General features: G+C 34.5%; 5 protein-coding genes and 1 non-coding gene across 7 annotated transcripts; 5 read left to right on the top strand and 1 right to left on the bottom strand.

Moving 5' to 3' along the window:
- The first annotated feature begins 16,742 nt into the window (after positions 1 to 16,742).
- LOC125849851 (U-box domain-containing protein 28-like) lies at positions 16,743 to 18,299 on the top strand. Its single transcript, XM_049529819.1, has one exon. The coding sequence runs from the start codon at positions 16,785 to 16,787 to the stop codon at positions 18,039 to 18,041; it is 1,257 nt and encodes a 418-aa protein (XP_049385776.1). The 5' UTR covers positions 16,743 to 16,784; the 3' UTR covers positions 18,042 to 18,299.
- Positions 18,300 to 20,129: 1,830 nt separating this feature from the next.
- On the top strand, positions 20,130 to 20,202 carry TRNAE-CUC (transfer RNA glutamic acid (anticodon CUC)). The gene has a single exon. It is a non-coding gene; the product is annotated as a tRNA-Glu (tRNA).
- Positions 20,203 to 21,234: 1,032 nt separating this feature from the next.
- LOC125849835 (protein MITOFERRINLIKE 1, chloroplastic) lies at positions 21,235 to 28,437 on the top strand. Its single transcript, XM_049529803.1, has 2 exons — positions 21,235 to 22,730; positions 28,125 to 28,437. Exon 1 carries the CDS (start codon positions 21,235 to 21,237, stop codon positions 22,684 to 22,686), a length of 1,452 nt encoding a protein of 483 aa, XP_049385760.1. The 3' UTR covers positions 22,687 to 22,730; positions 28,125 to 28,437.
- Positions 28,438 to 29,170: 733 nt separating this feature from the next.
- LOC125849847 (L-type lectin-domain containing receptor kinase S.6) lies at positions 29,171 to 31,369 on the top strand. The gene has a single exon (XM_049529815.1). It carries the CDS (start codon positions 29,237 to 29,239, stop codon positions 31,274 to 31,276), a length of 2,040 nt encoding a protein of 679 aa, XP_049385772.1. The 5' UTR covers positions 29,171 to 29,236; the 3' UTR covers positions 31,277 to 31,369.
- A 4,230-nt stretch (positions 31,370 to 35,599) lies between these two features.
- On the top strand, positions 35,600 to 46,231 carry LOC125849849 (uncharacterized). Of its 2 annotated transcripts, XM_049529817.1 has the most exons (8): positions 35,600 to 35,775; positions 36,585 to 36,729; positions 36,867 to 37,082; positions 37,159 to 37,283; positions 37,359 to 37,535; positions 39,629 to 39,922; positions 45,055 to 45,354; positions 45,603 to 46,231. In XM_049529817.1, exons 2-8 carry the CDS (start codon positions 36,695 to 36,697, stop codon positions 45,836 to 45,838), a joined length of 1,383 nt encoding a protein of 460 aa, XP_049385774.1. In that variant the 5' UTR covers positions 35,600 to 35,775; positions 36,585 to 36,694; the 3' UTR covers positions 45,839 to 46,231. The 2 variants fall into 2 exon arrangements, with proteins under 2 accessions (XP_049385774.1, XP_049385773.1); XM_049529816.1 differs by having other exon boundaries at positions 37,159 to 37,535; positions 45,058 to 45,354.
- Positions 46,232 to 47,362: 1,131 nt separating this feature from the next.
- Positions 47,363 to 65,339, bottom strand: LOC125849846 (cycloartenol Synthase). The gene is made up of 19 exons (XM_049529814.1): positions 65,211 to 65,339; positions 64,508 to 64,729; positions 63,031 to 63,216; positions 62,813 to 62,902; positions 62,481 to 62,675; positions 62,285 to 62,369; positions 61,294 to 61,460; positions 56,300 to 56,488; positions 55,865 to 55,978; positions 55,602 to 55,724; positions 55,366 to 55,488; positions 55,194 to 55,292; positions 53,997 to 54,053; positions 52,814 to 52,860; positions 52,560 to 52,703; positions 52,242 to 52,419; positions 50,322 to 50,402; positions 48,689 to 48,772; positions 47,363 to 47,633 (listed from the first exon to the last, which is right to left on the bottom strand). The coding sequence occupies exons 2-19, from the start codon at positions 64,703 to 64,705 to the stop codon at positions 47,520 to 47,522; spliced, it is 2,274 nt and encodes a 757-aa protein (XP_049385771.1). The 5' UTR covers positions 64,706 to 64,729; positions 65,211 to 65,339; the 3' UTR covers positions 47,363 to 47,519.
- Between the last annotated feature and the right edge of the window lie 6,750 nt (positions 65,340 to 72,089).

The following is a 72,089-nucleotide window of genomic DNA, read 5'->3' as shown; positions in this document are numbered from 1 at the left end:
AAAGCTTCAGATAAAAACTTTGCATTGCACAAGTAATTTCTAGTTGTCTTGTTGCAAGTATGCTTTGGGTTGTAAGTTTTTATCATGAAATTATTTGTTGTCTTGTCAAGACATCCAAACAAAAGCCATGGACAACCATCTTTGCATCTAACTCTAACTTTCTTTGGCTCATTCACCCACTTCTCCACCTCAACCCTCTTTCTAACTGCATATTTAGTTACTGCTTGTCTAAATTCTTTCACATCTTTAAACATCATGCCTAACTGCCAGACAAATTTCTTTGCGGTAGGATCATGAAAGATTTTTTGAGTTTTTGAACTCCTTTTTCTTGACAACTTTACCCTTCTTGATCTACCAGATTCATGTTCATCATAATTACAACACTCATCTTTATCTAACTCAAAACTATCCTCATCAGAACCTGCAAAGTAAGGCTCATCACCTCTTAGCCTTCCTTCATGACTTACTTTACCTGTTTTAGTTTCATCAAAACCTAGATCTAGTCCAGCTTCACCTACTGGTACCTCTTCATTGTTAGTTGTTACTTTTTCCCTTCTTTTCCTCCTTTGAAAACTTCTCTTTTCAGCCCTCAACTCTCTAACCTCCTCAGGTGCATCACTACCATACTCTTCCTTATCATCATCTCCAACTAATTCAACTTCAGACTCAACACTATCCTTAGTTGAATAATCAGAACCCTCTACTTTTTCTTCTGAGAAATCAGGTCCAGCAGGACCAACATCTATATCATCATCATTAGCATCATCTGCAATAGCACCATCTGCAGTAGCAGTATTGAAAGAATGTGAGGTTGAAAAAGTAGCAACAGGGTCCTCGCTGTTTAAATGGTCTTCACCTACCCCAAAGTTAAAGTTTTCACTCTCACTAGACCTTGTATTAAAAGTTGAACCAGATTCTCCCATATCCATATGACTACCATTTTCTATTAACATGGCCCCCACAATTGCCTCATCAACCAAATGCCTAACAAATACCTCCACTTTATCCCCATCTTCCAAGGAACACATCATGTCTAAAATATCATTATCATTATTAACATCTACCAAAATGCCACTGTTAGGTGCTTTAATACTAAAGGTGCAAGTTGTACTATATCCAATTCTCTAATATAGTCTTTCAACTCAAAATATGACATTTTATCTATATCAACATCCAAAAATTCTGTAACTTTCCCACAATTATATATTGGTTCCCCATTAGTTAAATCCAACACCCCACCATGGTACCACCTTAGAGTAATCAAAGTAAACCCATTCATCTCTTACCTGAAGATAATAAATAAAAAGCAGAATAGTAATTATAGACATACTCTAATCTGAGGGCAATTCAAAAAATAGAATAGTACTTAAAAACGAACAGAATACAACACAGTACATAGCTTCTCTATGAATATAATCTATGAACATAAATACAACACAGTAGCAGATTAGCAGCTTCTCTATGAACATAATACTAAGAAGAATATAAATACAACACTCCATGGATATAATACTAAGACGAACATAATACAAAATTACGCGACTTAGACGAGAAAGGGAAAAACCGAATTTCATGAAAAATGTGGTATAATATGGTGTAAATGAACACCTAACACTATAATTGTAAGCCACACATAAGATTTCACACAATGTTGCTCTTAATTTCACGAATCAACAGAAACCCTAGGGGATAAATCACAAACTTGAAATAAGGGATAAAGAACTAACTTTTTACTAAATCAGTTAACAAACTACGAAATGAAGTTGACAATACACAGCAAAATCGTCCGATGATAGCAAATTTGTTTGATGATCACCAGAAATGCATTGCTAATGGAGTAGGATTGAAAATGAGAAAAGGGGATTTTTTTTGTTCTTTTACGTTTTAGGAGGGAATGGGGGAAAAACAAGAAATGGGAGTTGAAGAGGCGGGGGACCCAGCGCGTGGAATCACGCAGGCCTAATTATTTGGTTTATGTGTTGAGGTCAGCATTTAGGTGTGTAAAAAATAGAGAAATATAAAGTTCAGGTGGGTAATAGGACACCCGTAAAGTTAGAGTGTGTAGTTGGGATTTCGGGTATAGGTTGGGGGGGTTTTAGACCATTTTCTCTATTAATTATTATAACTTATCATATTCTAAATATGTAAATTTTACTTTTTTAAAATTATGTTTCTATAACTGCATTTACTTCAAACATTAATTAGTTTGACTCATATACACGGAATTAAGTCAAAACAAATTGACAGTTTGTCGAATACTTCAAAAGTTGCTTAGAAATCTTTCTTATTGTTATTATTTCTTGCTTATTATTAAAGCCTTAGAGGATTGAAATTTCACTAATACTATTGACTAAGTCATAACGAGGAACTGATTTTTCTTCTTAAATCAAATTTCTAATTTCTTCAAGTAAATCAACAAACTCCTCAGTCAAATAAAAATTTGAACAATCGAATTTCTCAACTTATAAATCTGAACCGTCTGTTTAACGTTTTCAATCCTTGAATTCTTCTAATCCAATCAAAATTTAAACCCAACAATTCACAATTCATCCAATCAAAATTTGAACCTAACAATTCACAATTCATCCAATACCATTTGAATTTTAAAATTCAACTGAAAATTTAAATCCTCGAATTCAACCTTATAAATACACCTTTAACCTCTATCATTTTCTTACAATTAAATAAAAAATTTAATTTCTTAAGGTAAAACAGAAAACCTTAGATTATAAAGGTAACAATGTTAATGACGGTTCAAACTAATTAGTGAGCTAAAACAAAAAATAAATTGGAGGTCTAACTCTTAATTATTTTTATTTGTACTTTTTTTCAGATGCAAAGTTATTTTTTTTAATTGAAAATTTTTATTTTTTCTATGGTCTTAAATTATATATATATATATATATATCTTGTAATCTTAAGCATGTCATGTAGAGTTAAATGTAAAAATTGATAAAAAGGAAAGAAACATTCTTTAATGTTCTGAAACGTGTGGGGTCCATCCCATGTGCCAAACTTTGTTAAATCTCACAATTTCAAAGGTTGGCAGATTTGGATATACATGTGCTGATTTATTTTTCAGCTTTCCTCAAAAGTCAAATGTTGGTAACTTGTGAAAAAGAAAAAAATTGTTTTTCTTCTGTACCATATTTGGAGGTTACTACATTTGTTATCTATAAAAGGGAGGGTCATTCTTCATTCTCAAATGCACCAAAAACAAAGGAGAGAAAAGAAGAGTGAGGCATCGCAGAGGAAAATAGTTTGTGAGGAAAAATAGAGAGTGTGAGCAATATTGTAGAGAGGTGGGAAAATCAAAAGACGGTTATTTATTTAGAGTGTGTAGTGGTCTTTGGAGTTTTTACTCAGACCTACAAGTATAAAAATCATTACTATAGTGATATCAGTTGCTCATCTCGGGTCGTGATTTTTTCCTTATTCAGGAGAGTTTCCACGTAAAATCTTGGTGTCATTATTGCTCTTTTTTATTCTTGTTGATTAATCGTATTGTTGTGTTCCGCTTTTATTGCTTTTATTATCGTAAATATTATTTCTATTGCGGGTTTATTCTCAATAATTGATATTAGAGCACAAGTTCTGCTCATTTACAGAAATATTTTTGCAGTGTATTGTTCTATACTCAGTGACAAAAAAATGTCTGGAGTAAAGTATGAGGTAACAAAATTCAATGGTGATAGCGGTTTCTCAATGTGGCAGAGAAGGATGAGGGATTTACTCATCCAACAGGGTTTACACAAGGCACTAGGCGGCAAATTCAAAAAGCCCTAATCTATGAAACTTGAGAATTGGGAAGAAATGGATGAAAAGGCTGCTAGTGCAATCAGGTTGCACTTAACTGATGTTGTGATTAATAACATCATCGATGAAGAGAGTGATGTGACATTTGGACAAAGTTAGAAAATCTATACATGTCCAAAACGCTGACAAATAAATTGTACCTAAAGAAGCAGTTATATGCCCTACATATGGGTGAAGGTACAATTTTTTTTCTCATTTAAATGTGCTTAATGGACTAATCACACAGCTAGCAAAACTCGGAGTAAAGATCGAGGAGGAAGATAAAGCCATAGTGCTCATAAACTCGTTTCCATCTTCCTATGATAATTTGGTAACAACCATTTTACATGGTAAGGACTCTATTGAGTTGAAGGATGTCACATCATCCCTTCTGCTTAATGAGAGGATGAGAAAAAAGCCTGAAAATCACAGACATGCTCTCATCACATAAAGTAGAGGCTGAAGTTACCAATGGAGCTCAAGGACTATGGTAGATCCGGAGCTCATGGAAAGTCCAAGGTCTGAACAAAATCAAAGGCCAGAAATTGCTACAATTGCAATCAACCAGCTCACTTCAAAAGAGATTGCCCAAATCTAAAAATGGGCAAAGGAGAAAGCAGCGGCCATAAGAATGATGACAACACAACTGCCATGGTGCAAAATAATGACAATGTTGTTCTCCTCATAAACGAGGAAGAAGAATGCATGCATTTGGCAGGTGTAGAGTCGGAATGGGTGGCCAACACAGCAACATCTTACCATGCCACACCGGTAAGAGATCTTTTTTGCAAATATGTAGCAGGTGATTTTGTCAATGTGAAAATGGGTAACACAAGTTACTCAAAAATTGCATGGATCGGAGACGTTTGGATAAAGACAAATGTTGGATGCACATTAGTTTTGAAAGATGTGCGCCACGTACCTGATTTGCAGATGAACTTAATCTCGGGAGTTGTTTTGGACCGAGACGAAAACGAGAACTACTTTACAAATAAAAAATAAAGACTCACCAAAGGGGTATTGGTGATTGCAAAAGGAGTTGCTCGTGGCACGTTGTACAAGACAAATGCAGAAATATGCCAAGGTGAATTAAAAACGGCTCACGAAGAGATTCCTGCAGATTTGTGGCATAGAAGAATGGGTCATATGAGCGGGAAAGGATTGCAAATTCTTTCCAAAAAATTACTCATCTCTTTTGACAAAAGTGCAACGATAAAACTTTGTAACTACTGTTTATTTGGTAAGAAACATAGAGTTTCATTTCAGACATCATCTGAAAGAAAGTTGAATATACTTGATTTGGTATATTCTGATGTTTGTGGTCCAATGAATATAAAATCGATGGGAAGTAATAAATACTTTGATACTTTTATTGATGATGCTTTACGAAAATTGTGGGTTTAAATCTTGAAACCAAAGATCAGGTGTTTCAAGTAATTCAAAAGTTTCATGTCTGATAGAAAGAGAGGGGTCGGAAGCTAAAACGTCTCCGAATTGACAATGGAGATGAGTACACTTCAAGAGAATTTGAAGAGTATTGTTCAAACCATGGAATCAAACATGAAAAAACAGTTCATGGAACCCCACAACACAATGATGTAGCTGAGAGAATGAATCACACCATTGTTGAGAAAGTGAGAAGCATGCTTAGAATGGCTAAATTACCTAAGTCATTCTGGGGTGAAGCAGTTCAGACAACATGTTATCTTATCAATCGTAGTCCATCAGTTTCGTTGGAGTTTGACATTCCGGAGAGAGTTTAGACCAACAAGGAGATGTCTTACTCACACCTAAATGTGTTCGGTTGCAAAACTTTTGCACATGTACCGAAGGAGCAGAGAACCAATCTAGATGATAAATCAATTCCCTGCATATTCATCGAATATGGAGATGAATTGTTCGTGTACAGAATGAGGGATCTTGTAAAGAAAAAGGTCATCAGAAGCAGAGATGTAATTTTTCGAGAAAGTGAAGTGGGACTGTTGATGATCTATCTGAGAAGGCCAAGAAAAATAATGATACAGTCCCTAATCTTGTTACCATTCCTTTTACTTCTAACCATCCCATAAGTGCAGAAAGTATGATCCATGAAGTTGTTGAACAGAAAGAGCAACCTAATGAGATTGTTGAGCAGGGGGAGAAACTTGGTGATAATACCGAGCAAGTGGAGATCAGAAAGACAAAGGGTAGAGTCATCCAAGTACCCTTCCTCAGAGTATGTCCTCATCACTGATGAAGGGAAGCCAAACAGTCTTAAAGAGATGTTGTCTTATCCAGAAAAGAGCCAATGGATGAAAGCCATGCAAGAATAGATGGAATCTCTACAGAAAAATGGCACATACCAGCTAGTTGAACTTCCAAAAGGCCAAAGACCGCTTAAGTGCAAGTGGGTCTTTAAACTCAAGAAAGATGGAAATGACAAGTTAGTCAGGTACAAAGCTCAATTGGTTGTAAAAGGCTTCGAACAAAAGAAAGGTATTGATTTTGATGAAATCTTTTTCACCTGTTGTCAAAATGACTTCTATTCGAACTATTTTGAACCTAGCAGCTAGCCTAAATCTTGAAGTGGAGCAATTGGACGTAAAAATTGCATTTCTTCGTGGAGATTTAGAAGAGGAGATTTATATGGAGCAATCAAAGGGATTTGAAGTATCTGGAAGAAATACATGGTGTGCAAATTAAATAAGAGTCTTTATGGTTGAAACATGCACCAAGGCAATGGTACAAAATGTTTGACTCTTTCATGAAAAGTCAAACGTACACAAAGACCTATTCTGATCCATGTGTATACTTCAAAAGATTTTCTGACAACAATTTTATTATTTTATTGTTGTATGTGGATGACATGTTAATTGTAGGACAAAACAAAAAGTTGATTGCAAGGTTGAAGAGAGATTTGTCCAAGTCATTTGACATGAAGGACTTAGGCCCAGCACAACAAATTCTAAGGATGAAAATTATTTGAGAATGAACAAAAAGAAAGTTGTGGCTATCTCAAGAGAAGTACATTAGAATGACCAAAGTTCCTTATTTTTTAGCAGTGAGGAGTTTGATGTATGCAATGGTGTGTACAAGACCTGATATTGCTCATGCAATTGGTGTTGTTAGCAAATTCCTTAAAAATTCTGGAAATGAACACTGGGAGGCAGTTAAGTGGATTACTCAGATACGTAAGAGGTATCACAAGAGACTGAATGTGTTTTGAAGGATCTGATCCAATCTTGTAGGGCTATACATATGCTGATATGACAGGTGACCTCGATAACAAAAAATCCACTACTAGATATTTGTTTACATTTTCAGGGGGAGCTATATCATGGCAGTCAAAATTGTAGAAGTGTGTCACACTCTCTACAACTAAGGCAGAGTAAATTGCAACTACTGAAGATGGCATGGCTAAAACGATTTCTTCAAGAACATGGATTGCATCAGAAGGAGTATGTCGTCTATTGTGACAGTCAAAGTGCAATAGACTTGAGCAAAAACACCATGTATCATGCAACGACAAAGCATATCGATGTGAGATATCACTGGATTCGTGAAAAGATAGAGGACGGATCTATGTAGGTCATGAAGGTCCCTACTAGTGAAAACCCTTTAGATATGCTAACCAAGGTGGTATCAAGAGACAAGTTCGAGCTATGCAAAGAACTTGTCGGCATGCACTCAAGCTAGAAACTTAGAGCTACCTCCTTCAGGCGAATGGGTCTGGAGGGGGAGATTGTGGGGTCCATCCCCATGTGCCAAACTTTGTTAAATCTCACAATTTCAAAGGTTGACAGATTTGGATATACACGTGCTGATTTATTTTTCAGTTTTCCTCAAAAGTCAAATGTTGGTAACGTGTGAAGAAGAAATTTTTTTTTCTTCTTTAGCATATTTGGAGGTTGCTGCATTTGTTATCTATAAAAGGGAGGGTCATTCTTCATTCTCAAATGCACCAAAAACAAAGGAGAGAAAAGAAGAGTGAGGCATCATAAAGGAAAATAGTCTGTGAGGAAAAATAGAGAGTGTGAGCGATATTGTAGTGAGGTGGAAAAATCAGATGAGGCTTATTTCTTTTGAGTTTGTAGTGGTCTTTGGAGTTTTTACTCAGACCTACAAGTGTAAAAATCATTACTATAGTGATATCAGTTGCTCCTCTCGGGAGCCGTGGTTTTTTCCTTATTCGGGAGGGTTTCCACGGAAAATCTTGGTGTCATTATTGCTCTTTTTTATTCTTGTTGATTAACCGTATTGTTGTGTTCCGCTTTTATTGCTTTTTATTACCACAAATATTATTTCTATTGCGGGTTTATTCCAAACAAAATGAACTAAAAAAATGACAAATAAAATGAAAGACTCAATACAATTTTTTTTTATTAAAAAGGACTTGTAATAATTCTATATTATTAATAATAGGCCCCCTCAAAGTTGGGGGCTAAGACGAATGCATCATTTTTAAAGACATTGAGCCGCCGCTAAACAATGCAAGAAAAACTTTTTTATGTTAGCTCCATAAGAACCATAAATGAAAACGTATAAATAGAAATTTTAATTAGACTCAATAGAAAGATGCTAGTCATTATAAGTGCTTTTGTAAATTATTTAATTTTGGTATTCGTGCTAGTTGTGGAGTTATGAAAACCTTTTGACAATTTAATAACAGAAAAAAATTACATTTACCAACTATTCGGTTCATTGATTTTGTTGATTTATTAAAAACAAACTAATGAATTTCTAATTATGTTGAACTATTAAAAATTAGAAAGAAGAACAATAACTTGTTTATTTGTCTTCATATAGTATTATTGGTTTGACTATTTTTATGTAGACTAAAACTCACAAATTGAAATTAGAAAGCAATAATGTCTGTATGGTTACGTCCATATATTGAAAACTTGTCTATATATAAATATAAATATATAATCGTCTTTGTCACGCAAAAACATTATTGTTAGTCCAATTTTAAAATTGATTAGAAGTCAATTCAAACATGACAATGAGAAAACATGGAGTATAATTTTTTGACCAGAAATATTACACAAAACGTTGAAAGATGGAACCAAAAAATGGAGATAATTAACCTTTCAGGCATCGAGTAGCTAATTGAGAATAAAATCTAGTCAATCGCATTTATATTAAAAATAAATTTCTCGTTATATAAAAAATTGTCACGTCTTCATATTTTTTTGTTACAAATATTAAATTAAATTTGGTTCATAGTATTGTCAATTGTTTTATTCTTAGAAGTTCATCTTACGTTATAAAATGAATCATGTTAATCAATTGGATTATTGAAAGAACAACCAAAACAGTCAAATAAAAAAACTATTTTCCTTTCTCTTCGGTTAAGACAATGTGCAATATAGATGTTTTCTTGTGCTATTATTATTGGAGCAACTTTTACATATAACAAACATAAAAATCATATTTGTATGTTAAGTTTGTATAATTGTGCTCCATAGCAAATTTTATGTTTGCTATGGAGCTTTTGATTTGTATAATTCGCTAGATACATCCAATTTTATACAAATTGTTCAACTTTGTATAAATTCATTTATACATTGTAATTTGTATAATAAAATTTGTATTTGTACGTATAATTATAAGTGTATAGGACAAAAATATATGTATTTGTATTTGTATATACACTTTTCTCTCGCTTTATACAAACACAAACACATTTTATATACATTTGTATAACGAATGGGTAATTGTATACCGAACCAGATGGCAAAAAAATGAGATGTTTGCTGCGAATTACAAATAAAATAAACTATGGGTATAACATTTAATTTAAATTAATAGTTTGCTATTTCATACAATTTTCCCTATTCAGCATTAACACTAAATTTTATAATATAATTTAGGGATAATTGTACATAATAGCAAACTATTAATGTAAAATAAATAAAGTAGCTATCGTTTCATTTATTTCCTTTAAGGAGCAAAGTCTTGGTTAGTTTGCTATTAATGGGCCCCACCGATTTGTATAAGTTAAAAAAAACTGACGTTATTCCCTTTTTATACAATCTCTTCTTCTCGTTTATATCTCCTATTTCCTTCAATTTCTCCCAAATTTTCTCCCCAAAATCAGTTTGAAATTTCAAATCTCCACCTGCACGTTCTCAATCGTGGTTTCAAAATCCCTTCAAAAATTTCAGGTACCGCCAAAACTTATCTCAATCGATTAATTTAAATTTTTGTCTATTTTTTCAGTTTTTTCAAGCTATTTTTCACATCAGTTCATAATTCATACAGAGTTTTCATTCAAACAATGGATGCCCAGTCTCCATCTAAAAGATTCACAAGAGGTATTGTAACATCTGGCAATTTGAAATAACTATGAAAAAGCTTGAAATTGGAAATAGTCATTTTTGGAAAAATTCAAAATTTGGAAATTTGGGCAAGTGTGGGAAATCAGTGAGTTTTGGCCAACTTTGAGCAGTCATAACTCCTAGATCATGATGATTTAGGAGTAGTTCCAGTTATGATTGCGAAGTTTGTGGAATGATCTTTCCAACGCCACCGAGTTTGCTCGATTCCGAGTTCGTATGAGCGAGTTATGCCCTTTGAAAGTTCGACAGTTGGCAGGGAATCTGTCTGGAAATTTTAAGGGCATTTTGGTCTTTTCCCTAGCTTTTTCTTTTGGGGTTATTTTGTTGTGTTAGGCTGATTTTGGATCATTTTGTCCCATTTTAAAAGAGTGAGAGAGAGGGTTTTGAGTGAAGAAGAGAAGAAGAGGAGAAAGAGAAGATCAAGCAAGATTTCGTCTAGGTCGTTGTGGATATCGTCGGGGGTGATCCCTATCAAGTTATGTGAGTTCTTAGTGTTGGGTTGATCCTTTCCCCCACACACCAAACTCATTTTATTATTGAGTAAAGATTGGATATGTTGTTGAAGTTGTTGGGTTGTGTTGTTGGTGTTGTTGATTGTGTTGTTGAAGTCTCTTGTTGATTTGGGCATGTTTCTGATTGTGTTTAGGTTGAAATCTATTGTATGTTGAGGGATTTATGATTCTAAATGTTTGGGGTTGGAAATCTTGGAGTTTAGAGTTGGAGAAAGGAAGGAAAAAAGTCGAAATTGTCGGGGGAAAGGGGTGGCGCGTCGCGCTTTGCAAAGCGCCCCAAGAAGTGTTCTAAGCTTCACCCCTTGGGGCGCCGCGCCCTACAGAGCGCCTCAGCTGGCCTTCTGAGCTTCAAGGTCTGGCGCTCCGCGCCTTGCAGAGCGCCAAGGACGCCAAGTTCCCCCATTCTTTTCATACTTTCTCATGCATGTTCCTTGGTATTGTACCTATGTTTCCTAGTTGTTTCCAACACTCCAAGGTACGTTTAAAGGTCAAAAACTCATCTATAAACGTGTGGTCATATACCTTGAATCCACAATCCAATTCAAGGCGAGTTAGTATCAAGTCAAAGTGAATTTAGAGTCAAGTCAAGTAAAGTTAAGAAGTAAGCCCAAGCAAGTCCTCAAAGCTTTTCAAGAGTCATTATTGAACGTTTTAACTTCGTTTCAAGTTTCAAGTCAAGCAAGAGTATAGAGTTTCAAGTTAAGTAAAGAGTCTCGAGTTTCAAGTTAAGTCAAGAGCATAAAGTTTAGTCCATTTCTCAAAAGCTATTAGGGAACTAAGTATTCCCAAAGAGGTTGGTAAATGTTTTACATTTGAGTAAGAGGGGAACCATGTTTTCCAAAAGAGCTGTTGGGCTAAGTTTTGAGTAATTATCTCAATTAAAGAAAGATGTGTTTAAAATACATTTATGAGCCAAAGTATTATTGGGAGTAGTATTGAGCACCGAATTGGGGACACGGGTTCATATTAACTCAACTCTCCATATGAACCATGCTCCANTATCTCAATTAAAGAAAGATGTGTTTAAAAGACATTTATGAGCCAAAGTATTTTTGGGAGTAGTATTGAGCACCGAATTGGGGACACGGGTTCATATTAACTCAACTCTCCATATGAACCATGCTCCAACATGGGACTTGACATATCATTCTTTTTAGATGATCACGTAAGATTAAGCTAGTGGATCCTCTAAGCAAAAGTAAGGTCTTATATCATGGCAAGGTATAGGATGGTCCTTGGGCAACGTGAGGTAAAACGTTGTACCATCACTAGGGCTCATAGTGGTGGTTGTCGGTTAAAGAATCTCCCACTAAAGTTATATTACTTTTATATAAGTAAAGTTAAGTCGTTATTATTTTATCATTAACGAGCTAAGTTGTTTACACTATTTTGCAAGCTTTATATATTGCATGTGTCTTATTGCTTTATATATTGAGTTCAGTTATTCATAAGTCGAACAGAGCCAAGGTAAGTGTTCTCTTGTACTCTTTTCAAACTTAAGTTGCAGTTTAGGTTTTCATCTCGCATACTCGTACATTCATTGTACTGATGCCAGTTGGCCTGCATCTTATGACGATGCAGATACAGGTACCCCAGATCAGCTCCATGCACGTCGTTGATCCAACTGAGCACTTCAGAGTCAGTGGTGAGCCTCCTTGCTTTCCGGAGGACTCGGTTGTTTTGAGTTCTTAAGTTTTGTTTCATTAGGATATTGTGGGGTCTGTCCCAACATCCATCTTAGTACTTTAGAGGCTTTATAGACAGTTAGTCAATTAGTTTTGAGTCTCTCATCTATGTATATATGTGAATATTCTATTTTGAGATGAGTTGCCTTTTTTGCCAGATTTTATAAGTTAAGCCATTATTTTTGTAACCTTGCATTTGCATTGAGTTATTCCGCTGAGTTAAGAAAGCCAGGCTAAGGCCTGGGGCCAACAATGGTCTCCGAGTGCCGGTCCCGCCCAGGGTGTAGGTTCGGGGCGTGACATGTATACCTTTGCATGTCGAAATATTGTTGAAAACTCATCGTTTTCCTTGGGTTTAACTCAGGATTTTGGGAAGGTTGCAGGTTCAATGTCCAAATCCAACGCAATGCAAGAGATCAAATCCAAATTGAAAAATGACCCAATCAGATTGAAGGAAATGAGTGCAAAATCGAAGCAATCCAACATCAAAATTGTGGAGGGAGGTAAGAAAGATTAGTCTGATGTTGGGTCAAGTAAAAAAAGGAAAGAAAAAACAACTAATTATACAGATGACAATGCAAAAAGAAAGGAAGTGGTTGTTTCTGGCTCATTGGAGCATGATGAGGTATTTGTATAATCATTGTTTTTGTATATGTTATGATTTTATATTTTTCTTATATTTTCTGTGTTGATTCATGTCTTCTATCTGTTTGTTTATACAGTTTTATATAGTCACTATGTTAATATCCAAAGTTAAATGTATAAAATAGAACTATTTAACTATACATACAAGGTAAACAATTATACATTTGAAATTGGTTGTATAATGTATAATATTAATGGTTATTGTATTATTAGTGCCACAACAACTTCTATATAGATACAGTATAAACATTTATACATTTTTTATACAGTTTTGTGCTTTGTTTTATGTATAACTTTTTGCATTTGTATAAGGATACTTTTTGTAAAATGTTCATTCAGACATATACAATTCCACAAATTATAGCGAATTCAGTTTTTCAGTAATATACATATTCCCATTATATACTTATATAAACGTTTATATACACAAATTAAACCTTTATACAAATATACAATTGACAAATCTAAAATATTTGACATATACATATACCTATTGTATATAAATATACAAAATCAAATATCCAAAATAAGGACTAACCTACTCTGTATAAATATACAAATTCGAATAAACAGTCAATAGTTTCATATACTTATACAACTCACAACAACACTAATCTGTATATGTATATAACTTACAAATTCCACTAAACAGTCAACAGTTTCACATACTTATACATGTCACAACAACACTAATATGTATATGTATATAACGTACAGGGAATTTAGTTTTTCATTTATATACATATTCTGAATATACAATTATATAAACAATTTTATATACACAAATTAAAGCTTTATACACAAATTTACAATTTCACACAGTATAGTGGTACTGTTACTTTCACACAGTATAGATTTTTGCATTTGTATAAGAATCATATATCCAAAATTAGGATGAACCTGCACTGTATAAATATACAAATTCAAAACAAAAAGTCAATAGTTTCATATACGAATTATACTTATCTTACTGAATCATATCTAAACACCTATACGTATAAACTATAAGCAAATCATAATACAATTTCATCTTCATTCATAGTTTCGACATCAAATATACAAATTCGAACAAAAATATTACTGTGAAAAGAACGAATATCCGATCACAAATTCAAAATAATCAACAATTTCATCCATAAAATTTGCAAATCACAAATTTTCCTAGATTTCAAATTAACTATACAAATCATAAGTGTTAAACTCTATTACGAACAAGATATACACCTCTGAATCTACATTCAACTGAAATTGATGAAAGTTAAAAAAGGAAATCCGATTTTGAATACACATTGAACACCAATTTCGACCAGAAAAAAATAAAATCAGAGAATTTTTTCGTCATGAAATTACCTCCTGTTGTTATCTCTAAAATCAATATGATCTCGATTGTTTGTATAGTATCGTCAACAGCTTGATCGATTTTCTTAACTGAGTTACAATGGAGTTCTTACTATTGAAGAAGACGTAGAAGGTAGGAAATTCGATTGAAACAGAATCTGCGTGACTTCAGTGAATTTTTTTCCTTTTTTTTCTAACAGAAATTACCGCCTTTTTATTTAATTTTTTAAACAATCAAAATGTATATAAAATTGAAGAAATACCGAGATATACAGAAAGACAGCTCCATAGCAAACTAAAATTTGCTATGGAGTGCAATTATATAAACTATAGCCATAACATACAATTATGAATTTTATATTTGCTATACATAAAATTTACTCTATAATTTAATGGAGTATAAATTAAAGTAATTGCTGAACACTAAATTTTATAATATAATTTAATGGAGTATAAATTAAAGTAATAACATATCTCTTGATCAAGATTAAGTGATAATAATTATATATATCGTGATTAAGTAAGAATTGTGTTTGTATTAATTCTATGTAAAGACGATAAATAGAGTAGATTTGTTAAAATTAAGGATAAATTTAAAAATAAATAAAATAATATACTTTTGAATTTGAAAATTTATTCATTTTAATTCACAAAGAGTGTTGAAAATTCATTTATATTGAAATGGAGCATGACGAGTACGAACATTCGAATCCTTTCTTCAACTAAGATTGCGTGGAATATTAATGTACCTTAATGGAGGAATGAATATTTTAGTTAAAATGAATTTGTCCTCGATAAATTCTCCATTTATGGTCCAAAGCATTAATAACTAAAATTAATCTTGGAAGAATTTTTTTGGTTATAAGTAGTGAGAATGATTTAGTTTCAAAAGAAAATAAAAAAACAAAAGCATAATTAAAAGTCGGATCTAATGCTTTTATAATTTTATGAGAATTGAGATAAACAATACTCTATGAAACTTCGCTTATATGTATAAATATATTTTCGTGAAAAAAATTGTAACTCAAAAAATAAAAATTCATCTCGATTATGGTGTTCACATACCAATCTCATGAACATAAAACATGTACCATAGTATAAATTACTATCTCCGTCCACTTTTAATTGTCATAGTTTTTTTTTTTTTTAGAGTCAAGCTATAAAAAACTTTGACTAACATTTTACGATATATTTTTTCATCTAATATGCAAAAAATTGAAATTTATAATACTTTTTGTATAGTTTTTAAATATCTAAATTTTTTGTTTAAAATATCAAATTAATGTAATCTATTTTACTTTAAAAATTAGTCAAATTAACTTTCAAAAAGCGCAACATTACAAATAAATATGAACTATTAGATCACTATACTCTATTGATTTTACTTTAATTTGTAACTCTAAAGAATTGAATTGATTAGTTTAGTATGGGTATATACTGAAAACGGATAAATTGGGGAAAGGGTTTTAATAGAAGGAGAAAATAGACCAATAATAATAATAGTAATAATTTTTAATATTATAAGATTAAAAATTATTTTGAAATTATAAGATTTAATTATTTCTTTTTACTTTTTAAAACCCCGTACTAAAGAAATAGACAAATAAATTAAAAAAATGGATAAAGTATATAGTAATATTGAATCTATGGATCATTAAGCTACCAAACGCGCTAAAATTAAATTAAAAGTTGTTTTCTTTTTCATAAAGGATTTTTTTAAAAAAAAAATAGCTGAAGTGTTTGACACTTTGACTTTACTGAATTAAATGGCCCCAAGAATATCATTATTTTCAACGTGTGGGGTCCACTTGACCAAACCCGAAAACTTGGACTCGTTGTCGCCCCCCTTTTCCCGTTTTACACGTTTACCCAAAAACTCACAACACACTACTCTACTTCATAAATAATACTCTCTCCGTTTCATAAAGAGTAACCTGATTTAATTTGACACGAAGTTTTAAAAAATAAAGAACACTTTTGAATCTTGTGATTCTAAATTAAAGCTATGTCAAATGTACTAAATTGTCCTTCAATCTTGTGGCTTTAAACATGTCACGTGAAAAGCTAAAATTAAAATGTTATCAAAAAGAGAAAGAGGTCATTCTTCTTAAAACAAACTAAGAAGAAAAAAAAATATTTTTTTTAAACGAAGGGAGTACTAATAACAATAATTTTCAAAAAATTATATTTAATAAAACACTATTATATAAATTGAGACGAAAGAAGTAACATATTGCGTCACAACTCTCTAAGTTTTGAAGTCTTGCAAGTGATAAATAAACCAAGAGAAATTTTAAAATAGAAAGAAAGGATAAAAAAAAAAGAATAGCGCATTATGTTATGTGGAATATGAAAAAGAAATCCACTTGTTTAATTAAACTAACCAATATAGTTGACCAAAACGACGTCACCTAAGCCCACTTTGACTCTCCCTTTTATAAACATCCACACGAATAATATTCTCACAAATCACTAAAGGATAGCTAAAAATGGTGAGAAATAGGAGAGAAGAATTATACGTTACCGTTCCCAGCCTTTTCCGATGTCCGATATCCATGGACGTAATGAAGTCACCGGTGAGTCTCTGCACCGGCGTTACTTACGATCGGAGTTCCATTCAAACTTGGCTTTCACAAGGTCATAATACTTGTCCCGCCACTATGCAAACCCTTCCGTCTACCGATTTCACACCTAACCTCACTCTCCGGCGGCTTATCAACGTCTGGATTCAGCATCAGCCGGCGAGCTCACCAGGGTCCACAACGCCGTCTTCATCCTCTGTTACAAAGTCGGAAGTTGTTGAAATTGTCAAAAGTCTCAACGGCGAGGTCGATAGGTTGAGTTCCTTGGCGAAGATTGTGGAATTTGTTAAATGTTCTGGTGAAAACAGGAGGTTTTTTGTGAATTTGAGTGATGCGATTGTGAGTGTTGTTGGAGTTTTGGTGGATTGTGATGTGGTTGAGGTTTGTGAAGCGGTTGTTGCGGTTTTGGATTTGGTTGTATCGGAAAATGAAGTGAAGGAGCAGTTGAACAAAGAGATTTTGAAGAGCGATAGGAAATTTCTACCGAAGTTTCTTTTGATTCTTCGAAAAGGAAAGTTGAGTTCGAGGATTCAAACCGCTCGGATTCTAGAATTCATCGCATTAGACGCCGATTCGCAGCGAAAAATGGTCGAGGAGCAAGGTTTACTCTACGAATTGCACGTATTCACTAGCACGGAGACGAACCGGTTCGCGATCGAAGCCGGTTTATCAACTCTAATCGCGGTCTCAACCACCAGACCGGCGAAAAAAGAGCTAGTCCGGTTCGGAATTGTACAAACCATCGGGAAAATCCTTAGCGGTTCGGAAACCGCTCGGGCGGTGGTGGAGAAGTCATTGAAGCTGTTGGAAACAGTAGCGACGTGTACGGAAGGCAGGTCTGCGATAGGTAAAGGCGAAGAGTGCTTGTCGGTGATAGTTACAAGGCTGATGAAGAGCTCGAAAGCAGCGACAGAGCACGGGGTGACAGTACTGTGGAGCGTGTGCTGCTTGTTTCGTGATACGGCGGCGCGTGAGGTGGTGGGAAAGGCAAATGGGCTAACAAAAGTTTTACTGGTAATGCAGAGTGATTGCTCCGCGGGGGTACGGCAGATGTGTGGGGAATTAGTCAAAGCATTGCGCGTGGTGAATAATAAAGATAAGAGTTATTCAAAGTCGTGTTTGGCGAGTTATGATACCAAAACTACTCACATTATGCCCTACTGAAAATATAATAAATACCACTCTTAATTTGTGTTGACTAACCATCCATACCAAAACAATCAAACACTAGTTTTTATTTTCTTTAATTAATAATTATTACTCCATTTGTTTGTTTATAGAAATAGAATTAGGTAAGTTTCATGCTGTAAATCCAAAGGAATTCTGCTAATGATACAAATGACATCAAACTGTTAGCTAAATACATCATAAGCTCGTGATATTTCTTCATTGTCGTCATTAATATTATTGTTATTGGTTTTATATTGTTGTCATGATTGATCAGTTTACGGATGATATGATATTATGATGTGTTTATTATTCATAAATTATATAAAAATTAGTACATTAATAATTTATTTCTTATCCAACTATCAACCAAACGATCTCATACCCTAATAATAAAGTGATGTGCTGTAAGAAGTGTGAGATGACTGGATCAAAGATGGCAGGTGAGCTGGAGCTGAGACTGACCTCAAAATTATAACCTGCATTCAATTAATATCCCTTCTTGAAAAAATAAATTTCGATATTATTAATTATTTCAACGCAATAGAACTAGCCAGCAAGTAAAAAATGTTGTTGATACTAACTAGTCGCAAGTTAGATATAAAATTAGCCTATGAAAATTATGTCATATTAAATTTGTTCAAATTCAAATGGATTTGCTTATTAATTTATCTATTTTGATTGATTCAAATTTAATTTATCCAAAAGTTGAGCTATTTAGTCTAAAATAGCTCAATTTGAAAATTATGTCATATGTACCTCTAATTATGTTGCATCTTTTATAATAGGGAAAAGGGTCTGAAATATATTTGAACTTTGACCGAAATTACAGTAACGATATCAAACTTTGGAAATGACATTTTACCCCCTACACTATTTAATAATGTATTTTAAAGGTATATATGTGTCCACTTGGACATCATAAATATTGCATAATTATAAATAATAATGTGTCCACGTGAGCACATATATACCTTTTAAATACACTATTAAATAGTGCAGGGGCTAAAAGGTCTTCTATAAAATTTGGTATCGTAACATCAATTTCGATTAAAATTGAAGTATTTTTCAGACATTTTTTCCTTTATAATATGTGTTAATCATAGAAAATTATGCAACTTCCACCTATATTTATGCTCGGAAGTAGGGGTATCAACACCATTTTATTAGTTTGATTACATATTCGGTCTAAAATAACTCAATTTTTAGATAAATTAAATTTACTAACATCTTTTATAATATGTTATTGCATCGCTTGATTAATGAGAAAAAGGTGTTTGGCCAAAGCAAAAAAAAAGGTGATCCAAGAAAGCAAGCTAAATAACTATTTCGATAACTAATCAGGCCAAAAATGAAAGTGATCAAAGAAAGCAGAATGCATGTTCTATTTTTCCAAATCTTTCAAGATGAAAATAGAGAGATTGACTTAACTTTATCTATGTAATTGCATACAACTTCGCTTTGAGTTAGGAGTAAGGCAAGACTCTCTTTGACGGACCTTTTTATATTATATTATGATATATGACCTTTAGCCTTTTCACCACTTTGGGTTGTCAGCTCGCTTCACACTTTAATATACATTATCGAACTTCCGATAAATAGAATCTCCATGCACTTTTTGTCTCCTAGCCTCCCCTCATCCATGAATCACCCCCCCCCCCCCCCCCCCCAACTTATACCCACCTTAGGTGTTGTTTGGTGTCTCTCATACCTTCCCTTCTTGATATATATCTAAATAGAATTAAATTTCATTTGACTCATCTGATAATATAAGTACCTCCGTAAGGACTCCCATCTCAACATCAATTTGCATTATCTTGTTTTTCGGAAAACAAGAATAGTAAGAAATGAAATAAGTGAATGGAAATAGAGGAATGTAGTAAGAATCGAATGTTGCAATTTATGATGGAAGCTAACAAGTAAGCCATTTAGTTTTTATCTCCTTTTTATGCTCTTTCTAAATGCGATAACGTTATGTTTGGAAAGAGATAATGCTTTGATTGGAGAATATCCAAATCATGGATACTCTTCTTTTCCTTTTATACAAATGATTAATTATTAAACTAATCAATTAATATTCAACAATCCGTTGTAGTCTAGTTGGTCAGGATACTCGGCTCTCACCCGAGAGACCCGGGTTCAAGTCCCGGCAATGGAACAATTTTTTTTTATTTGAATCGATTTTTATAGGCCTAATTATGAATCTATGATATTTTGTAGTAACTTTTATTATTTATTTTGTATCTTTTCCCTGCTTTAATTTTGTTATTACTATTTCCTCTGTCCCATATTAGTTCGATTTTCATCGACCTGAATATGAATCTATTATATTTTATTAGTAACTTTTGTTCTGTAATTTGTTTCTTTTCCCTGCTTTAATTTTGTAATTACTGCTTTCTCCATTCTATATTAATTGATTACTTTTTTTATACTCATATTAAGAAATTATAAAGGCGGAATGACCTGGGAGACCCATGTACTTGACTTCATTTGTAAGTTGGATCCTCCTAATTATCAATTTGTCAACTGAACCCCTAAACTCATCAGAACACAATATTTTAGGGGTAAGCAATTGTACTTCACACACACTAGTTAGATGAAAAAATGGCTTAAAATATTACGTTATGATGAGTTTAGGGGTTCAGTTGACAAATTGATAATTAGGAGGATCCAACTTACAAATGAAGTCAAGTACATGGGTCTCTCAGGTCATTCCGCCAATTATAAATAAGATGGTAGTTTTACCAATTCACCTCTTAAGAACTTCTTTGGAACTTGATAAATAAGTGTGAATATTTTTAAAAAGAATTAATTGCAAGGATAATATAGAAAAAAAATCAATTAATGCTTTCTTGATTTAGTTTAGTGATGAACTTATATGAGATAACTATTTTTAGTATAGTGACCAACTAATATGGGACAGAGGATATTGACGAATTAATAACATACAATTGTGATATCGAAAAATCTCTTGTTCTTAAATATCAATTGTCTTTAGTTGCAATAGGAACATCTTTCGCATATGTGATGATTGAATTTCATTCATTTTTTGCTTGAAATTTTTGCTTTATGGGGTTGAATTCAGTCATTTATACTTAATAAAGTTTATGCACATATAATTAAAGTTTAATCTTCTTCTTTTTTCAAACGTCAATCATATGCAACTTCAAATTTGTAAATTTTACATATCATGAATAGGTATAATTATAAGTTTGAATCATTTGATCGTCTAATTTACAAAATAGGTACAAAATGTAAAGATCTTGTAAGTTTCGTAATTTGTAAGTGGGCTAAAATAAAGTATCCAAGCCCATCCAAAGGTGCATCTAACGACCTCACATCTTGTACCTACACCAACAGGTTTTGGCTTTCCATTTTCCTTCATCACATCCAAAACTATGCGCCAAAGCCAAAAATCAGTGAGAAAATAGCCATGGAAACTCGAATTGGCAACTCCCTTAGCCTCCTTCTACAAGACCGGAATGACCTCAAAACAGACTTCAACTCCCTCTTCAACAATCTCAACACTTCCTTTTTTTCTACCCCAATTCTACATCACAAGAACCCCAAATCAACAAACCATCGTTTCAGTCCCAATTTCAAGTTTTGCTCAACTTCTGTTTCTATTGAAGCACAAATCAAGAACCCCACTTCGAATTTTCTAAAACCTGCTACTAGGGACTCCTCAAAAGTTCAGGTTCTGTTCAAGAATCTTTCTGTTGTTGAAAGAGCACTTATTGGTGCAGCTGGTGGTGGCATTGCTGGTGCATTCACGTATGTATGTCTTCTCCCACTTGACGCAATCAAAACTAAGCTTCAAACTAAAGGGGCATCGGAAATTTACAGTGGAGCAATTGATGCTTTTGTCAAGACTTTTCAAAGTAAGGGGATTCTTGGGTTTTACAGTGGTATTTCAGCTGTAATTGTTGGGTCTACTGCTTCTTCTGCTGTGTATTTTGGGACTTGTGAGTTTGGAAAGTCAATCTTGTCGAAATTTCCGCAATACCCATCTGTGCTTATCCCACCAACAGCTGGTGCAATGGGGAATATAGTCTCATCTGCTATAATGGTGCCGAAGGAGTTGATTACTCAGAGAATGCAGGCTGGGGCTAAAGGGAGGTCTTGGCAGGTGTTAATGGGAATCTTGGAGAAAGATGGAATTTTGGGGTTGTATGCTGGATATAGTGCTACATTGTTGAGGAATTTGCCTGCTGGGGTTTTGAGTTATTCATCATTTGAGTACTTGAAAGCCGCGGTATTGAGTAATGTGAAGAAGGAACGTTTGGAGCCATTTCAGAGTGTTTGTTGTGGGGCATTGGCTGGTGCAATATCAGCTTCACTAACAACCCCTTTGGATGTGGTGAAGACTAGGTTGATGACTCAAGTTCATTCTGAAGCTGCCAATAAGGTTGGTGCTGTAATGGTTACTGGTGTCTCGGCTACTGTTAGACAGATATTAACGGAAGAAGGCTGGGTTGGTTTTACGCGGGGAATGGGTCCTAGAGTACTTCATAGTGCTTGCTTTTCAGCTCTAGGGTACTTTGCGTTTGAGACCGCTAGGCTTACAATTTTGGATCAGTATCTGAAGCATAAGGAGCTAGAGACTCTGGTTCCTGAAGATGATGCAACCCAGGCCAATTAGAATGTATGAGTAATGGTTCTTACATACAGCTGTTAAAACCTTTTGTAAGTGCACTTCTTTCTTATTGCTTACAATCATATCTCTGTAGATTAATGTCTTCACAAGTTGAAACCTTTTGACCTTACAAGTTGGAGAAGAAGAATGTCTCTGGATTTGTTTGCTAAGTTTAGGCGGATATGTGTCGTTGCTCACCTCCTGCTTTTCTCTCTCTTATTCTGGCACTATATTACTACCTTATAGCTTAAATGATTTGAAATGTAGTTTGGTGAGCTCTGGTCGTAAGCAGCACGACTTTTACATATTGAATCTTATGTAATCCATTTATTGCAAAAATCAACTAAACAAAAACAAAACAACTGCTTATCTTCTAATTATGTATGGCACTTAAGGTAATAGTCTTGTACTCTTGTATATGCTTACCTGAATGCAAATGCGAGAACATCAATCTGCCGTTGAATAATTAATATGAATTTGATGAAGTTGTACAAGAGAATGCCTTATTTTGGAGCTCCACATTTATAGATTGAAAGACTACAGAAATGAACCATGAAAATGGAACAGATAGCAGCAGGGTAACACAATGTAAATATAGATACGGACACTATTGGTTGGTTTGCTAGTTGATAGAATGATTGTGTCTCATACTTCTTCATAAGAAATGAGAATTTCTCAGGTTGCAGTTTTTTCTTTTTTATTTCTTTGCTTTCTTTTCATTGAGTGGAACACAAAGTGGCCCCACTGTTGATGTGACAGTGTTTTCTGGTGAGTTGTTGTAGCTAAGTCCTGTCTAGGAGGATTGTCATCCCGGTTGACCTTTGTGGCCAAAGTAGTATTATGCTTAATCGTCTTTACATACTCTATTGCCCTACTCTGCTATGTCTGATGCAGATAATAGTTTTATAGTGTAGTCAAGTCGCCTGAATGACATTTGAAATTTGTCTTTTTCGGATCATCACCAGTCCCTTAGAAGATCTCCTTTTTAACTTTGTTATTAGGCTGTCACTGTGCTGGATTTATCCTGCATATCATACAGCATCTTCAATCATGACATGGAATGCACAAAATTCCTCCAAAAGCAGCAGGTACTGAGCATCCCTTTAAGCAACCATCTAACGAACGTGTTAATAGCTGATCAATAGGAAAAAAAGGGGGAAAAAGGGAACTGCTAATGCCAGCTGAGAAAATGTCTTGAAATCCATTTAAGTATGTTATTCAGGGGATCCTCCTCCACGTTATATATTACTTTCCAGAATCTCCTGCTTGCATATAATTTGGTTTTCTTAGCTCAGGGTTGTACTTTTTTTTTTTTTCTTTTTTTTTTTTTTTATGATGGTAGTGTTTGGGCCAGCTTACGTGCACCTCAACGATTCCATCGGGTACTTGCTGCCTCACACCAGCACATGTACTGGGTAACTATGCCTTCAAATCTTGGGATAAATGATATGTTGAAAATTGCTCAAGAAAAGCTGTGGCTGAGAGGTTTTACGGAATGAAGGTTGTAATTTCCCGACCTTTAGGGATCAGAAAGCCTCTATTAGCATATTCAACAACAACAAACCTAGTGAAATCCCACAAAGTGGGGTCTGGGGAGGATAGAGTGTATGCGGACCTTACCACTACCGCGAGACTATTTCCAAAAGACCTTCAACTCAAGTTAGATCACATTAACTAAAGCTAAAATAGTTTGTACATAAACTGCCAAGGTCCTTTTACTAAGTAAAAATCACTGGCTTTAGATTGTTCACTGTGTTGGAATTAAACTCTGATCTCTTGGGAGGATCATTTGACCCTTTGCCTGTGCCACCAGGTGCTCTTTTTCACAACAAAATCACTGGCTTAGATTATAGTTATCTTAAAACAATATCAATTCCAAGTCAAAAACCTATTATTCGTTAACAAGGTCAATAGGCACCTAGTATACTCCTAAACATCTGAAACTCGCTATCTCAAGATTTTTAAATGTCATACGAATGATCCTAAGCTTTCTGTCTATTACACTGGATATCTGCATCTTCCCACCGGTGCAGGTACGTTGTTACTTTGTCCGCCAAGGATTAGGCAAATGAGAAGAAATCACTTACTTTTCTCATTTTCTGCCTGTCTAGAATTTCAATACATAACATTTTCAAGCTCTTCTTAACTAAGTTGCTCAGACTCTTCACTTTTGGTGCCGCACCCGTGTCGATACGACATGGGTGTGGAATCCGTGTCCTATTTGGTCAACAGATTTTGGGTACTTTGACCAAAATCGATGGGGAAAGTCTGGACAATTTTAATGATTCCTATTAGTCAATACAAAAGCCAAGGTGAAATTGAAGAAAATGGAATACCTTTTATATAGAAATTTCTATGTCACTCCTTTACCTTTAATCTCCTTCCAAGATTCTCCTCAAGTTCTCCCTATAATATCTCATAATTTAGGTTTTATAACTCTATTTTTAGATATTTTAATTATTTTTAGGTGAATCCCCACACCCGTATCCATACATGGATCCATATCCCCGAATCTTAAAAATTAGATCATGAAGGATCCGACCTCTAGATCCGCACCCGCATCGGACACCCGCACCCGAGTCCGAGCAACTTAGCTTCTTAACACCGGCCTAACTCTCAGCTACATTTAACCTTTAACTCCACGACTGAATAGGAACTAGACATATAATGTTTCAAGCAACTAACAAACCAAAATCTCACTAGCTCCACAAAATAAATGTTGCAACAAATTAACTCTTACGTTCTACTATTCGAACTTATTATTGGTTATGATTTTTTCCGATGAAGTGTTATGATAAGTTGTGAATCATGCTAACTTGGACATATAAAACAAAATAAGATTATGTCTCTTGAAAGAGGTACCTTGATGCTTGTTGACATAAAAATTATAATCAAATGACTAGTTCCATGATAAGAATATCGAAATGAAGCATAACCTTACATTAACACTCATGCATCAATCCTTGAACTAGATTATGAGGGTATCAGATGCTACCTTTTCCCATCTAACATGGTTCGTTCTCTCTTTAACCATTGATCCCCCTCCCCTCTCCCCCGGGGACTTTCATTTTAGACATCTAGACAATCTCAAATTACCTTACATTTTATTATGTGGATTGTGGAAGCACATCATTTTCTGGTTGGCGTACTACATCTTCACCTTAGTGCTGTCTTTTGAATAAAATTTGTCTTACTGATTCAAAAAGATGCAAAAGTGCATCCTTGCGCATTGTTCTTGGAATTCTGCATATATTTGCTGGATTTGTGTTTTATTTCATTTAACAGTTAGACTTGGGCCACTTGGCAATTCAATTTGGTCCCTGAGACTGTCAGGAGAACATAATAATGTGGATTGCATGCTCTCATATTTCTCAACTTTGGAGTGCATTTTCTGAGAAATGGGAATGGGGTAGCCAATATTTCTTCAAATTGTCAAGGGTTGAATACCGGAATCTTTGTTCATTGTTGCAAACCAAACAGGTCATTAATGGCTTAACCCAGTTGTGAGATACTGCATCCACAGCCTTTTGCTAAGTGTTACATGACTGGCCCAATTTTGATATTGAGTCATCAACTTGTATTAGAAGTTTAGAACACTATGTTCCTTGACATTGAAGTTGATTGGGTCTGTGATCTGATATCACCTATTGGTAGTGTGTATTTTTACCATTGATCATCTCGATACCAGTTTCTGTTTTAGAAAGGAGGGAGTGGGGGGTGAGGGGTGGGGGGTGGATTTAGCGTGATTAACTCTATATATCAGTTAAATACCACTAAATGTAATGATTATGTTAGCATTATAGTTCATACAGGTAGTAACTGCAGAAATGTCCCCTAGGGCATATAGTCATTTTTCAGTTAATATACTGATCAAATAACTCTTATTCAAAAAAACACTGCTCAAATAACTGAAAGGATCACAGCATACTAGGCAATGGTTATCAGCAAATAACCATGGAAAGATATGTTTCAGGTACCTGGGGCCTATAAACTTCTTTATGTTTCCTTTTGTTTTTTACTGCTGAAGCCTACTGCAACCATCTTGTGAGTTATGACATATGCTTCTCAATCAAAACTAATAATCACGGGAGCTTTTATTCAAGAGAAATTAGTTTAACTGAAATTCATGTCCAAATTTCTTAAATCAACTTCAAAGTTACCAAGTTCAAAAAAAAAAATCTTATATCAACTTCAGACAAAAATGATCAAAATACTTTGACAGTCATCTATGTTGTACATTTTAGATGCATGCTTTCCCCCTTACAAGGTTGTGCTCTGGGCTGAAAGATTAGTTTACTTTTTTGACTTAACAACAATTCCAAGTACTAATGTTCTTAAGTCTTCAATTTTAAAAATATGTAAGTGACTTAGAGGATTTGATAAATGGATGAAATAATTGGTGGTTGTGGCTTTTCACAAACGATATTTACACCTTGTTTTATGCATTAAGCAGATTTTCAAAGATCACATCTTGTTATAAATAAATAGGTAAAAGAGTTTCTGTTGGGATATAGACATACAGTTTCTTCAGGTTTTTAGCAGCTGAGTATTGTAGTACCAAATGGGCCAAATAGCCATTAACTCTAGAGTTTTATTAGTTTTCTTTTCAGTTTATTTCCTTTTCTTGGAGCTTCTGCCGCTTTTGTTTTTGCCAGCATACAATTTTTGTTTTGATCTATTTATTTCACTAAGGGGGTTCAAAATATGAAGAAGAATGCACACGAAGAAGTCAAAGGGGTTTCAACATTTGCTATATATATACATTAAATAAATAAGGGAATTAACTAACCATATACAAACAGTGTAATTTTCTGTTGAAGGGGTTTCGGACCCCTTGGCCCTACCTAGCTCCGCCCTTGGCTTTGAGATTTTATGTCAAATTAAATCAAGCCTTACGCCATATTGATTCTGAAGAGAAGTTTTATATTCTACCTTGTGGTGATACTAAGCCAAGAGAATTGGGCAAACTTGGATAGGAACATATTTTGTGTATGACACTGAAAGATTATTGTCCTGCGAAGCCACTTCCTTTTAATTGAGCCTTCTTCTCCTCGTCTAGATAGCCTTAATAGTTAGAAATACTAGTTGTCGAGTTTGAGTATCAATCATGCTATAATGAAAGAAGTCTCAATGGATTGTTCAGCCAAATAATGTGAAGAGTTGCATCTTAAACCCATAAAAGCTCTTAATACTCTGTGTCTTCTGTTTTTCCGAGCCATTATTTGAACTTTGATCTCTAAAAGGCAATGCACATCTGTGATGATTACGTGTGTTAACTGTTAAATACTTTTTAATTAGCAGAAAAGAAAGAAGCTCCTTTCTTTGTAGCTATGCCTTCTATTGAGATATGCAATTATTTTAACCAGTTGTACAGTATGTTTAAGTTGGCTGGTTCTTCTACTCTCGTCTGCTGATCCGTTGACCTTTTTTTCTTTCTTTTGTAGATGCCTCAAATGAAGCAGTAGCCCTGTTCGGGACTTCTCTCTTCAGTTAACCATGCCTGTCATCGGCAGCAAGAATCCTACCTTGTAATTCCTGTAACTAATTCAGAGACTTGGTCATTTTATGTCAATGAATAGTATACAATAAATAATTATATTATCTTTTCCTAGGTACGAGCTCATAGTTGTGCTCCCTCCTTAGAGATAGAGATTACACAGCTTTTGAAAATTTTCATCTTTAGAAAAGCTTCCACGCTGATTGTATTTAAGTCAAGAAAGGCTTGTTTGGTACTCCAAAATACCAACATTTTCAATATGTTTTGCAGTTTCATCAATGAAGAATTTGTGTATCACATCTGAACAAGTGATGCTCTTACCAGCAGCTACCTTCTTCTGTCAATTCAACAATGACTTTCTTGGAGTGAGTTGCCTCATTTGGTTTTGGCTTCACTAGTGTATACCTCGTGGAATCAGATGCATCATTTGAACTTATGATACTGAAATTTGAATCGCGATATTTTTTGGTTGAGTTGTTGCATGTAGATGGTGAAATTCCAATTCAATTGCTTTACATTGTTACGATTTTTCCTGTACGAAGTTGCATTCCAAATTTCTTGTATAAAATTTGATACGTGAACTCTTCTTTTTCTCTGTTTTTTCATGGTACTTTAATTGGAAAAATCTTAGTCATAGTAACATTTGATCCAAACACATCTTTCACAAAAGAGTATACCCATATATATATATATGTAATACATAAGATTGTGAAAGTAGTTTTCAAGGGAAACTTATGTAAATGTATCCTTCAGTGTACGCATTTTGTAAACTAGATGATTCCAAGACAATTTTCCCAATTTTTTTCTAATCGAACAGTCAGCAATTAAATAAGTAACCAAAAGATATTTAAAGCCCAGCCACTCTAACAATCTCAACCCGACCCGAATTACTAACCCAAGTAACTATACTAACCGTTCTATCTATCGTCTCCCGCTCAATTGATGCAAACTGCAAAGCTCTCTGCTTCTGCAATTCTGCAAAAACTCACCAAAAATCCAACCAATCTCTGCAAAAACCCAGAAATCAAACTCAGAAAATATTCAGAATTCATCATCAAGATGCGTTTTTGTTTGCAAAATCTCATAAGGGTCACTCTGTTCTTCATCTTCACCATAAATTCACCTTCCCTTTCAGCTCCTTTCTTGCCTATAAACAATGTAACTCTTTATGGCGATGCTTCATTCACCGCAAAATCAATCACCCTCACCCAAGAACGCAACTGTTCATCATCATCATCAACACCTCCCATTTCTGGCATTGGAAGAGCTTTCTACACATACCCAGTTCGTTTTCTTGATTCCTTAACCAATAAAACTGCTTCTTTCTTGTGTACTTTCTCTTTTACTATACTTCCAACCCCTTCTTGCCCTTTTGGTGATGGCATGGCGTTTTTGGTCACTTCTGATGTTGATTCTTTGAGCATCTCTGATGGGTATATGGGTCTTCCGAATCCCGACTCGGAAGATTCGTTCTTGGCTGTGGAATTCAATGCCAATGATAACCGTATTGGTGTTGATACTAAAGAAATTAGGTCTTTGGCTTCTACTAATGTTGATTCAGCTGGGATTGATTTGAAAAGTGGGAAAGAAATGGCGGGTCGGATTGAGTATAAAGATTCAGAGAAAATGATCAGAATTTGGATTGGGTATGAACTACAAATTAGGCCTCCTAATCCTGTTCTTTCTACCAGAATTGATGTTTCCAATCAGTTGAAGGAGTTTATGAGGATTGGTTTCACTGCTAAAGGGTCTGCAGTTTATAGCATTAGTCGTTGGCGATTTAGAACGTTTGGATTGATTTCGTCTCCAATATCATCGTCTTGGGATCAATCCGATGAAGGAAACTGTTTGATGTGTTTCCCTGAGGAGGAAATTGGTGGGCATATTTCTGATTCTCATCATAGTAGTAGTAGTAGTGGTAGTAAAAGTTTACTGAAATTGACTTATGGAGGGTTAGCTGCAATTGTCACACTTGTTGGTTGTGCTTTGTCTGTTGTGTTTGTTCTTGCATTGAGAAGGAAAAAACGCGATAGAGTAGGGGAGACCAATGAACGGCAAATGTGTAGATTACAAGGAAACAGAGTGCCTCAAAGATTGTCATTATCTGAAATAAAATCAGCTACAGAATGCTTTAATCATGAAAGGATAATCGGAGAAGGAGCATCTGCTGTTGTGTATGAAGGGGAAATTCCTTCTAGGGGATCTGTGGCTGTTAAGAGATTTGTCCAAGGGAGTAGATTGGGTCCTTCACATATTCCTTTTAATACTGAATTTGCTTCTATGGTTGGCTGTTTAAGACACAAGAATTTGATTCAGCTTCAAGGGTGGTGTTGTGAGAGGAATGAATTGGTGCTAGTGTATGAATTCATGCCTAATGGTAGCCTTGACAAAATCCTCCACGAGCGATCACATTTGACTAAGTTTCTGACATGGGAGAGAAGATTGAACATAGTTATTGGTGTGTCATCTGCTCTTATGTATCTTCATGAAGAGTGTGAGAATCATATAATCCACAGAGATGTGAAGAGTTGCAATATAATGCTTGATGCTGAGTTCAATGCCAAGCTTGGAGATTTCGGTTTAGCAGAGGTGTTTGATAATTCTAAGACAAGGGATGCTACTGTACCAGCTGGAACAATGGGATATTTTGCACCTGAGTATGTCTATACTGGTATTCCAACTGTTAAAACAGATGTGTATAGCTTTGGTGTTGTGGTACTGGAAGTGGCATCAGGTAGAAAGCCTATCGACGAAGGTGGTGGTTTGATTACTGATTGGGTGTGGGACTTGTGGGAGAAAGGGAGGATAACTGAGGCTGCTGATCCTAAACTAATGGGGCGGTTTCAGAAGAACGAGATGGATAGAATGCTCATCGTGGGACTTTCTTGTGTGCATCCCGATCATGAGAAGAGACCGCGAATGAGAGATGTTTTCCGTATGCTTAAAGATGAAGCTCCACTTCTCATTTTACCTCCAATGAAGCCCACTGTGAGAATTCAATCTGTTTTACCAGAGAGCTGTGAAGAAATCATGAATTGGGCTGCAAGAATGGAGGATACACCATGGTCCACTCCTAGAACTCATTTTAGCAAGAACTAGCTTTTAGCAGCTGAATTGTTGTTTGTACACCTGCTGAACTGTGTTTAAGTCACAAGGATTGTTTCATTTTTTGTGCTATTCAACATTTATGTCAATACTTACTACATTGAAATGTCTGTTTTTTACTTATGTTTGCAACACTTATTTTCCTCTTCTTAAAGTTTGATCAACATATTGTACCTTATAGGCCTATACAATAGGTACTCCTAAAGATTTCAGCAAGCTCATACAACAACAATCCCTCCGACGCATCCGTTATGGTTAAATCTCATCATATGCTAATTCATATTCATATGCCCTCTAACTTGAACTTCCTTACTTCCCAGGGTTTCCACTGCCTAACTAGACTTCTCATTCATCGGAAGTAAGGGCTAAGAGTTATCATGAGTTAACTCCGGCTTATCTACTAAAGGCTGTAACTTTGAACTCAACTCTAAGATCATAGAAGCAATGCTGCAGAAAAAGAAGATTTGTTGCAATGTAGCTCCATAAGAACCATAAATAGAAACACATGAAATATTAGCAGAAATAGAGATTTTAGGCGCAATAGAAAGGAATGTTGTAACCAGGGTGGGTATCTCATATCCCCTTTTTCTTTTCGTATGATTTTGCTTACTATACCTGCTGCTGTAGCATTATAAACTGCATTGTTACTCTTGTTGCCGTCAGAATAAATCTGACCCCTTCCCCTGTTCCCGCCTATGTATATAGGATATTTTAGAAGTGAACATCCTTCTTAGTAGCAGGGTTCAGGGAAAGAATAGGGAAGGTTATTTCACCATATTTTTTACTAGGGACAAGGCCTACCACGAGAATAATTTTTTATTGGGGCAATATACCCATTTAATCCCACAAGTGAGACTGAAGAGGATTGAATATACGCAAACCTTACACCTATCTTATAGAAATAGGGAGATTGTTTTCAAAAGACCACGACTCAAGTGCATCAAATCAATTTTTTATCATGTTTTTTTTTTTTTTTTTTTTTTTTTTGTATTTCACCTTAGTTTTAAAGTCCAATAGATAAGTTGGATTAAATGTGCTCCACTTTAGCAAATTTAAGAGATTGATGATGCTCAAGATTATATTTAAAGGATCAAAATATAATTTAGATGTATTTTTTATTGTTAACTCTTTAATAATTCATTATACAACCATTCTAGCGAGACATTAAATCAATTAGTTCAAGTATAAACTAGTGGAACAAAAAGTTTAATTTCCATTTAATAAGAAACTTTACCTTGTTATGCACCTAATAGAGTAAGAATTTATTCCAAAGCTAATATTTATATCAACTCAATAGATATATATGTATATGTAAACTTTTAACATTTAATCGTGATTAATTAGCATATATTTCCTTATTAAATCAGTCAACAATAATAAATTTAATGTAAACATCCAATAAGAGCAAGCATTTACCTACTTAATATTTATGTGAAATAAAAGATAATCTTAAATTTTACGCTGATTATTTATATTTAATGATTTAGTGAGCTGATATATTTTTTTTGTCTTAATTTATGTGATATTTTTTTTTATTTTTAGTTTGTCATAAGAACGACATATTTTTTTCTATTTCTACTAATAATTTGACTTTAAAATTCATATTTTACATGATTAATAGACACACCAATATTTATTGTTGAGTTTAGACCATATATTTTAAAAGTCTTTGATTTATTCTCAAACTTTATGTCTAACAATCTAACCAAACACTTATATATATACTAGATATAGGACCCCGTGCCAGCACGGGGCCCAATATATATATATATTTTTATTTTAATTTATTCATATTATGGAATTTGAGAAGTTATTGAAATTTTTATATGATTTTAAAAATATTTTAAATTTTTAGCTATTGTGATTTGTAGTAATTTTTTTTAACATAATTTTAAAAAAAATATTTATTACTCTGTTTGTTCTAATTTATGTGGCACACGCAGAATTTTAAATATTAAGCATTTTTTATATGTCTCTTTAATATATTAAGTTGTTAATTATTGTATTTTATTGTACATTTTGAACCTAATTTTTTAATAATATATGTTATTTGCCATGTCCCAATTTATGTGACATTAATTGATAGATTTGTTGGAGTCGAGAGATTTATTTTGTTAATTATTGTAATTTATAGTTTTTTTTCCATCAATTTCAAACAATATATGTTGTTAATTGATAGAATACTTTTAATGTAATTTTTTTTAAAAAATATGTGTGACTCTCCATGTCCCAATTTATGTGGCACATGTAAAGTTTTGACAATTAACCAAAATTTTAATACATTTAAAAAAATATTTTTAAGTCGTTAAATTTTAAGTAATAAGTAATTTAAATTGTTGTATTATTTATTACAATTTATAATACTTTTAAAGTAGTTAAAATATTGTACAATTTATTATGGTTTATAACACTTTTTTTTAAAATTTATGTCATATTATGGAATTTGAGAAGTTATTGAAATTTTTATATGATTTTAAAAATATTTTAAATTGTTAGCTATTGTGATTTGTAGTACTTTTTTTAACATAATTTTGAAAATAATATTTATTAATCTATTTGTTCTAATTTATGTGGCAGATGCAGAATTTCAAATATTAACCCTTTTTTATATGTCTCTTTAATATATTAAGTTGTTAATTATTGTATTTTATAGTACATTTTGAACCTAATTTTTTAATAATATATGTTATTTGCCATGTCCCAATTTATGTGCCATTAATGGATAGATTTGTTGGAGTCGAGAGATTTATTTTGTTAATTATTGTAATTTATAATTTGTTTTTCGTCAATTTCGTCGACTATTTTTTTTATTAATTATTGTAATTTATTGTTTCTTTTTCGTCAATTTCAAACAATATATGTTTATCATATAATCCATTTTATGTGGTACCATAGAATTTAGAGAGTCAATTAAATTTTGTATATAAGTTTTAAATAATTAAGTTGTTAATTATTGTAATGTATAGTATTACTTATAGTATTTTTAAATATATTTAAATATTATATGTTAGGTTTTTTATCCTAATTTATATGGCATTGATAGAATTTAAAGTGTCAAATAATTGTTAATTATTGTAATAGATAATATGGAGTATTTAAGTCATTTATAGTATAGTATAATTAATATAAAATATGTAGTATTTAAGTGTTATATTATGGAATTTGAGAAGTTATTGAAATTTTTATATGATTTTAAAAATATTTTAAATTCATAACTATATATTTCAATGTACAAGATTTTGATAAAATAAAATCTTTAAAGTTAAATTATAATGTTTTTGAAATTTAAATTATTGAAACATATATAATGATTTTATAGAAAAAATAATATCATATAAAATTAAATGAAAAGGATAATAAATTCAACTTTTACCATGATAAGGTTGAAAAATATTATTTAAGTGGAAGGAGGTGGGGCCCACTTATATATTTTTATATAGTAAGTATTGGACATTTGTAATGATTTAATTGGAGCAATGGTAGTAAATCCTAGACTCATCTAATATATAGTAATATATATATATGTATATATATATATTACTTACATGTGGGTATTTGAGTGAGAGAACTAGAGGATTGACTCAAAGCTTATTAATATGATTTCTAGCTTTATAAACTAGAAATGGTTTGCTAGCCGACTAGAGTTATGTATGTAATAGTAATAAAGGAATTAAAGGTCGTTTGGTAGTTAGTTTGAATATGAGTTATGCATGTATTAACTCCTGCACAAGTAATACTATGTTTGGTAGTTGATTAAGAGGTACGTTATTCATGTATAATATGATATTTGATTTGCAATTTAAAAACTATGTATCTAATTTATGTAGGATAAAAGGGATGATTAGTAATACTTGGTATAACTAATCCCTTCATGAAACAATACCTAAAAATTTGCATAACTAATTCATTTATTATTGATATCTACATAACTCTAACATCTACGAAGCGACTCTATAAAAAAAATTATGTATTATTTTATGCATGTATTAGTTATTCACATAATAATTATTACACCTATTTTACATAAGATAATACATATTTTTTTAAACTTATACGTATATTAGTTTTTAATTATCCAATTTTCTAAATTACAAATCAAACACCATAATAGTTTTTTAACTAAATAGCTTACCTTCCTAACCAAACAACCAACTAACAAACATGATATTTCTTCATACATATATTTTTTCATACTTTAATCTATTTTAATAAAAATTCTAGCTTAGTCACTATCTGCTTCCCCGTAAAAAAAAAGAGGAGATACATTAATTTAAAAAAAAAGTTGGAATAAATAATGTAAAAAAAAGAGGAAAAAAAAGGGCCTTCTTCGCCACTAGCGGTGTATATGGGAAATTTGGTGTATACCGATGACCGAAACCCCTTTTCCCTTTTTATGCAATGATTTCTCAGAAACCCTATAACTCTTCAACTTCTCTAAAATCATCCATTTTCTCAGCTCATCACTACTTCTTCCTTTAACTCTGCAGATTCAGGTGAAAAAAATATCTTCTTGTTAATACTACTTATAAGTTTGATACTACTTGTGTTTGTTTCTCAAGTTCATGTATTGATCATGGGTTGTGTTTAGTTTGCAAAGTGGTGCAATTTGGGGATAACCCATCTTGATTAAAGATTGCTTTTTTCAACTTTTTGGGTGGTGGGGGTGGGGGTTACTGAGATCGGCTTTACAGTTCAAGAATGTTGGATTTTGATCTCTCACTTTAATCCGGTAGATGATAGTTGATGTGCTTATTAGGTCTTCTTTTTGCTTATCTTTGACTCAACAGATTGGGTTCTTTAAGTTTTTGAGCCTTAAAACATCAATTTTGTTGGGTTTTTGGAGAAAGTTTCGTCTTTTGATCTTTGAAAAGGAAAAGAAAAAAATTATCTTTTTTATTTTCAGCTGTGTAAGCAGAGACCATTTTGAAATTAGTCAAATTTAAAAACTAAATGGGGAAAGGCTTTTTTTCCGCGACGAACAGCAACTTTTTGTTGTTGAAAAAGCTGATCTTGAAGTTGCAATCTTAGTGCTACTCTGTGTCTCTTTTATTTTTACTTGCCATATAAATAAAGTAGACATGTTTAGAAAGCAAACATGACGGTATGACTGATGACATAGTTTCTGTGGTTACTTTGTAAGAAAAATTAAAGAGTTTTGTTTGCTATGGTAACTGAGATTACCTCTCCTGGCTTGAGTTTGGTTAAGTAGTTGATTAATTGAAGCTTAACTCTTATTAACAATCACAAACGGGATTGTAGAGTATGGGGAGATGACCTTTTTCATTTTTGGGTGTAAGTACAGATGGTTGACGTCTGACGGAAGCTTGTTGAAGTGAGAAAAGACGATCTTACAGATTGAAAGGAAGGCAGTTTACTTGGTATAGGCTAGTGCTTTCAGCTCACAATTGTGACATGGCTGCTAAACCAATTGCTGATACCATATGGAGGTACATTGAAAATCTATTACTACTTAATTATTCTTTTTCCATACTACCTCTTACCTCTTCTGGAGGAGGCATTGATGAAAGCTGCAACTGGATCTTATTCAGTTCTAGTATGAAATCTGGTTATTCTCATTTCACAGGGGTAGTTTCATGATCTCCCGTCCGGAGATGAGATTGAATCTTATAGCCCATCTATCAAGTAAAGCGTGCGCCAAAGTATGGCTGGCAGCTAAAGAGATGGCGGAGGTGATCTATCCTGAATTCCTTCCTAAGCGTGATGTGTGGCCAAAGAATTTTAAAAGTTCTAAACTGATTGATGATAATATTGCCATTTATTTCTTTTCAGTTAAAGGCAGGTATGGTAACCAACCTAGCATAAATCTTTGCATCTACTGTTATATACCACCTCTAATCTTGGTATGGTTGTCTCAGAGATGATCAAGTTTTTGAAAATCTGCTGTATAATTTAAGACACTACGACATTGCATTAAAAGCGTTGGTTGGTGATTCTGAACTCCTGATTTTTACCTCTGCCCATCTGCCAGAAAAGCATCACAGTAATTCTTACCATCCCAAAGTCTTGAATAGGCAAGCTTCTTCACATGTTCGTACTAACCACACTAAAATTGCAGGATTTGAGGGTAAATTATATCTATGGGGCGTCTTTAGTGGAAGACAAGCTCCTCCTCAACAGTCACCTGATGATTGTTTCATTCATAATACCCGAGTGACACAAGCTTCAATCCCAAATTCAGAAAATGATGGGAAGGATAGAAGTTGCAAGGAATTCTCCAATAAGAAAGATCCTTGTAAGTCTTTGAGTAATTAATCTTGTTGGCTGCTTGCTTGTATGCTCACCTGTGTAATTTAGCGAATATCACCTACATCAAGTAATGTATCATTTTAGCTGGATAATGTGGATTTCTAGCTACATTTGTTTGTTGTATGCACGTAACTTGAAAGGAAAATATTTTGAGATGCTAGCGGTTAAATTGAAGTTTGAAGATACATATTACACTATTGTTCAGCAAGATGTTTTAATTGTTCATTTTATTACTTCTTTATTTTCTTTTCTGATTTTTCTTTTTGAGAATGAATTTTCTGATTTGATTTTCTCAGTTATCATAGAAAATACTGTTCAGCTCATCTTATGGAATTTGGTCATTTTATAGTTTGAATAATCAGGGCCATCTTGAGGAGACATGTAGTTCTTGTCATTCACAATGAGAAATGGTTGCAAGTGTGCGTGAAGTAGTAGAACAGGCGAAAAGAGAAGCTTAGGAATAAGAAGCTAGTGGAAATTGATAGTAAATGGAAAAGCAGAAAGGAAGATCTATGGTTGGAGCTTCTCTGTGAGAAAATGTCATATAGGATGTGTAAAGGCTTGTGGAGCATGCAAGAGATCATTTAGCACTACGAGAGCTCACTAATCGCTCAAGACAGTTGTAAAATAGCCAATTGAAAATGACATTTTATCAGTGTGGTTTAGTGCATCAGAAATCAGGAGTTTGGTGTAGTGTTCCAATAATTGAGTCATATCTTGATTGACCTTTTCCTTCTTTCTAGAAGCAACAAGCGCTGTTAGAAGTAAACATATAATTTGTTCGTGGCAATGTACTAAATACCACTAACGAAGTGGTGGTGGGTGCACCGTCTTTCACTCTTTGTTCTCTTCCGTCGCACCTCTCTACCCTTACAACCATGCACCCCCCCCCCCCCCCCCCATGGTCATGGAAGAAAGAAAATTGTGATTGTTTGTATATGTATACAAGAAACATAGACCAACCTGAAATTGATCCATAGTCGGGAATAAGAAACAAAAATAAACATCAAAATTAGTTCCTGCCACCCACAAAATCTTTTTTAATTTCTTCAAATCCATGAACATATCACTTAATTAGGGTGGAAGAAGAAGTGTTCTAATTTGGGTCATGGGTTGGGTTAAATTGTGTAAGACGGGTGAGTTTTTTAATTGTGGATAAAAATTAATTTAATTTTAGATAGGTTGTTAAGATCATGACACGTGTCCCTCCGTTAGTGCAAAGAGTATATACACTTTAAATCTTAGACGGTAAGGACATCAGTGTCCTAAAAGTGTAATGGAGGTTATTTAGATACCGTTTATGATAGTTCGGGGGCATATTTCTCCTTTTCCTGTTGTAATTTTTACTTACATCTTTCAAAGTACTAACCTTTTTAAATTTATTGGTAACTCTGTCATGAATTTGGTTTCCTACTTGAGGAAGTTGGAAATCCGTGGTTCAAAGTCAGAATTTCCTCTTTTTTTTCAAAAAAATTAGTTTTCAGGTGTAACAAGAATGCCCCTATCAGCATAGATGGTTTTATTTTATTTTGCCTTTGGGATTTTTGTTGTACTATGTATATGTTACATGATTGTTGTATATTAGCACCTTTGGTGCAAATCAATAATATTGAATAAAATGTGCTCTTTGTAACAACTTAAGCTTTTAATATGATGATTACACACTTCACCATGATATCATATCAGATAGAGGTTCTGAGTTCGAGTGTCCTGCCACCTATTATCAAAAAAGAACTTCCACGTGTTTCGTCTATGGAAAAGAATTAGGCCCACACATGAGGGGTGTGTTGAAAATATGAGATGAGATGATATAAGATTACTTTTAAATAAAAAATTTGAAGGAAAATTCACAACTAGGGGTTTGGTTACATACCAATTTGTTAGCGTCTATATTAAACTTTAGTAGTGCTTCCATCATGCCTAATTACTAGTTTCTTTGCTTTTGTAACTTGCTTCTTGTACTTACTCAATGCAAGGATGAATAAGATTTTTCTTGTACTCATCCTTCAAATCTGTTTGAACTTTGAAGTACCATTTTTTTTCTTTGGACATCCTCCTCTTGCTTCTTTGAATAAGCAGCAACTGCCTCAAAAACAGCTAGAAAGGGAAGACCGCTTGATGACGCTTGGCAACATGCTACTCCAGTAGATGGAAAGAAGCAGAGGACAGTTTGCAATTATTGCGGATTTATCTCTTCCTCTGGAGGCATTACTTATCTTAAGACACATCTGGGTGGAGGTGATCCGACGGGCTCACTAAAGGGTTGTCCAAATGTGCCACCAGAAGTCAAAAGGGTGATGAAAGAATGGTTACTAGGAACTATAAGAGGGGGGAAGGCCCCACAGCTACAGGAAATCAGGACTGACTTTGAAGGTATGTTTCTGAAAATAGGGATGATTCTATATAGACTTTAATATGGAAAACTAGTTGTATCTCGACAGGAGTCTTTTGCTCCACAGAAAGATATTTATTTCTATCAGAATGAGAGAACAGAAGCGTTCTGAGTATGCTGTTTCTTGTCTGTCTCATACCTTAGTTTTGGATGACTTGGAACTGCATTTTTGTAGTTTGAACAGTGTGTGCAGTTGGTGAAGAGCTTGTGTAGATTAACTCTTTTGGCTTGTCGAAGTATTTTGCTTGTTTGTAGATTGACTAGAGACCCTTCTATATTATATATACCTGCTGCTTCACACTTTTTGATAGCAACCACAACCAGTTCCGTCCTTATGACAAAGGAGATTTTCTATAAAAATGATTCTTATGAGAGAGTTTAGCCAAACATACTTCAGTTCTGTCCTATTAAGAGTACTACAATGTTCAATCACCATTATGACTTCAATCTACAACAATATACATCAAGTAGGATTAATATTAGTAAAAAGCATTCAGGTTTAGGTCTTATTGGCAATTCATCAAACACCTAGTGTGCATATAGCATTATAACCTTCTTTCTATGACGTTTCTTCATCCAACAACCTTTCTTGCCAGCAAATGATACAACCGTTTTTAGATATATAACAACTTCCTTCATCAATGATGTGTCCAACAATTCACTCCCAATGATGCTGGCACCGACAGATAGAGGAAGAAGAAGCAAACTACCTAGAAGAACAGGAAAGAGACTAGCAAATTCTGTATTTGATAATCTTCTCTCCCACAATTGCAAGTTATATATCCCTTGGACTCTTTAAGTGCAAAACATGTAAGGACTCATTTGTATACTATACACTTATTTAGTAATTCTAGACTAGACTATAAAATAGAAAAATGCATATAGAATAATCCTATAACTCTTCTTACTCACCCCAATTGTATCACCCAACCTATAATTCTACCATTTAAATCATTTCTTCTTTCAAGAACTGTAACTCAATGATACCCATTTCAAGAACTAATGCTATTACTCGTACAAATGGTGTTTTCAACCTCACTATACCTTTCAAATACTAAATCCATAACATATTCAAGTGTGAGATGAAGAATTTACCTCTTGGTAGCCAAATCTTGAATTTCGGATTTCATGGTGTTCTTGACCAAAAATGAAGGTTCAAGCAAGAATCTATAATCCCAAGGTTTAATCTTGTTATGAAGATTCGGGAGTTGAAACCAACTCAAAACACCATTAAAACTCACCTTGGAGTGTGTTCAAGTCTTGGACGAGCTCCCTCTCTCTAGGTCATTTTTCGGACTTGAAGGAAATGAAGAAATGGGCCCCAACTAGCCTTTAAAAAGGCCTCAGGTGCCTACGTGGCCCACACAGCCCCCTACGTGACCCATGAAGGTCTTTTTGGTTGCGTAGCTGCTCTACTACTCTTAAGTAAAATGGCCATAACTCCTTATACAAATGTCCAAATGATAACAGGTTGAAGCGTTGGAAACTAGTCTTAAAGAGCTTTAAAAATGATAGGTTATGCACCACATAACTGTTTATATCCATGGAGATATACTTATTTGAAGTTGGATCTTGTGCAAGCTCATTTACAACTTTAGTCTGTTACGTAGTTCCCTACTTGACTTTGTTCTAGGGCTCTCCTTACACCTTAAATCTCTTCTAATACACCTCCTATCCTCATCATCAAGTCCATGTGGTATATACTAGTCTGGACCCTCCTTTGGCAAACAAAAACATTATTTCTGGTCGTCGTCACTTTATTTAATCCTATCTGTTCACGCCTTGGTGAACAAAGTGACCTCTATTGGCGGAAGGTACCAGGTACCTTGTTGAATTAGTCGAGTTGCTGCTCCTGACACCACGATTATAAGAGAAAAAGAACAAATATATCCCCGAACTATCTTAAATGGTATAGAGATACCCTCCATTATACTTTTGGGACATTGTTGCCTCTGCCCCAAAAACTAGAGCATATATACCCTTTATACTAACAGACATACACGTGTCATAATCTTATCCACTAATCTGACGTTGAATCGATGGATAAGATTGCGTCACATGTCCCCATTTAGTCTTCCATTAGAGTGAAGGGTATATATGCTTTAGTTTTTGGACGACAGGGGCACCAATGTTCCAAAAGTATGTCGGAGGGTATCTCCATACCATTTACGATAGTTCGGGGGTATATTTGTCCTTTTCCCCTGATTATAAAATAAGGGAGGAATTGGAAAAATGCACTGTTGGTTCTATCCACTTTGTTGTAGATTTGTTAATCGTAGAGCAGCTCAAGCAATTAGATAGTGACTAAAGCAAGAAATGATGTAACTCCATATTTTATGCAAACAACTTGCACTGCTGTTGCATATTTAATATTTTTCTGGAACACTTGCACTAGGATAGAACTATCCAGGTATGTCTAAAACTTCTTTTTTGATAATAAGTTCCATTAAAAAGAAGAATCAACAAGATGTGAAGTCACAAAAGGCAAAGAAACTAGGAGCTGAAATGACAAGAAGAGTAGTTAGACTTAGCCGGGCTCCTATACAGTGTGCTAGTCTTAAGTAAGAGTGCTAGGCAAAATCCAGAAAATGATCAATATTTATTGCAGGGGAGAGTGTTGTCCAGCGAAAAAACATTAAGTAAACATTTAGCTTTCTGATTTGGAGTTTGAGGGCCATCAAAACATCTTCTATTCCTCTCTGTCCATAAACTCCAAAAGGTAGCTGCAGGAATCATCAGCCAGATTTTCTTGATGGCCGTATCAACTTTCCATTAACTCCCAACTTAACTGTGCCCGTCTCAGGTTCTGTGGCATGACCCAGCTTAGACCAAAAATGCTGTAGAACATACTCTATATATCAGTGGCTATATTGCAGTGCAGTAAGAGATGACTAACTGTTTCCTGATTCCTTATGTAGCATCTGTTAACCAGCTGGAAACTTTTCCTGTTAAGATTGTCTTGTGTTAGACAAGCTTCATACAAGGCAATCTAGTTGAAGCATATTACCTCAATAGGAAGTTTGGTTCTCCATATCAATTTCCAGGGCAAAGAATCAACCACCTGATTTTGTAGCAGTCCTTTACTGAGAATATCCCATTTCTGCCCCAACGCATGGTGTCTGAAAGATCTTCAACAACGTTACAACTATCCGTTTTTGCTTACATTTCAATCAAACTTCCCATTTCCCAGTCTTGGACAGGTCTTCTTTGATGTATATCCCTGGACTGATTGCTTCTGTTTTGGGAAATTGAGGAATTTTTATCCACAGCAATGTTGAAAATGCTAGGATAAACATCCTTGAGAGCATTGCTGTTTGTCCTTCCGGAAACTGATGTGCTTTCACTCCCAGGTTTGAAATGGATCTTTTGAGAGAAATCATGGCCCAGTTTGCTGATGAACTTCCAAGGACCAAGTCCATAAGGGGCATTGGTAATATTAGTACTCCAGTTGTCTTTACTTCCATGCTTAGCCTTGATCATCCCCTTCCAGAGGCTTTGTTCACCTGTGCCATAACTCCATAGCCACTTCATAAGCAGGCACTTATTGTTGATGGTTAAATTAGTGAACCCTAAAACTCCGTTGCACTCAGGCTGTGTAACTTCACTCCATTTCATCAAGTGCAATTTGTGGGAGCTGTAGTTCGTTTCCCATAGGAAACCCCTTCTGATTTTTTCCAGCTGCTCTAACACCTTTTTAGGTATGTCTAAAACTTTATACCAAGTCTGAAAGCTATTTGCAGATGATCTCTGACCAGTCTGATCACCCAAAAAGACGATGGCTTACAGCACTACTTCCTCGTTGAAGTTTGATAAGTACATTGTTGTTTTTCCTTCTTTATGGAAGAAAGATGGTAAACGCGAGCAAACTCAATTGGCTTAGCGCAATTTCTAAGCTAGCGTTTGGACATAGATTTGGTTGAAACTTGAAAAAAAAGCTTTTGAAAAATAGTTTTTGGAAGTTGAAGTTCGGTTTGGACATGCATTCATTTTACTTGAAAAAAATTTGAAGTTTCTGGGTGGAAGAGAAAACTGGCCAAAACCCGTTTTTGGAACTTGAAAAAAATATTTAAAAATTGATTAAACTCCATGAACCAACAATGTTCTCAATTTTTTTTACAAAATTCCAAAATCTTGCGGATAAAGTGGCCATCTTTCGGCAAAGCAATTTAGTTTATTTAGGTTTTCGCTAATAAATATCATCATCTTGACTTAAAAAAGATGATGAAAATGCATATCAGAAAGAGGTAAAAGCAAAGTATTCTGAGTGCAAGTTGGATCATTCAATTTTGGCTATTAGAATGTTCTCGTTTTTGATAGTTTTGGAGAAAACATTTCAGTCAGCATTCATCTCGTAGAGGTGAACTCTTTCCACATCAATACTTTGTCAGAAAAAAGAGGAAATGCATTGGAAAGATGTGCTATGGAAATTAGTAATCTTTCATACGAAGAGCCGCTCCTGCTATACGAGGTCCGAAAAGGGCTGTGCCACATCATGCTTATTGTACACAACCTTATTTTGCATTTATGCAAGAGATTGTTTCCACGGCTTGAATTTGCAACCTCCTTTTAAAATCAAATGTAAAACTAGTTCATTTCCTTGTGAAAGTTGGAAAAGATTATCCCATGAAAATGGACAAGTGCTGTCACTCTTTTTACTGGGCTTGTTTATTAGTTCAGCTTGCTATTTTATTTGTCTTTGCTATTACATAATTTTGGTTAATTATATTCCCTCTTCCTCAGAGGGGGGAATAACAGAGTCGTTTTTTACACATTTACGTACATCCATGAATTTCCTCTTGAAATTTTGACCTCCACCTTTGTACACTGCATATGGAAGTGGCATCCTTCCCTGCACGTATTTACTAAAATTTTGATTACGGGTTTGAAACAATTTGTTTTGTTGTGTTTTAAATTTTAGTAGTGCTTCCATCACACACAATTATCCATTTTTTTCTTTATTTAAAAACAATACCCCAAAAAGAGTTGAGGTTATTGTGCCAGGATTGTTCCTGCTTTCTCTTTTTCTTCCGTTTGAACTTTTTTCTAAATACCCCCTCTCTCAATTAAGATTTAATTCAGGGTCCTATTGTTTGTACCTTCTCCTCTAAATTAGCAGCACCTGCATCCAAAAAATCAGTTAGAAGGGGAAGGCCACTTGATGCTGCCTGGGATTATGCTACACCAGTTGATGCAAAAAGGCAGAGAGCAGTTTGCAAGTATTGCGGTTTCATATCTTCTTCTGGAGGAATTACACATCTTAAGGCACATTTGGCTGGAGGTGATCCAAAAGGGCCCTCAAAAGGTTGTCCCAATGTGCCGCCTGAAGTTAAAAGGGCAATGGCAGAATCGCTCAACAGAACAGTGAAAGGAGCGAAATCCATGCAGCCAGATGAGATCAGGAGGCACATGAAAGGTATGTTTCTAGGGATATAACACATCCAGAACTTGCTTCCATGAGGAAGTGTACAATATCTCCACGAAGGTTTTTGTACCATATATAAAACTATAATGCATCTTTTAGTCTCCAAGAAAAACGAAGGGTATTAGAAAATTTTAGAATTAGTTAACTCTTTAGTTTACATAGAAATTTGCACTTTTTCTTGCTGTACATCTTTACTTTTCCTTTCTTGATATAGTAACTACTTTTTCCAATTGTTTCAGCGGAAAATGATTGGTCTCCTCCCAGGTCAGATGACTACTCGTTGAATCAACATAGAATTGTCAAGAATGCTCAGTACTCACATTTTGCCAATGGGGGGAATTCTGTAAATGATATGACCATGTTAAAGCAATCAGAGACTGCACATGTTGATAGTTATATGGAGGTTATGAGTTCTCACAATGCTTGTAAGTCGAGCTTCTTAAGCAAACCTTCAACTCGAGTAGGTTTTATTTAACATGTGCATCAGTAGGTTGAGGACTAAGAGCTAGGAAGGAAGACAGCTTAAATCTAATGGTGAGAACATGCTCCATTAATTTATGACATGACAAAACATACATGAGGACAGATGACAAAGTTGATTGTGCTACTTTATCAGCAAAAAGGTTGGTTCTTTTGATGTACAAACACCTTTTAACCCAAAGCTTGACAACAACAAAATAGTGACATTGCTTGTGATTATTGTATCTATGTATTTGTTGCGATGTTCCCTCCAGTTTGGAGTGATTTTACAGTTCTATTAAACAGGTTGAGAATCTCCTCTTTAGTGTTAGACATTTGAAAGTTCTGAAAGTCGATACTTGCTGAGAAAAAGCCTGGTTGATACTGAATTGAACCCGACATTATCTTACACTCAGGTGTTTAAAGATGCAAATACTCTTTGCAAATCAGTTGGAGATGAACTTAATTTAGATATGCATGATAGGTTGACGGTATTTCGTTTTTGGTCATGAGTGTTGGGCTACTATTCTCTGGCTCTATCGTCACATCTATATGTGAAATGTGCAACATTTTCAAAGCTTGTATCTTTAAAAAAAAATGCATTTCATATATGTGTTTGTTCCTTGTATGACTACTGAATGTCTAGTTCTGGAAATGCACGAGTAGATCCAGCAAAACAAATGAGTCTCAACATATGCTGGAAAAGAAGCAAACTTGAAGTTGGAATTGTTTGAACTTTAGATCCTTGGACCTAAAGTTTATGTTTTGACAATTCCAACTTAAATCCTGTAATTTGTCAATTTTAGTTTTGTCGTTAGACTTCTCCATTTTCTCAAATTACATGTTGATTTCTTCATAATTATTGTTTCATTAGGCAATTTATTTGTGTGAGCTGAAGCACGAATATAATTAAGAAAGTCTTGACATTATTTATTTGTGGGTGGAAACTCCGAAAAAAATCAATGATATTGAGAACATTAATATATTGATAAAAAAAAGAAATTTAAGTCAAATGATTTTATCAATATATTATTGAAATGATTTTCAATTTACTTGTTCCTCAAAATATTTAATGATCCAAACGTCAGTAGACCAGAGAATTTGAAGTTAATTTTAGATTTATCCCTACACTTTCAAATAGGCAGTAGTATTTCAATAACGGAAAAGGCTCAAAAATATCCCTAAATTATTTGAAATAACTCACATTTACCCTTAAGTTATATTCTAGCTCAAAATTACCATTCCCGTCATACTACTGGGTCAAACATACCCTTCTAATTAACAGAAGCGTGTTAAGTGCTATGTGAACGCCACATAGATGACACGTAAGCGCCACAATTTCATCTGACTAATAATAAGATTCCTAATCTCGAATTTTTCTCCTCATTTCTCCATTTCCATTTGAAACGATTTCACCCGCCCTTTTCCCCTTGTTTCTTCTTCAAGGACAAGATTTCTGCTTACTGTTTGATATAAACTGAAGCTGTTCTTGTCTGTAACTTATCGTGGTGAACTATTTTATTGAAAACCTTGTATTATTGTCTGGTTGTGATTTAGTTGAATGAAAAGAGAAGAAATATTTGATGGTTTATTTGCTGTCTTATTCATTTATATAAGATGAATGTCAGAACTATCTTTTGTTTACTAGCTTTGAAAAGAAAAGAGTCAAGACTTGAAGTATCATCTGGAACTGCAACTCAATTAGCTTTGAGTACACGAGAACGATATTCTCCCAATGCCCAGATTGGAAAAATGTTCCTATATGCAGAATATGATATCATGCAGTTCCTATTGAAGACCCCGCTGATCTCCTGACAAATAAAAAAAACAATCCGTATTAGAATGCCTGAATCGGTTTTCAAAACAATAAGTAGGAAGCACGCGAATCAGGGGGATCTTTGTAGCTCATTTGGTTGGTTACCTAGACTTTCATCTTGTTAGTAAGGTGAAAGAAACATGCAAATCATAGTGACTGGACATTCGCCCTTCGATTAATCATATTGGGTCAATTGAGGTTAAAAAAATAAGATTATTAAGTTCTGCATGCAACAAACATAACCATATATATACAATTTGGATATGAAAACAGCTCCACTACCAGTTTACTGAATCTATTGCCGCCTCAGAAATGTAAATTAGGATTTCAACCATCAAAATTTAGGTATTCCACTTTAAATACTTTATCCTCACTAAATACAATAAACCACATTGAAAACAGTATATTTAGAGGAAAAACATATTAAACCCCTAAAATCATGAAACAATGAAACCCATGTTTATTTAAAACTGCCGGTACTAAGGAATGACAATGTGATAGGTGCAAATATTATCCTACGTTAACCAAAACACCATTTTCTTACCCCAGCTGTTATACTTGAATAGAAGTCTTGCCTAGCTAACGAGACGATAAGCAATATGTAGTTTTAGACCTTATTCATTGACCCAGCCTTTACCATTTTTTTCTCCAATGCCAATACTCCAATAAGCTTACTCTCCCATGCAGATTGTACTACCCAGTTCTCCTGATCTCTCTCTCAAGTTCTCTTCTTCCCCTCCCCCCGGACGAAAGATACCCAACACTTACCAGATTCTGTTGAACAACGTAGTTTATTTTTACATGCTTCCTTTCCCAAAATGGTATGCAGCTGTTAAATCAAGTTAAGCCCCAAACTCTATCCAGGAGGCACAGCCAGATTTAAAACCAAATCAAAACTAAAACAACAAGAGCTTAGGCAACCTTTTAACTTGAAAATCCAAAAGTAAAAAGAGGCTACACTCTTCAGTTTTTTAAAATACCAACCAGGCACTGGTTCTTATACCATAACAGGCAATTTTAAGCTACAAAGCTTAGAGGCTACAAAGTTACCTGCTGAGGGTAATCTCCATTTTCTTGCTGAGCATTTATTAATTCTTTTGCTGCAGAGTGTAATGGTGTAGGATTTCTCTCAGCCTGCAATTGTTAAGGGGTAAAAAGTAAACTTCAGCAGAAAAAAGTGGCTGATTTGCATATATAGTTCCACATCTCAATAATCTACAAGGATGTGTTGTGCATAAAGGCATGACAACCATCGGTCATTATCACAAAGCAGAAGACCCAATAGTTATGAAGGTATACAAAATATTTAGCTGAGAGGTGTGAGCAGATCCAAGATGTCGGGATGTACTGATGACACCAATTTATTGCCTGAAGATTTCTACGTCTAAAATTTTCAAATTAGGAATAACCATGTAAATCAACTTACTTGAGTATGCCAAATGCTTCACAAAGGTCTTCACTAAAATCTCGTTAAAAAGAACAATTTAACACTAAAGAATTGTCAAGAGACGGAATAAATGATGGCTATCTAAATACAAAATTACCCTTACAAAAGCACATCATTAGAAGCGACTATGACCAAGTGATCTTCTGGCATCACCGCCAGTTCACTATTGATCTCCCCACCCCACCATCCTTCCTCCCCTTCGAAAGAAAGAGAGGGAGAAGAGAGAAGGGTAAACTATCAGCATTATTTCAGAGGAATGACAACTTTAGCAGAGGGGGAAGCATTTGAAGAAAATAGACTGAACGAGACCCATGATTGTAGAAATCATTTCGGTTGGGCTGGTCTTAAAAAGTGGGAAACTGACTATTTTGGTTTTAACAATTAAGTATCATAAAAAACTAAAACAAACTGATTATTGGTCATATATGTTCCTACAAGGTTTCTTAATTTCCTATAATTAGAGTATTTATGTTTCAATTTCTCCTCTTAGGTCTTTCCTGAGAGAAAACATTAGTCTCTAATGGGGTTCTTTTTGCTATAATGTTTTCCGTGGTTGAAGGAATTCGTATCTTATACATGTTATTATAATTATCATATTTGGTTTGATGAGTGGAATAATTGTTAGAGCCTCTTCAAATAAAGTTATGCTCTTAATTCTTATTTGCATTACTGTAGGTTTATTTGTTTCTAGTATTTTTACCATTTCTTGTATTTTTGAGCTTTTTCTTCAATATTAGTACTAGTTTTCAAACAAAAAATTTGTTTAATTTTCTAAAACTGATAAACTGAACAAAACCAGTATACCAAAACTCCAACACTATTTATCTTCAATACTCATGGTTAGTTTTGTCTGCCTTTATGATCCAAACCAATGCACACTAATCAATGTATCGATATCATAGGAAGTCTCAGTCACTATTGGCTCCAGAACATTTTTCTGAGGATATAAGATGGTCAACAACAGCTTGGTCCCTCCATCTTTCAATTTTCATCCATGAAGGTACATAGCAATTGTCAAGAGGTCTTTATCTCTCCAGAAAATTACACAGGGCATCGGCAGAAGAAAGCAACAAATTAAGGTTTCAAAATGAAGAACATCTGTTTCTTTGTCAACATTACCAGTTTTTTTAAAAAAAGAACATCTATTTCTTTGTTCAATTGAAACGGATATATTTTAACTATTTATTGTTACTTACAGTTCTGACAATCATGTACGGGTCAAAACTTTATTAGTACCTGTCCAGCAGCAATTAGAGTCAGCATAGCCCATGCTGTATTTACAACATGAGATCTGTTGCCTTCAAGATTTGTATACACCTGCAAGGAAGACAAGGAAAAGAGAAGACAAGAATGACTGGTAAGTTAATGTGTGTACAAGAAAAGAGAAGGCAAAGATAACTCTCCCTACCGCATCTTATAGGAGATATGACAAGCACCTTGATAGTACGAGGAAATATGTAGCTATTTAAGTCATACTGATTTGTTTGTAAATATTTTCTCACTGCATTATAAAATATGAACTGACAATACCCCTAACCCAAGTCTTTATTCATGTTTATCTATGAATTTCTAACATACAGGCTACGTTGCTCGGACTCTTCACTTTTGGTGCCGCAACCCCTGTCAACACCACATGGGTGTGGGATCCGTGCCTGATTTTGGGTACTTTGACCAAAATTGACAGAAATTCCATACAAATTCAATAATTTCTATAATCAAAACAAAAGCTAAGGTGAAATTGAAGAAAATGGAATAATACCTTATATATAGGAATTTCAACATCACTCCCTTTCTTTTTATCTCCTTCTAGGATTCTCCTCAAATTTCTCACGTAATATCTCATGATTTAGGTTTTATGACTCTAGTTAAGGATATTTGAATTATTTTTTGTTAAATCACCAAACCCGAATCCATACCTGGATCCGTATCCCAAAATCTTAAAATTTAGATCATGAAGGATCTGAACCCGTATTGAACACTCGCACCCGAGTCTGAGCAACATAGCATACAAGTCGTAGATCTGAGCACTCTACCTGATTATGTTTATAGTCAAATATCGTTGTTCCATTCTTAATCTTATCTCTCTTAAGTGTAATCACACGTCAACCTCAACATCCTCATTTCTGTCACTCTTCATCTTTCAGGACATGCAAGTTCTTAACTGGCCAACACTCTGCTCTATATAACATAGTCGGCCTAATCACCATTCTATAGAACTTTCCTTTAAGTTTTTGTGGTACATTCTTATCACACATGATTACCAAAGCGAGCCTCCATTTCACCCACCCTGCACTAATATGATGTGTGACATCATTGTTGATCTCCCCATTGCCCTAAATTAGAGATCCAAGATACTTCATCTCTCTTGGGGATGACATGTGTATCTTGTCTCACTTCTATCCACCCTCATGCGATGCGTCACTGAACTTGCACTACAGGCATTATGTTTTCGTCCAGTTCAACGTGAACCCTTTAGACTCTAAGATATGTCTCCAAACCTCCAACTTAGTGTTAACTTTGTCGTGAGTCTCGTGGATTGTTTAGTTCTCTGGATAAGATTAGGTGAATGGCTTGTGAAGATAATGGATGGGTTTGTAACACTCGTGTCGATATTCAGTTTAGAACGAAATAAAGGTGGGAATAAGTTTGTGACTAAAGCTTCACTTACATAAATGAAATGACCCATAATAATAAACTTATATTACAATCAATGTATATCAACAAGCATAGACTATTCATGAAAAATATTTATGAAACTATTACATGAAAACATAGTCATAAAAAATCATTAATTCAGGGAAAATATTAGAGCAATATGGGGAAAAAAACTATTTAACAATACGTGTAACAGGTAATGGTGAGGAGAGAGATATAAGGACAAAAGGATCGGAAACATCTTGTTATCCCATGGGGCCGGGAAGGGTAGAGGGGGTTGTACTGCAATTGCATTCCCAAATCTAATCACAAAATAGCAGAAACAACCAAAAAATATAATTTTATCCAAACTCATCCCACACCAAAATTCGCAAAGACCACTTTAGATGTTCCGAACTTGAAAGTTGCTGAGGGACAAGTTTAGATTTACTATGCACAGAAAAGATAAGATATGCAAGGAACCAGAATAAGAATTATATAAATGAGATGAGATGAAAGTACCTTATTTTGACATGACAGATAACTCTCCCCCCAGCCACCAGATGAGACTTGTTTGGACAGCAAAAATGTACATGCCTTGCGGATGCTGGAAGAATTATTGTAGTTCCTTCCCGCAGCTAGCAAGCCAAGCACCCCAAACCAAGTGCCATAGGTGAAGCAAACTGCCCAAGAGCCATACCTAAAAAGGAACCTCAAACGCTAAATACAAATCAATGATTTCACAAGAAAACTGTGGACGTGAAATTGCTTCATTGTACATAGAAAAATGTCTTGGTAGTTCTACTGCATGTTTGAAAAATGAGGATAACAAGAACTAACCAGGAGCCATCTGTTTCTTGAATTGATTCAATGAAGGCGGCAGCTTTAGCAATACAGCGTTCAACTTCTTCTTTACGATGACCAGGGTATAATTTCTTAAATGCTGTTAAAGCTTGAATTGCAGCTGAGGAACACTCTACATAACTGTACAGTGACAAAGCTGTGTGGTTAACAGGAATCTGTGGATGTATTTTGTACGCATACATATACTGCTATACAAGAAACAAAGTTAAATATAGGTGCAAATGACTTACGGGTAATCAATAACAATATCTCCAAAAGTCTCAGCAGGGTTGATTAGCTGAACAGGAAAAAAATAATTCCAAATCAACAAAGACTTGAAAACTTGCAAAATACATATCAAATAACCAGCAAACCACCAATACTCCAATACATCCATGTAACGTTATGTCATGTCCAAGTACAGAATGAATGTTTGTGCAAGATCTACTTTAATGATTTTCCTAAATTCTCTAGCACCTCAGTCCAAAACATCAAAAAGGGACAAAAGAATAAAAATGTCATTGTGGGAAAACCTTTCATTTTCCTTACTACCCTTTTATTTATGCTAGGCATTAATTCACAACTAGCCCATAGATGTTAAAGTATCTGATGTTTGGCAAATTGTTAACTTCCTAATGTGGACTAAGGAGTCAGAATGCACCAGACACCCCAGCAAATAAGATTAGGGAAAAATGTAGATGGCCATCTAGTGTGGTCTATGGCATTGAACATATTAGCTAAAGGAAGCTGAAACGTAGCTTAACAACTTAGGACACAAGCATAGAGTGCATCATCCTACTGCAGCAATAGATGACCAATTGAACCCAATGTTCTTTATTTCCTCCATGTGACCTAATGAAACCTGCTTGATGATTCACTCTTAACTTGTAGACGTAGAAGCACTCACCTTAGTATTAACTGTAAAAGTTCTATATATTTTACGTTTAAATCTTTTGATTTTTGAATAACATGAAGATTAGCTCTGATACATACGAATCAGACCAACTAGCACTCCGCCATGCATTGATGGACAAGTGGTTCAACATTAGCACTCCACCAGGTTTTTCCATACTAGAGAGACTTGCGGGCAGAGTTTTATTGTAGTCGTATAAACATCTTTAAGAACAAACGATGACCATAATCTCTAGTGGAGTGTAATACGAGCCATAAAATTTAGAACTTCCCCAGAGCAAAATAAGAAGAAAAAATTATCTAGTCTTCTTTTTCTTTCATAGCAGGAAACAACTTCAAAAGTAAACAAGAATTTGCTAGCCTACTAAGCATGAGCGGAATCACATTGAATAAAATGGTGTATATGAATCCACCAACTTGACAAAAAATGTTGTTATGTGTAAAAGCAAAAAAGCTATGACATCGAGAATAATATTTTCTAAAGGGAAACATGAAATAAATGTAATTTTGCAAATGAAGTACCTCCAACCATGGATATGACCTTGAGAGTTCATATGTTGCAAAGCCGCCACCACTATTCTGCATATATACCAGGAAAAAGCTTTTTTAGTGATTCACAGGACTGCAGTTTCAGGAACAACAAATAACAAAAAATTATCTCAAAAACTTCAGAAAGGCATAGATTTTATCAGCTGGATTCAGATAAAGAGCCTAGAGATGTGGCTAAATTAAGCTCACTGTCAACTGGTTGGATAACTTCAAATTAATCTGCTCAGAGCATGCTTCAATAAATAAGTACTTTTAGTGTTCTATGGAATACGGGTGCAGAGGTAAAAAATTGAAATTCTAGCACATCAACTGGAATTAGCATTTACATTTACAATTACATAGAAAGGACAGAACTCGCAAGAAGACCCAGATCATTCTCATATCCCAAACAAGTTAGTTTATACGAGACATTCTCATATCCCAAACAAGTTAGTTTATATGAGACTACCTTTGGGAGGTAGGAATCAATAGAAGTTGTTTTACGTTTACATGCAGTTGATGGAATGTAGCGAACTAACTTTAACAAGAATTAAGAAGAATGGTATCCAAGTTATCTACTGCATGAGTTAGGAATGCAATCCTGCTTCAAGTCAAACAAATTAGCTTGATTTAGCCTTTACGAAACCAAATTAGGCCAGTTTACAGTAACTAATCTGCAAGGGCAGTTGACAGAAATCATAGCACGTGCTCTTATCTGTGTTTTATTAGAATATGTACAGAAGCCAGTGGTTAAAGCTATGTTAATGCCTCCTATCCCTTTTCGGTGACATTGCCTTAAAAAGATCAAAGTAGATTCTGCTATCCAGATCCAACCAAGCACAATGTTACCTCCTAGTACATATTTTGAGATGCCAATTTTTTTTGGAACATGGTTGACTAAAATGTCATAGCTCAACATGAATTTAGCTTTACTTACAAAAGCCTCTAAATGATAAATTAGCTTTATTTTTCTGCCACAATGCACAATATCTGAAACTTAACATCCAGCAGGCCACATTAAGCATCTTGGGGATGCATTAAGAGCCTAAAGAGCATCTAAGAAAAGATTGAAGCCACTCTTGGAAATGACAGTTCACGCACAAAAATGCAGCCTTAACTAAAAATGACGGGAAGTGAAAGGCAAAGTAAAGACACAAATTATGGGAAATATGAAGGGAAGAATGCTATTACCTGTAAAGAAAGCAAAACATTTACAGCATCATACAAGCGCTTCGCCTCCAATGGATTACCGACTATCTCTGATGGTAGCTTTGATAATAGAAGAACAGCCTGGTAGACAGAAATAGGTTAACAGAAATTGGAACATATCAATAGGTTGTGAATGGTTGTTACAAATACTAGCCTTAAGTCCCTCTGCAGTACAATCTGAAATGGGCCACCCATGATCTGCAGTTGAAAAGGGCCAAGCACCTTTTGAAATATGACGATACCAGAAATCTAGATCACCCGGGCAATTATCTAACACCTTCAAAGTAAAGAAAGGATCTTGCAAATTATATCAATATCAGAGGTAAAAATCAAGATAATATGGAAGATTACACCATAGATAATAATAATATGACCCGGCAAATGTTATACTTGTGTATTTGATAAGAATGAATGTGCTTTTCTCAATGTTGATCCATATTCTTCGCCAAACCCTGTCGCAATGATTGCTTGAACTGCAAATGATGTATCCCAAGATTGACTTCCATTGTACCCCTACAATATGGCAACGGATAATCTATATATCATCAGACGTAAGGAAAACAGAACTTATAAATGACCAACACCAGTATAACAACGGTAGGATATTTAGGAAATATTTTAAACATAAAAACTGGAAAGTGATATTTGTACACCTTCATTTTCATGCCATCTTCAGCAACCCACATATAATCATGAATTCTTGGAAGATGCAACTTGAAAGCTTCTGAATTAGGATCTTCAACCCAGCAGCAAAGCATATTTATAATCTACAAACGAAAGGCCAGTTTTTCAGCAAACAAATGAAGATTATACCCATATTAGTCATGTCATCTATCAGGAATAATTGAAACTTGCAGGCAAACAGAAGAATAACAGACTTTCTAAATAGATTTCTCATTTGCCTAATATTGAACGCAATAAAGTAAAGCTTAAAAAAATGCGGGAGACAGTAAAAAGCATCTGCAAACTGCATTTTGACACAATCTTGAAAAAAGATCATCAGATTTTATAGCTAGGTAAGTTTGAAAAACAATCACTAGTGTATGGATTAACGAAGGCCTTCACTAATGAAAGTTAAGGACTAATACCTTGTTTACAGGCCCTATGCATATGTAACGAGTGTTTTCATCTTCATAATGAATGTGCTCCATCACGGTGCGCAGAGATTTTTCCCTCAATTTTTTTCCCGGCCAATGCATCAAAATAGGTTCTACAACCTTGTGAAGAGTTGCCCACATGATATCTTGTACTAGAGGGTGTGGGTAGTAAAGGTCCTCCTGCAGAAAATTTAGATAAGTTAAAGAAGATACAATCCAGAAAAGAGAACAGTATAAGTTGCAATCCACATGTCTTAGTGATGCAAATGTAGAAGCTACATTATATTTTGCTTCAAGTTATTAGCCAAGTTCATAGGTGTGGACTTGCTGCAAGAATGTGACTTCTTATTTGTTGTTTCTTTTCTTAGTTAGGTATATTAGAGCCCCAGTATAACTCCAGATTTTTTAATGCCTCGAAAGGATGATGGACAAAAGATCACTCAATTACATTACCATCAATGTCTATCAGTCTGGTAGTACAAGCATTGTTATTGATACATTATTACAAGAATATATGTTTTCACTTCATGCATTTTTCCAGATAACAATGGTGTGCGGGCCAATGTATGTGCACCTCAACTATTTCACTGAGAACCTTTTACCCCACCAGCAGGGGTTAACTCTGCCCACCATGGTTTGGACAGATGAGAAGAAATCACCCATCTTTATTTATCTCTGCATGGGTTTGAATTCTAGTCTTGCATAGAGCACACCCTTAGTTCAGAGATACTTGGATTTGAGTTATTGAAAAACTTTTGTTCCACTAATCCTCTTCATCAAGTATATTTCACAAATAGCAGCTGGACATGGAGATGATTAACCTTCATGAAGTTTCAACTACAATAAACTTGGGAGTCACTTTAGAAGGATACCTTGAAGAAAGCTTGGAACAAGGTTGCAACTTAGAAAATGAGATTTTGTTCAGCCAAATGCTAAATTTGACTATACTATGAAGAAACTCTATGACAAGTTAGAAAAATGCAACTTAGAGCTTGGTGAGTTTGCACTAATTTTTCATGTTCTATGAAACCACTCAACCCTTGTTTCTTCTTGAAAATCACGATCCTCCTCGATTGGCTCTTTGCTAACTCGACAAATCACGTCACCAAGTCGTGAAAGAAGTGCAAGAAGCCCAAGTTTGAAGTTTCCTTGCACCAAAAATAGGACTTCTCTCCTCCCAAGAATAAGACTTATTGTTTGTTATTTTCTTTTCAGAATAAGTTTCTTGTTTCTTTTGTTAACTTAAAAATTCGCATCAATTTGTATCTGCTGCTTATTATTGAAGATCTGCTTCAAAAGACTTTGAAGAAGGGAAGTATTGATCTGACCACATTAATTTCATCTACACTTTTCTCAAAGTCAGTTACTTGCCAAAATGTGATATAAATTTCACTGAATAGCCAGAGATACTCTCCACTTAGGGGTCGTTTAGTGTGAAGGATGACATCAAATAGTACTGGGATTAAATTATAGTGGCACTTAATGTGTTGTTTGGTTGGCAAGTCTGGGATAACTTATCCCGGTATTAGTACCGGGATAAATTATCCCTCCCCTTGGGTGGTATAGTAATCCCAGTATAACTTATCCCGGCATAACATAGTTAAATGACGAAAATATCCTTTTAAACCCTTTATATACATCACTTTTCACATTCAATATTTACATTATTTTTAATACCATGTATAATAACATTCACAACCTTCACCACTTCTTATTTTATGATAATTCTTCATATTTTTCTATTAAAAAATTACACTATATAAATATAATTTTTATTTATGAATTTATTTGACTAATTCTTATGTTTATTTATATTTTGATTTCTCATAAAACAAATTATTTTAACAAACTTAAGATGGAAGTTCTATTTTTAAGCTAAATAAGAAGAAAGTTTTATTTTTAAATACATACGATACCATCACGGGAATGCACAAACAAAAATATTTAAGCTAAATAAGATGAAAGTTTTATTTTTAAGAATGAAGAAAGCTAAATAAAGTGGAGGGTGTTTTTGTAAACAAACAACAACTTGTTCTTAAAATTTATGCAATGCATGTTATTTTGAATACAACAAACCAAACACTCAATAAGAAATAATCCCAACATAAGTTATCCCATCATAACTTGTATTTGAACCAAACGACCCCTTAAAAATAGTAGATAGTAGGACCCTTGGCTAACATCTTATGTAATATGAATCAAATAACAAAAGGATTAACTCGATCTTATGTTATAAAGTTGGACCCAAAAGTAAATGTTCCAAATAAATAAGAAAAAGATGAAAACTTTGGTAAACTCAACAAATATACTTTGGAAATTTACATTATCCCGAAGAAGAATGAAATTTGTGAACAAAAATTTGCACAAAGATCACCTGGAAAATGTCTAAGCTGAAAATCAGGATATAAATTGTATCTCCACTAGGTGTTGATATAATGATGGAATAATCCTTAGATTGAAAAAATGCAAAGAGAAGATGTCATGCATATAAACAAGCAGCTCGGTCAGCTTGAAAAATAACCAGAATGGTACTACAATCTTTAAGTAAATGAATAATGATCTAGTGAGATAAGCCTGCGGAAGATCAATAAGATCGGAAGGTTTGCCTGAAAAATACTTTTCAAAAAGGGTATCAAAAGTCACTCTATTAGCAAGGTCCAAATAGAATCTTCACCATGGAGATGCCTGCCCAAGGAATATGTCAAATAAGTTTTCATTTTCAAACAGGAAGGAGAAAGGACGTAGAGCCTGGCAGGCAACAAGAAGAGAAACAAGATACGCGTGAATGATTGAGTTTTGGTAATGGGTCTAGAGAGAACAAGGAACATACAGATGCAAGAATTTGGGCAACTCTTAGGTTGCAAGGCAGTTGGTCTATAATTTTTAATATCAGCTCACCAAAAGCTCTTCATGAAAAGCTAGTGCTTGACTGACATTTGACGAATGATGTATAATTCTTTACAATCTAACAGTTATTGAGGCTCAATAGCGTATCAAAAGCTCATCATAAAAAGTTACTGCTTGGCAGAGACCAACTTAGAGTAATACTATGGTTGATACCACCTGCTTTTTGTAGGAACCACAGGAAGAGAAAACTGTCCCACCATTTAAATTAGAAGAGATGTTCATAGCTACTTTTCTGAAAGACATCATTAACTGAGTCTGTGAAGACTAAAAATGAAAAGGGAAAAACCTCCTACATGTTTGCCACCTAAAACTTGGTGAAGCATAAACCCCAAAACATCGCACTTCATTTCACTTAGGTGGCACTTCAACTCAAGCACCAATGAAGGAAAAAAAAATCAAGCACCAAGGGGCATGCACCTCATCATACAGACTTTGCTTTGAAGAGAGAGAGAGAGAGAGAGAGCTAAAGTGATGCACTAATTTTTATGCAGAGGTTAGATTAAATAGATATATTGATGATTAAAAAAATAGAAATATAGATTAGAATACTAGTCACTAAATATTAATTAGAAACTTTAAATTGTATCATTGCATCGAACTGCTTTATAAGGTAAAATCCTAGAAGACCTTGGTGTTTTGATTTGCTATTTGCCTTCTATAACACTGCAATATATTTCTATGTAGATCTAAAATTTGTTTGGGATGATTATTTTTACACAATTTATTGCATACTAGCAGGATCTATATTGTAATTATTTATGTTACTGTTGGCTGTTTCTAAATCTTCTCCAGGTTGTCCAGAAACAGAAGGGAAAACGGAAGTAGAGAAAACAGGAAGTATACTTTAACAAATAGCAGATCCTACCAAAAGCTATTAATGAGAAGTTGTTGCATAATTTTCAATCAAGCTATTTATGGAAAAGATGTTTTGAAGGCAAGAGCAGTTCAATCCAGAAGATTTAGAGTTCTTGCAGTTCTCTTTTTCATTTTTGGTGTAAAGAACAGTTATCCTCGAAGTAGTAGTAAGGTCTGCAAACACTCTACCCTCGGCCCCACTTAGTGAGATTTCACTGGGTATGTTGTTGTTGTCATGTAAAGAACAATTAGTAGATGATGCAGAATCATTACTAGACTTTTTGGCCTCTTTGTAAGTTTTTTATTAGAGCATGTATTAGTAGATATACCACCAATTTCGGAAAAAAAGTTTACATTCTAAAAGTTCTTGGGGCTAACATCAGCTCAACAACAGCTCTTCATGAAGAATTAGTGCTTGGGTGGGATCAACTCAAATAATACTATGGTTGATGCTGACATGGATTTTGTAGGTATCACAGAAGAAAAGTGTCCCACTGTTTGATGTCACAAGGAGACATCCATAGTTACTTTCTGAATGAAAACATCGAGTAATGGTGTATGTGAAGATTAAAGTTGAAACAGCAAAAAACCCTACATGGTATAATCAGGTCCTAGTGTTGTCAATGATTGACTTGTCACATGTTATAACCTTGAAGCTAGGGGTAGCAAAAGCCCTGAGCTTCACCTTGCTTAGGTGGCACTTTACTTCGAACACTGAGGCGGTATGCACCTAGCTCATACACCATCTTGAAGAGGGAGATACTAAACAATCAATATAGCGAAAGTGATCTATTAGATATTAAGAGAGGTGGTTAATGAGTATGTTAGTGTTTTTTAAAAATCAAAAATTTAGTCTAGAGAATTAGTCACTATATATTGATTAAAAAACTTAAAATTACATCTTCACATCAAAGTTAAAACTTTAAATTAATCTTTAACTTAGTTAACATGATTTAAACTCTATATTTCGCTTAGTTAAAATGATTTTTATTTATATGTTATATAGTAGTTACTGTTGCTTTTCACCTTTAACAACACTACTGTTTATTCTATTTAGATTCTTAATGGTTATGAGATGATGATTGGGCTCATAATGCATACTAGTTAGATCTCTATTATAATTATTTTGTAACAGTAGGATGTTTCTAAATCTACTCATGATTGTCCAAAAACAGAAGGCGAAAACAGTAAATAAACATAGACAAATTACTGCTCCTACCAACCTTTGCACACTCATTGCGAGCTTTATCCCAATCTATTTCATGATACGGGACCGTAAAGAGCTCCTTTCTCAAAGATAAAACTGTTGGCGTGATAGGACCAACAAAGCGTTTACCATAAAGGTAACACATAGGAAGATAAACCATCCGGCAATGGCACCACATTCTTCCTGAAAAAAATGGATGAAACAAGAGTTTCCATTTCTTAGAGAAGACAAGAAGCATACATTTCTTGAGAAACAGAACCAGTAATGTATTGAAATGTCATGATACAGCCAATACCATAATATGACTATTTAGCATTATTGCTTCAAAGGCACCATTATGCTTCAAAGGCACCAATAACCAATGTAATCAGAGGCAAAAAGAGCAAAAAGAGAAAAGAAAAAGAATCCAAGGTCCATTGGAGGTTTAAGCACAAAGCCCAAATAAAGTTTTAAAGTTTTAATGAAGAAAGGTGCAAATGGAGAAAACAAAATATGTATGTTTAGTCCAAGACTAATAATTATAAGCATGAATAAAAAATATATGGTCAAAGAAATTGAATTTTTTTTACAATAAAGTGATATTCAATTGCTAAGTATCGCCGGATTACGTTCATTGGTAAGGAAAAGTATGTCTTAGAGCCTTGATGATGATACCGCAGCGCCCGCTAGGCAAAGCGAAGCGCTCAACATGTTATGCCCCTCGCGTCAAGGCTTAAGCACCCTTTGACTGAACTGCCAATAACTAACACAAAAGGAAGTGAGTAATGACATATTGACCTTACGAATTTTTTCCTCTGAAATATTAAATTTGCCAACATAATCAGTTTTCTTTCATCCATTTGTTTTTTGAAGACATTGACAATGAGCGTATGTTTCTCCAGTTTACCCATTTCGCCATATTCACTGATAGATTGATTCTCCCATTATTCTATTACAGGTGATGATTTTCCAAAAGAAATAAATGGAAGAAGTTGAAAAGTAGCATAACAGATAAAGGTGAAACTAACCAGGATGGATTGGAAGGATATAGGGAAGAAGCCATATTTCAGGAGGGAGTGGATTGTTCCCAGACCAGTCAAATACTCCAAGCACCTTAATATAAATTTAGAGGAAAATAAAGTTTATTAAAATTTCCAATTTATACTGATCTATCTAAAAGGCATTCTTTCAACCCAAAAAGATGAGGTCTAGAAGTTACTGAACTGAGAGCCACATTTTCCCCCATGACGTAATGGCCGTGGCACTACCATGATCTAGAATCCATTTACGGCCCTTTTCCATTGCCCCATCTCCATCATTAGCTCCTTCCCCAAGCAATCTCAGAGTAACATAGCTCAAAGCAGAACCAAACATGGTACTGTGGCTCTCAATATGCAAACCCCACCCACCATCACTGTTCTGTAATTTAACATTGTTACAACAAAAGTTTTTTAGCCAAGCTCCATCAGGTGAATAGTGAAGGAAGAAGAGCCAATGAAATTAACAACAAATTAAATACACAAGCAGAGATGTGAGTATAACCAGAAAGGACTTGCCTGATGGTTATAAAGATATCGAATCATCTCACGTTTATGTTCACTTGAGAATACTGCATTGAGTGCCCCCGTAATAGATAGAGCAATAATCTGTTAACGATGTAAAAGAAATCGAAAAATAATCATTAAAATAGAAGTTATGACCCAATTCTACAGCATAAAACATTAAAAGTATCTTTTAAAGTTAGGCAGCTAGTAGCAGCAATAGAAACATTTACCATGCCAGGCATTAGAAACATCGGGCCTCCATAATCTCCAGCCCAGTGACCGTCATGATTTTGTAGAGTGGAATAAAAACTTAGCGCTCTTCTCAGCGTGGTAGCTACACTATCTTCTGTAATAACTTCATTGTCATGTATTTTGACTTGTGGCAAGATACTAATTCCTTGGTTCTCCTTTGACAACTGATATACAAAAACAAAAAAAAGGGGGGGAATATGATGACGTCAACTGGATAATCAACATATACGCAAGAGCTAATGACACAGTTTTTCATGCATGTTTCCATCATGTAGCCATTCCCCATTCATGTGGATTGATGGGTATTATTGGTGTGAAAAGGAAATAAACGTTTTATTCCTGGCACCTTTTCTTGTAAAGGCAATTATTTTCAGAAAAAACACCTAATTTTCTGAAAAGACACCTATTGTTGGCTATAAACAGAAGCCTTGCCTCAGAATTTATACCATGAAATTCAAATTTTTCTTCCCCTCTTCTTTTGCATTGTTCTCAAAATAAAAGTGACTAAGTATAAAGTGTGATTAGCACCTCTCTTTTGCGTTCGCAGAGTTCTGTAGTTTGAAGTGTCGCTATCACAGAACAGGTTTTTTGGTTCTATCCTAGGAGGAAATAAGCTGAAACCTTTGGCAACATTGTGGCGATTAAATTTCTTATGGACAGTGTTATCTGTGGGCTCAGGATTAATTTAAGTTACAGTTTAATTACAGATTTTGCTAATTAAAAATGGTTAAGGATATAGGAAGCTAACAGTATTAACCCTCTAAATTTATTGTGCTCCCACCATACACTATTAAGAGGATTCATCATAATTATTTATACATTAGCTCTCAACCTATTGCAACTTTTCTCCATTGTTTGAAAGAAAATGGAAAATTGGAAGCAAAAAGAAACCATTTTCTCTCAAGTTCTCTATCACTTAATTTTGATTGTTAGAATGGTGTTCAATGATTGTTACAATGGTGTGCAATTGAGGCATCGCGGGAACAGAAACAGAGAGTGCATGCTCCTCTACCCTTCTATAGTATCAATTATCAGACTAACAAGTTCAATAAGTTTTCAATAACCCTGCCAAATGTTGAAACATTATATGTTTAATATTGGAGAAAATGGATCCAGTAAAGGTAAACTGTTGCAGTTTGTGTAAAGTTATTTTGAAATTGCCTTCTCTGTGTAATTTTCTTACAGCTAAACATTGTTTACTGTCAACCTACACGAAAATACTGTGACATGAAAACATAAAGGTAAGAATTAAAAAAAAAATAGATTTAGTGGTTAAAAACACATCTAAAGTATCCGATTTTTGGAGTTTCATACCTGAACTGCCATGTATACGAATTTCCTACTTAAACTATCACCAACTATTTATCAAAACACAATTATCAATCATTCATTTTTCCTACCTAAAATTTCACTAATGCATCTGCTAATTAACTTGAGGAGGAACTTGATTTTTACCTGGTAACGCATAAGGAGATCAGCACTGTGTTTTTGCTCCAAACGATGTTTGGTGAAGTGTTCACGAAACTTTTCGATCTCCGCCCGATCTTCTGGAGATCCAAGGTCTGGTTCAAACTCCCATACTTCCCTACCTACATGATTGTTCGTTGTCCGCAGCCATGGACTCCCTCCTTCTGCTACTTTCAACTTCCACATTCTTCTACAGATTCAGTCCACTTACTACAAAAATGACAATTAGAAATTGTTAAAAAATTTGCATTTTGAATTACATTGTAAAAATACAAATCAAGGACTTACCAGCCCCACAAACTACTGACAGCGACGGCAAAATGAAGAAAAAAATTTCAGAAATTGGTAGGTGAAAAAAAAAAGAGCAAAAAATAAGCAGATGCTGAAAATTTGGGGTAAAAAACCAGAATTTAATTGAAAAAATTTAACAAAATAAGGGAACTATGTATGGATGCCAGAAGATAGACTAAAAAAAAACAATTAGAATGAGGAAAAAGTTCAAGCAAATGAGTGTAAACTCTAGGGAAAAATGAGATTAATATGCAGAAATTCAAATATTTAACCAAAAAAATACAGAAATCAATGAAAGAATAGATCAAAACAAAGAACTAGAATGTATAAATTAAGAGAATGCATTGTAAAAAATCGGACGATGAATACAAGAAAATGAATAATGAATTAGAAGCAACACCTGTAGTAATCCTAATCAAGAGCTGAGAGATGGAGAGTTTTGAGTATGAAATTTCAAATACTTATATTAATGCCAGAGATTTTATTCAGAGAGAATCTAAATTAATGGGACCTTACCAATAGATATTTTTAATAATTATGTTAGAAATTTTGACTAATTTATTAAATTTTTTCTTATTAAATACCGATTAAAAGAAATCGAAAAATAAAAAATAGAGTGATTTTTGTAGTGCGAGGTGTGAGTGATTAAGCACGTGCAGTTGTAATCAGTGGAGGAAAAAATTGCGCATGGTAAGTAGGGTGTACACTTGGCATATAAAATTGAATGTTAAAAAACGGACGGCAGCCCACCAGCATGTTAAACACCAGGTTTCCATATATATTGAAAAATTGGAAAAGGGTCCCCTATCTGGTTTTTGTAATAATTACTCTACTTTCGAGTAAATAGTTAAATCATAAATGTCCCCCGCCTGGGTCTGTTTGGTACAAAGATTAATAATGCAGGTAGAATTATTCATGGTTATGATTACACAACCAAATCGAACCGCAATTTGAACCAAATCAATTAGAAAAATTGGCATTTTGTTTGGTTTGGTTAGGTTTGGTTTTAAATTTTGAAAACCGATACTATTTGATTTGGTTTTAGTTTTACAAAGAAATAACCAAACCGAACAGATAAATTAGATATATAAATTTTATAATTACTTATATATTATTCATAAATAAAATATAAATATTTTGTTAAATTTTAATTAACTTAAGTCTTTTAACTTTACCATTTTCTCAAACTCAACACTTCAATTTTAATCCAACTATTACAATCCTAGGTCCAAGTCCATCAAAATTATTTACTTTAGTCTTTACCTACCCTACCTCACATAAGATAGTCACATTTTCTCTTAATTGAATCACTTTGTTTGTGTAATAATAACTCTAGTATTGCTTAATTGAATCGACAATAGCTTTCATGTGGGTTGTTCATGTATTAGGTGTTCATGTCTATCGAGATACGTATGTCTTCAAAAAAATTATTACTTTCAAGCTGAAAAAATCAGAAAAACTGAACCAAACCGACGATTATTTTTTTCGTTTCGTTTCGTTTGGTTTAAGAAATTTTAAAAACCGACTAGATTGGTTTGGTTTTGGTTTTAACCTATAACCGATCCAAACCAAACCACGAACACCCCTAAATGCAGGGATTAGTAATGTTGAGATTAGTAATGTAGAGATTAATAGTGCAGGAATTCGTAATGCAGGATTTATTTTTACCAAGTGTTTGGTTCATTGTTTCCCACCTCATTTTGTGTTTGAATTAAAACTTTATAAAAAAACTTCTTTCCAATTATACTCTTGAATTATTATGTAATTAGGTTAAGGTACATAATTGATAGACAATATTATTTTTTTATAGCCTTCTAACTAGATATATGAGAAGAACAATTTTGTTGTCATGTTTGCCTTTTTTCACTATTATTTGAGGATAAATAATTGTCATCTTAGCTAATTGATCACTTACAAAATATCAATTTTCAATTTTTTTTAAAAAAAGATAAACTATCAACTTTTAAAATAGAAAAGACGGTAAATAATAGTAAAATTGAATAAACCATCTATAAATTGTTCAAAATACAAATAATTAGAAAACCACACACACCTCTCTAAATGTTTAACTAGTAAAGTTAGTGTATTTCATTTTCTTTGAGAGAATGAGCATAAAAAACTATTATTAAAATTTTATTTTTAATTATTTTATTTTTCTTATTTGTTTTCTTATTTCTCTGTAGCAATATAAACCAAATCTCTTCATCATTCACTATTTCTAAGTTGTCGTTGCCATCACCATCTCCACCGGATTCACCATTGTTAATTCCAAATAAATCTTCAAACTCAAGTAAAACTCTTACAAAATCAATCAACCTAAATCAACTGTAGATAAATTTACAAATATTTATATCACCCCAAAAGATTTAGGGTCAGATTTGAGAAAAATAAATCTAAGCTTAATTACTTAAAATCCAATTGAACCCATAAAACATTTTTTTTTACTAATAAATCCTTTAATTATCAATCTCAATCAATCAATTAATTCTCAAAAATTATCACTATCAGTCTCGTTAATTCTTCAATAGTCGGTGAATCAGTCTTTTTTTCTTCAAAATTGTCGTTGTAGATGATGATGTAGAAGACATTATAGGCTCCTCATCTTCCTTGAGAGGATTGCTGACTCTAGTAACCTCCATTAATCTCAATACACTGCCCTGTTTGTCCTCTCTCTCCCTCCCCCCCCCCTTCTTCACTTTTTTTTTAGTTTACTGTTTTAGGGTTTTTGAAGAGCAAAGCTCAAACATCTCTGAACGAGCTCTGCAATCGCTATTCACCTTTTTTCATCAAAAATCCAATTTTGATGGATTTATGGTGTTTTAGTGATGGTGAAAAGAATGAAAGTATTTAGGGTGTTTGAAGGGATGGGTGAAAATATAGAAAAAAATGGTAAAGAAGTATAGAAATTGAAGAAAAAAATTGATGAATTTTTCACAAGTCAAATGCGTGAAATTCACAAGCCACCATAGATTTGGGTAAGACTTTTTAAAGGTATAATTATTTCATTTTTAAACAGTTCAAAGGGGGTGATAGGACTCCCATGAAGTTTAAGTGTGTAGTTGAAAATTCGAAAATATATTAGGAGGGCTTTTGGTTGTTTTCCCTACTTTCTACTTTTAATTTTTACCATTTTATTTATTGTATTAAAAATAGAGCATGATTGTAACAACTTGTTCCCATCGTTATAGAAAAGCCAGCGGGAAAAATTTTTGGGCAGGAAAATTTTTTCGTAGTAACTTGGAATTTCCCAACCTAGTCCAAATTTGGACGAAATCAGAGTCAGTAAGGTCTAGGGAAATCTGGTAACAATTGGTTGATCTAATTATCATTCTGATCACATGAGTAGATAGCTAAGTCGTTAAGAAACCCGTACGACTTTACGGAATTGAATTAGGGTGAATAGAACTCCCGAAATTGATCTTAGCGTGAACATGTATTTTCTGAGTGTCATGGGATGAAGGTGTTTTGTGAAATGGGGTTTTGGAATTCTTAAAATTGCTTATTGTTTCCATACAAGCCGCTGTGGCAGGATTATTTCCGCCAAGGCAAGGCCGCTGTAGCGGGATGACGTCCGCTGTGGCGGGACAATCACGATTTAAATCGGAAATAAACCCTAAAATCGTTTTATTCTGCACTTTTCGACTTTGAGAGCTATGAGACGACCCATGGTTCGCGATATTCCATTCATCCGGGTGTGACCAAGATGTACCGATATTTGAAGCGAATTTATTAGTGGTTTGGCATGAAGAAAGACATAGCGAAGTTTGTGGCTAAGTGTCAAAATTCCCAACAAGTAAAGTATGAATATCAAAGGCTTGCAGGTTTGCTTCAGAGAATGCCAACTCCAGAATGGAAGTGGGAAATAATAGCTATGGATTTCGTGGTTGGTCTTCCCAAGACTTTGGGGAGGTTTTGTAACATCCGGCAATTTGAAATAGCTATGAAGAAGCTTATAATTGGAAATAGTCATTTTTGGAAAGAATTAAAAATCTGAAAATTTAGCTAAGTATGGAAAAAAATGAGTTTTTGGTCAACTATGAGCAGTCATAACTCCTAGCTCAGGCTGAGTTAGGTGTATTTCCAGTTATGTTTGGAAATCTCTTGGAGTGATCTTCCCAACACCGCTGAGTTTGCATGATTCCAAGTTCGTATGAGTGAGTTATGCCCTTTGGAAGTTGGGTTGTTGGCATAGGGCAGTTTAGTCCGAATTTGTAAGGGTATTTTGGTCTTTTTCCTAACCGTTTCTTTTGGTTATATTAAGGTTTTAGAATGATTTTAAATCAGTTTTTCCTTTTAAAAAGTGAGAGTTAGGGTTTTTGAGAGAAGAGGAGAAGGAGAAGAAGAAGCAAGGTTCGTAGAGATCGTTGTGGATTTCGTCGGGGGTGATCCCTATTAAGTTATGTGAGATCATAGTGTTGGGTTGGTTCATTCCCCTACACACCAAACTTGTTTTAATTCCGAGAAAAGATTGGTTGTGTTTGTTGAAGTTTGTGGTTGTGTTTGTTGAAGTTTGTGGTTGTGTTGTTGAAGTTTTTTGTTGGTTTGGTGTATGTTTCCGGTTGTGATTTCGAGTTGAATCTATTGTATATTAAGGGATTTTATGATTCTAAGTGTTTGGGGCTGGAACCTTTGAAGTTAAGAAGGTTTAGAGTTGGAAAAAGGAAGGAGAAAAGTCTGATTTTCGGGGGAAAAGGCTAGGGCGTCGCGCCAGCCAGTGCGCCCCAACAGGGGTTCTGAGCTACCACCCTTGGGGCGGTGCGCCTAGCAGAGCCCCCCCACCAGGCCCCTTTGAAGTCTAAAGGCTGGCGCCCCCCGCCTCTCAAAGCGCCAAGGACGTCAATCCTTCCCATTCATTCCCCACTTTTTCATGCATGTTCCTTGGTAATGTACCTATGTTTTATAGTTGTTTTCAACACTCTAAGGTACATCTAAACATCCCGAACTCATCCATAAACATGAGATTATTACCCTTGAATCCATAATCCAATTCGAGGAAAGTTAGGATCAAAGTCAAGTGAAGTTAGAGTCAAGCTTAGAAGTTAAGAAGTAAGTCAAAGCAAGTCTTTCAAGAGTCTTTATTGAACGTTTTAACTTCATTGTTAGGCTCAAGTTTCAAGTTGAGTAAAGAGTATAGAGTTTCAAGTTAAGTAAAGAGCATAGAATTTCAAGTTAAGCCAAGAGTAAAGAGTCAAGTTCATTTCTCAAAAGTTATTATGGAACTAAGTATTCCCGAAGAAGTTTATAAATGTTTTCACATTTAAGATGAGAGGAAACTGAGATTTCCAAAAGAGTTTTGAGCAGTATGAGTACTATCTCTTTTAAGAAAAGATGAGTTTTGTGAAAGAGTTTCTAAAACATGATTAGTATGACAATCGAGTATGTCATCAATGTTTAAACATTATGGTCTCTAGATATACCATCAATGTTTATGCAGTATGACTTCCCGAGTCATCAATGATCGTATTAAAAACATGGTTTTGATATGTTCTTTTTAGAAAGAGTTTTCAAGAGCAAGTACCTCTTTTAAGAGGGTAGTTTGAGCAATTATTTCAAACTAAAGAAAGATGTGTTTAAAACACTTATGAGCTAAAGTATTTTTGGGAGTAGTCTTGAGCATCGAATTGGGGACACAAGTTCATATTAACTCAACTATCCATAAGAACCATGTAGCCAAACATGGGATTTGACGGGTCATACTTTTTAAATGATCACGTAAAGTTAAGCTAGTGGATCCACTAAGTTAAAGTTAAAATAAGGTCTTATATCACGGCAAGGTATAGGATAATCCTTGGGCAACGTGAGGTAAAACGTTGTATCACCACTTAGGCATGTAGTGGTGGCTGTCGGTTAGAGAAAGTCCCACAGTAGAAATTGCATGGTTTCTCGAGGGGTTCTGCTTAGTATGGATGGGGGTATGGGACTTCATTCATACATTGCACAAGTAGACTTTGAGAGGAAACATGGTATTTTCATGATATTATAAATATGATTTTAACGTCATGTTTTAAATAGTTTTACAAGCTTTATATATATTGCATGTGTCTTATTACATTATATTTGAGTTCAGTTATTCATGAGTTGAACAGAGCCAATGTAAGTTCTCTTTTGTATCCCTTTCAAGCTTAAGTTGTTGTTTAGTTGTCCAGCTCGCATACTCGTACATTTCATGTACTGATGTCAGTTAGCCTGCATCTTATTATGATGCAGACGCAGGTACCCAGGATCATCATCCAGCACGCCGTTGATCCAGTTGAGCACTCCAGAGTCAGTGGTGAGCCTCCTTGCATTCCGGAGGACTCTGTTATTTCGTTTTTCTTAGTTTTGCTTTATTAGGATGTTGCGGGGTCTGTCCTAACATTCATCTCAGTATTATAGAGGCTTCATAGACAGTCAGTCAGTCAGTTAGTGTTGAGTCTCTTATCTATGTATATGTAAATATTCTATTTTGAGACTCGAGTTGCCTTTTTGGCTAGATTTTATCAGTTAAGTTGTCATATGAACTTTCATTGCATGGAGTTATTCTGTTGAGTTAAGGTTTCTGCTGAGTTAAGTAAGCCAGGCCAAGGGTTCGCTTGGGGGCCAACAATGGTCTTCGAGTGCCGGCCACGTTCAGGGTGTAGGCTCGGGGCGTGACAAGTTTGATTCTATTTGGGTAGTGGTTGACAGATTGACTAAGTCAGTTTATTTTATTCAAGTCAGAATAGATTATTATGCTGAACAATTGGCTAAGGTTTATGTGAAAGAGAGAGTGAGGTTGCATGGGGTGCCTCTTTCTATCATCTCATACCGTGGTACTCAGTTTACCTCCAAATTTTAGAGGAAGTTACATGATGAATTAGGCACATAACTCTCTTTTAGTACAGCTTTCCATCCACAGATGGATGGGCAGTCAGAGTGGACTATTCAAATATTAGAAAACATGTTGAGGGCATGTGTGATTGATTTTGGAAGACATTGGGATAAGTTCCTACCGTTGTGTGAGTTCTCATATAATAATAGTTATCACTCCAGCATTGATATGGCACCATTTGAGGCACTTTATGGGAGGGGATGTAGATCACCCATAGGATGATTCGAGGCTGGAGATGTGAAACCTTTGGGGGTTGATTTAGTGAAGGATACTCAAGATAATGTGAGGAGTCAAGCTAAGCTTTTAGTGGCCTAGAGTAGACATAAAAAGTATGCAGACCATAAGGTAAGAGACATGACATTTCAGACTAGTGAGAATGTTCTTTTTAAAGTATCACCAATGAAAGGGGTGATGCGATTTGGCAAGAAG

This window comes from Solanum stenotomum, unplaced genomic scaffold (assembly GCF_019186545.1).
Source record: "Solanum stenotomum isolate F172 unplaced genomic scaffold, ASM1918654v1 scaffold11127, whole genome shotgun sequence".
Lineage (NCBI taxonomy): Eukaryota > Viridiplantae > Streptophyta > Magnoliopsida > Solanales > Solanaceae > Solanum > Solanum stenotomum.
Note: the sequence above shows the minus strand (reverse complement) of the source record. Positions and strands in the feature narration are given on the sequence as shown.

Excerpts from the sequence above, each read along its gene's own strand:
- LOC125849851 (XM_049529819.1), top strand. The coding sequence starts at position 16,785 with ATGGTGAGAAATAGGAGAGAAGAATTATACGTTACCGTTCCCAGCCTT.
- LOC125849835 (XM_049529803.1), top strand. The coding sequence starts at position 21,235 with ATGAATAGGTATAATTATAAGTTTGAATCATTTGATCGTCTAATTTAC.
- LOC125849847 (XM_049529815.1), top strand. The coding sequence starts at position 29,237 with ATGCGTTTTTGTTTGCAAAATCTCATAAGGGTCACTCTGTTCTTCATC.
- LOC125849849 (XM_049529816.1), top strand. The coding sequence starts at position 36,695 with ATGGCTGCTAAACCAATTGCTGATACCATATGGAG. Across the intron at positions 36,730-36,866 it reads ATTGCTGATACCATATGGAG|GGGTAGTTTCATGATCTCCC; the intron begins GTACATTGAAAA and ends CTCATTTCACAG. Across the intron at positions 39,923-45,057 it reads AATCAGGACTGACTTTGAAG|CACCTGCATCCAAAAAATCA; the intron begins GTATGTTTCTGA and ends CTAAATTAGCAG.
- LOC125849846 (XM_049529814.1), bottom strand. The coding sequence starts at position 64,705 with ATGTGGAAGTTGAAAGTAGCAGAAGGAGGGAGTCCATGGCTGCGGACA. Across the intron at positions 56,489-61,293 it reads CTCGCAATGAGTGTGCAAAG|GAGGACCTTTACTACCCACA; the intron begins GTTGGTAGGAGC and ends AATTTTCTGCAG. Across the intron at positions 47,634-48,688 it reads ATGGAGATTACCCTCAGCAG|GAGATCAGCGGGGTCTTCAA; the intron begins GTAACTTTGTAG and ends TTTATTTGTCAG.